Raw genomic sequence first — 64,836 nt, forward strand, 5'->3', positions numbered from 1 at the left:
TGCTGCAAAAACAACAAGATCATAAATAGGTAGTGACCCTCTGCCTCTAGCGACGTGGACAGAATTCTTGATCAGACGCATTAACGCCCCGTGCCATTTTCCTAACGCACTAAAAATCTATCGAGGGCAGTCTCGTAATCAGGCTGTGGCCATAGAGATGGAAACCAAACATAGCGTTCCCTGTTCCGTATACTTCAAAGGAGTTCTTCATTACTTGCAATTGGGTCATGAATAAACCAGGGTGCTACAGCATCTTCTGTGTAATAGTGTTGGCTTCAATTATTCAATTGAGGAGGTGGTTTCTACCGTAAGATTATGTTTATTTCTGTTGCATCCTTCGTGTCGTGGTAAAGTTACGTCTTTATGTCGGCGGACACACTGGTTCATAAATAGAGTATCACATATTCAAATAAAGTCGCGTTTGCTTTCGCCTGTTGGTACTCCGAACAAGACGAGTCTAACGCAGCGAAAGTTCCCGCCATTTATGTCTTGTCATCCGACTGCAAATGAGACAGCAAAGGAAGTAGTGCAGACAATAAATTTCCAACAACTTGCATTGAATTCGAACTAGTTTAATTTCACATACCGGCAAAACAAAAACAATTAACTGTATAAAAAAGAGGCAATCATAGTAAAATAATCATAACACCACCAGCAATATTTTTATTTAGCATATGTTATTTATACTCCGCCATGGGTTCGAACAAGCGTCCACGTGTATCTCAGTAAAGTTATGAATTTAAGTGAATAGTAAGGTGCGCAAAATTATTCGGGAATTCGGAATATAAAATAGAATAGTGCCCTATTGAATTCGTCCTCAAATCGAATACATGCTTTTCGTACGTAGTAATATTTTTCTAATAGCTTACGAACCCTTCAGAATGGCTTGCACCCAAATAAACACATAATTTGTGCAAATTGGTGGTGATGACGACGATTACGATTTATGTAACTGCCGCAACGAGCGGCCAGGAAAATCGATCGAGAATTGCGACCGTAGCCAGGGATGCCATTGGGTGGATTTGAAAAGGAGCCAGATCTCTAGCTAAAAGTAGCCAGAGTAGCCATTCCATTACATTTTATCGCCAAGTTTGTAGGTTAGTAGAACAGAAGCGATATTACGAGTAGAGGTTATATTACGGAACTATAAGTATTGCCACTTTAAAGATGGAATACCATAGAAATAAGACCACAACTTCTCCCTCTTGTTTGATCTTCAAGCCACGGTAAGTTGCAACTAAATGAATTCAGTGCGCTTGCATATACAACGCAGAAATTTGGGCTAGTTGGTGGGTGTGGAACTTGTGCATCTTAGCAAGCACAGCGGAACAAACACAAGAGAAAGAGACACATAGACAGGACGGGCGCTAGCGTCCGTCCTGTCTATGTGTCTCTTTCTAGTCTGTCTATTCTTCCTGTCTATGTGTCTCTTTATAGACAGTATGAGCGCTAGCGCCCGTCCTGTCTATGTGTCTCTTTCTAGTCTGTCTATTCTTCCTATCTATGTGTCTCTTTCTAGACAGCATGAGCGCTAGCGCCCCTCCTGTCTATGTGTCTCTTTCTAGTCTGTCTATTCTTCCTATCTATGTGTCTCTTTCTAGACAGCATGAGCGCTAGCACCCGTCCTGTCTATGTGTCTCTTTCTAGTCTGTCTAATCTTCCTGTCTATGTGTCTCTTTCTAGACAGCATGAGCGCTAGCGCCCCTCCTGTCTATGTGTCTCTTTCTAGTCTGTCTATTCTTCCTATCTATGTGTCTCTTTCTAGACAGCATGAGCGCTAGCACCCGTCCTGTCTATGTGTCTCTTTCTAGTCTGTCTATTCTTCCTATCTATGTGTCTCTTTCTAGACAGCATGAGCGCTAGCGCCCCTCCTGTCTATGTGTCTCTTTCTAGTCTGTCTATTCTTCCTGTCTATGCGTCTCTTTCTAGACAGCATGAGCGCTAGCGCCCGTCCTGTCTATGTGTCTCTTTCTAGTCTGTCTATTCTTCCTGTCTATGTGTCTCTTTCTAGACAGCATGAGCGCTAGCGCCCGTCCTGTCTATGTGTCTCTTTCTAGTCTGTCTATTCTTCCTATCTATGTGTCTCTTTCTAGACAGCATGAGCGCTAGCGCCCCTCCTGTCTATGTGTCTCTTTCTAGTCTGTCTATTCTTCCTGTCTATGTGTCTCTTTCTAGACAGCATGAGCGCTAGCGCCCGTCCTGTCTATGTGTCTCTTTCTAGTCTGTCTATTCTTCCTGTCTATGTGTCTCTTTCTAGACAGCATGAGCGCTAGCGCCCTTCCTGTCTATGCGTCTCTTTCTCTTGTGTTTGTTCCGCTGCGCTTGCTAAGATGCACAAGTTCGCTTGCATATAGTTTATGTAGAATAGAACATTCCAGCCAACAAGTCTATAGGAACATTAAACGTTAGGGCAGCTTTTCCTTGAAGCCACAGACCTTATTTGACTAGTGTTTGCATCATACCAGTCCAGCTTCAGATAGTGAAATCTCGTTAAAGATGAACAGCCCTGCTTCATTTTGCTGTGGACCTCTGTTTTTGTCAAGTTCACACGAGAACTTGCGCGCGGCATCAGCATAGATGGCGGCAGCGTGCTAGCCACGCGTTTTCCAATGTACAGTCGCGCTCAATGTGAGTTGCAACATGGTGGCCGTGGTTAAAGGGGCCGCATGCCTGAATGGTGATACCGGCAAGCGTTAAATTGGTTTAGAGAATACCAGCAACTGAAACACTGTTTATTTTACTAAATTTTGCTATGTCGGCGCTCATTTGCAGTGTTGGTGCGGCTTTGAGCACGAACAACGTGTTGCCACTCATATTGGGCGCGATTGTACACTCAACTTCGCCACTCCGTATCTGCAGGTGCGCCGCGTGTTACGTCGGGGTGCCCGGATGTGCACGAGCCTGCTGGTGAGGGGAGGACGAGCGCGCATCGGTTGACACGACAGAAAAGCTTAGAAACAGTGTACTTTATGTTAAAAAAAAAAGACTACTTAATGCGCGAAAACACAGGATCAAAAGTAGCCAGAAAATAGCCAACCTGAAATTTCGTCGCCAGATGGGATCGCAAGGTAGCCAATTTGGCGTAAAGTAGCCACCAACGGAAAGCCTGGCCGTACAGTAATCTTCAGATGTTCGGTGAACTTCTCGATAACGTTATCTCCGACTAATTGCCAAATTGAAATTGCGTGAGGGCATTAAACCATTCATCGTGGCGACTTTACATGCGAAATAAGTTCGCATTACCTTTCATCTAACTTGAGTTGCCGAGATCCAGGGTTTTGAAACAACTGCATCGAAATCATTTCTGTCAGTTATAAGGTGACGGAAAGGAAAATCGCTTGACTATCTTTTTTTTTTAACGAAAGAAGAAAAGGGGAGAGAGAAGCAACCGGAAATAATGAAAAAGAAAATGGTTAACTAGTTTCACGGAAGAATTAGACAAGGGATTAGGAAAGAACTGATCTCTTGGTTTCTTTGTGCTTTGAACTGCGGCGAGCGTCACAACAGGTGCGGCTCTTTGCTTTGGAACACGTGCCCCTTGCAAAGATACGTACTGTAAGGATATGACAAGTGCTTATAGCTCCTTCGAAGCCATATTGTCTGTCCATATGATACATTACGGCGTACTTGAAATCTTTCGTATGGTTCGACGCACTTCGCTGTTTTGTTGTCGCATCTATTGCCCGTATATGACCAGCTCGTCACCTGCAATACGTATACTGCATGGTACTCGACTTTTTTTTTTACTTCGCCTGAGCAGAAGGAACTAACATTTTTTTTCCCCTATATGTAGTGCCTCACTCGCAAATGTGCACGGTGCTTCTCTGCTTTTCATTGCGCCTCTTTCGAAGGCTTGATAGACATCACATGATCGTCGTCGCCGGTGGTATACTGTCGCTCTCAAGGCCGCTAACAAGGAGGAAAGCGTTCCGCCCTTATGAGAGGTAATTACCAATTAACTCGTCATTAGGCAGCCATGTACCTGGCGCAGACCTTGGGGAACCATTACAAGTGGCGCCAAGGAAAGGAATGAAGAAGTGCGCAGTTCTTGAGCGAACAATGCTCTTCAAATAAATCGTGAGAAATATCTAGCAGATGGACTGAGCAAAATCAATGTGTTGCTGAACTATATAGGAGGGACTCGGTGCATGGGTAGCTCTGAACCCAGCGGGAATCGTAATCCACAGAATTGATGACACTGCAGGGCGTAGGCGTGCTCAGAAAACAAGGTCCGCAGATGATACAAATTGAAAATGAAGCGATGACGTGCTCCTCACAAAGCCCTGCCATTGGTCGACGGCTTTCAGGGATAAAGGAGGGGAAGTAGAATGCAACATCGACGGGTTCTTGGTCGTCATTATCGTCAGAAAGCATGCGAAGCCATAATCCTTCCCATTAGAAAATGACGTGAAAGGTCCGACTAAGCAATGGTATGGGCAGAATTGGCTCCCTCCTTTAGGTGAATAGGGAACGCAGCCGCCCCCTCCCCCACCCCTCCTCCCCGTACGCATGCCTATGCCTCAGAATGTTAACAGCGATAATCTATTTTTGAAGGATAGGAAACGCGTGTTTTGAGTGGACCGAATTAAGTAACAACATACGACACGTAAAGTTTTGTCCCGTAACTTCTCCGCACAGTTGCTAGCTCACCATTTGAAAGCATCTGTGAGTGTGCCTTTTTGTAAAGGCTGCTGGTGACTGTAACATCGGACAAGTCGACAGTGTTTCCAGTTTGACTAACGGTGAGTGAGCATAAATAGGATAAAATGGTGCACCTCTATCATGGCGTGCAATGCGACATTCTCTTAGCACTCAGTATATACACCATTACCACGAATTTACCTGCACTCATGCGCTTACACAATCGTATGGCGTGATCGTGGCTCCTCCGACGTTCCTCAACGATCACGCTCGTATACACTTTAATTCATCCGGCATACAAGCACATTTATCCAGCCGGGCGGTAAATGGAAAAATCGTGCGTGTCGCCAACAGTCCGAGCGCGAGAGTCGTATCGTTAAATCGGAAAGCGCGCTCAGCCAAAATATGCTGGCCCATATAAAAACAAGCCCAGCGTGGCGTACGTTATATACGGCATTTTTATTTCTATATATTTTTACTTGCCGCGTTTTTTTTTTTTTTTTTCATCAGACGCTCCGAGCGAATAACAAAGGCATTATGAGAGACCACCCACTGCATCATGCGAAAGTCGACCTATTCGAAGGCTGTCCGCGTTTGTTTCGCTGGCTCTTTTTGCTTTGGAGTTGCTCCAGAGGAGCAGCCCTCGTTTGCGCCAGCGGGTTGTATCTCTGTATATACGCACGCGGCCGAGCACATAATCGCCGTCGCAACCCTCCAAACGTCGCGCACGCTGGCGCCACGCGTGCACGCGAACGAAGCTCGGCCCGCGTGATTGCGATCCACGCGCAGCGACCTCGGCGTACGGTGATGTCACGGCCGCTCCCAGCGTGGGACGTCCTGCATTAAATTGGGCCAGCCCGTCAGAGGCCCCACAGGGCCGTATAAGCGCCGACGTCGTCAGACCATCGTTTTATACGCGATGTATCCGAGATGAAGTTTGGCAGCGCAAGTATGGATGCTATCGCATTCAAGGTAAACTAATCCCGAGAAGCGCGGGCGATTGCTTCAGCTAACGTCAGCTAAGGTGTTGTTTTAACGCGATAGCGTTAAAGAGCTCGTATCGCACAAATTCCGCCGTCGGCGTCGGCGCCGTTGGTTGTGAGCGAAAAATCATCATCTTGTCTGTGACCGAAAAATCGAAAAAGCTGCAAATAAAATAAATAATAAAAATGTTGGGTCCGAGTGAGAATCGAACCCAGGCCGTCTGCATGGCAAGCAGGCGTTCTACCACACAGCCACGCCTCTGCTTGGAGCTGCACTGAAAGTAACTTTCATGCTTCCCAAAAATACGCGTCCTGTATACAGGTGTCACAGTACGAGATGTAATATCGCAGTAATATTGCGTGGTACAAGCGTACATTGCCATCGGGCGTCACATCATGTCAATATCATATCGCGTTGTTGTGTTGGTGTTCCGCACTTGGTGGTTTAAAATACATTTCATTCTTTCTTTCTTAATTGGCAGCCACCCATTACAAAAGGCACACACATTACTGCGCGTTTTGCGGGATGACAATCCCGAAGAATTTGCCGAGGACCACGTAGTGGGGACGACACTCTTATGTTGGCGAACTCCTATTCTACCTGAAAGGGACAAAAGTGTGGTTCGAGAACACGAAGCAGAAATTCGCTGGGATGCGTGCAAAAAAAGTTGCCCTGTTTGGCTCGCGGTAGAAAGATAGCGGCCAAAAAGGAGCTGGCGTCTCGTGCTCAACATCGAATGCTCCTGGTTTAAAGCGTGCTCGCCCTTTGCCGCAAAGCGGACGACAGCATGGAGGAGTCTGAAAAAGTGGCCATATCTTGATTACATACGCGTTCAACCTCCTGATCTGCAAGGACACATAGATGCTTCCGTGATGCCAGCGTGCGCGCATTCTCAATTTACTCGTTAAACACAGCAACATCGTAGACGCCCCCTACCACAGGCACCACTTCGAAGTGCGCACTAACTCGGCTATCTCTCCTGCCTCCACGCAGTTCCTGATTCCGGCTCGCATGGTACCACTAGCACGCCATCGTTCGTCATCGAATGTTGGCGTTCACGGCCGCTCCCTTCCGACTCTTAATGGCGAAGCTTTCCTCGCAATCCCGCGTGGAGGACCCCCGGCCCATTTGCTTCATGCCGTTTTGGCCACGTGGCCCGCTATTGCAACAGCCGGTATTGGCGTCAGGCGTTGTACGTCGCCCACAGACAAATGTTCAATTCCGACCCCACCGTATCACCTAAAACGTTTCTTCCATGCCGTATCGTCGGTCACCATCACCGATGGTCACCAGTCCCGCTCGCCGCACTCGTCGCCCGTCGTCTCGCTCACCCCAATGGTCCTGCATCGCCGACTTCCCATGTCTCGGGACTGACGATATGGAGGTGACGCTATTGTATAACCATATAATTTCACAGTTTTATTTGTTGTTTTCTTAAGCTTACCCAACGTTTAGCTGGGACCGTGTATATATACGTACAGCATGGTTCGTGTAGAACATACGCCAGGGTTTTAACGCAGTTATAGCAATGTGGCTGTCTTTCTTGTGGAACCATTTAACGGTGATGCCATTACCTTAAATAATGAGCCGAAAACGTATACTTTAATGACATCAGAGCCAACATGTACGCTACATACTTGTTGCTCAGAAACGTCTTTAATGTGAGCTGTAACTTATATATTGGCGTCTGAAGGGCACAAGAGAAAGAATAGCCGAATATTACTGAATATATATGAATATCATATACCGATTCCAACCCGCGTAAAAAGAAACAAGTGCAGAGGAACCGCAAAAGAAAAGATCTGATTTACTTTCGTCACTATACGCATAACGCTAAGAACTACATGCTTATCAATGAGCAAGAAGTGAACGAGTAACACAGTCTTCAATCACAGGGCGCATTTACCACCCCGATGGAAGAAATGCATGTGTATATATTTTCACGGCGGGCAGCCTATACGAAACCTTGTGAGCCTGTATATTCAGCCATTATAATCGAGTATTAAAGAAATATTGATTATTCAGTTCTGGAACCAAATATAGAAGCATGAATCCGCGTTGTTAACAACAATCAAGAATTCGAATGTCGTACAGCATAGATCGCATTATATTGAATTAGTCTCCCGGGCCTCTTTAATGTAATGCAAATCACGAACGTCTTGAAAGTTTCTGCAGGGATTTCGGAGTTTCGCAGTGCACTGAAGGCACTGCTAAAACCAGATAAAAGCGCGAATCCGCATTTTCTTAATTTGCATCTGCTTTCGCGGCTTATGTTTAGGTCTGAGACTTTGCAGACACAATACCCACCCCGTTGTCTGTGCATTGCACTTGTCCTCGTTAAAAAAAGTAGAAAGAAAGAAAAGATTACTTTGAAGCTCTAAAGGGTTTATTGATCTCATAGTGTTATCGATATTTCAAGATTTTTACTGTATTGTCTCAGGATAATCCTTACTAGGGTTAAGGTATGCATAAAGGTCCTCAACTGACACGCACGCGCTAGGTTACTGCAAATAAAGGTAATTAGCGAAACAGCTATATACACAACTATTCACTATTATTGTCAAGTTGCCACGCCCACTCCCACTGCCACTCCCACGCCCACTGCAGCGCTCGTCCGTGTCCCTTCTGTTCTTTCGGTCTTCGTCGTTCCTCGCGCTGTACACAAACATGCTGCCACTTCATGAATTTTAGCAAGAAAAACTTCTAATGTTGTCTAGAATGAAATTTTCTTTGTTTTTCTTTTAATACAATCTTCGCAAACACCCTGCATTACAGTGCGTTGTTTTGGCGGTACTAGAAGAATATCCTACACAGACTGCGGAGACAGAGAAAGAGAGATTACAAAGGTAAATTTAGCGTGGTAAACCAGAGCAAAAATATCCGGTTTGCGACCCTACACTGGGTATATGAGTGAGGGCCTAGTAAAAATAAAATTAGGAAAGATACAGAAAGAGGGACGCATGCACAGAACCACGGCTGTTCACAGCCTGCAGTGTTATCGAGAAAAGCAAGCACGTGATGAAGAACTTCCTCCGCTTAACTGATGGTTCCGGCAATATTTCTTTCATCTCGCTTCAGCACCTTTGTTCATGCGCCATCAACGCCGAACAGATGCTACTGGCATCTAACGCGCGGAACAAAAATAAAGCACTCCGGGCAAGCAGGAAATGTAAAAAAATACAAACGGAAGCGATATAACAAAGCGAACCGGACCGCTGCCGGGCGAGACGTCGGCAGGGCAGACGCATTTGTCATTAGCGAGCTGATTGGTAGAGACAGCTATGGGCGAGCCCCCGGCCGCGCGTTCGCGGTGCGTCAAACACGGTTCATCGACTCCCGATAGCCTCGAATCTCGGCGGCCCGTCAGCCGGGGTCCAAACGTCAACGGCAGAGGCATCGCCGACGAAATGTTGCGCGACAGATCGGCGCTGCATGACTGCGAATTTGTTGTCCCGGTGCTTTTAACTATATATTTTCTTTGTTTACTTGGATCGGTGTCCTTACACACCCAACAAAACCCTACAACGCGTTGGGCGGCTATGAAAAACAGCCTCGGTCTAAACAAACGCCAAGCCTTGGCCTGTCCTTATCAAAAGAGAACTATAGGCCACTATAACATACTCGTATATAATGCTATACTGCGTGGTCATTGTTGCTGTTGGTGGTGTTGTTGTTCTGACGACTTTGACTATCATGAATGACTGACGGTCTGGTGGTGGCGGTATTTACGATTGTAAGCAAGCACGCAAGTAAAAATGCGATAAACGAAAGCCAACGCGCATCAGCGCCTGCCTGTTCGCTGTGTATATAACACGCTGGAACACCATATCATGCTCGCAAACGGTACACCCCTCGTTTTACAGAGTCTACAGAATCAGAGCCGTTTTGTTTTTCTACGCATGCTGGTGTCTTTGAGCAGGCCAAAAACCACAGCCAGACGATAGCCATGTCAATAATTCGCACATATTGTACATCCGGAAGGTGAACGAGCAGGCAAGGGTTTGCAAGCGTGGAGAACGACCAACAGCAATGGCTTTTCGCAATGCAAACACAGCGTACGCGCCTGGTCTATGCTACAATCCTGCATTATTTGTTTTGGGTAGCGGCGCTAGCTTTTATCACGAACACTATACATTTCTCTTTATGCGTTCTATAGCAGAGCGCGAAGCATAGGCGTCTATACACTGTAAGCAAAGAGGCAGCCCGCTGAGGCTGTTTTGAGAAAAGCCGTTGCCATATCTACGCTCTGGAGCCTTGATACACAAGCCACCACCGCCGCAACAGCGAATAACGCGGCGCGCGGTCCCCTTCCTCAAATCGACCCCACAGATGCCATCCACGACGGGGGATGCCCAGAAGTTATCGATTTCACGCCGACGAGCTTATTATTGCCCTCCATTGTCTCTTCCGCGTCCTCCCTACCTCCTTCTGTTGCTATCAGCGGAGCATGAAGATAAACGCCTCGCCGCCGCCAGCTCGCTGGCTCGCGCCCCTGCCCTCGGTGAGTCCCCCTTCATGACTCTCTCCGCACAAACACACACACACACACACACACACACACACACACACACACGATATATCATGCACGAGGCGAATAGAAATAAACTCAAATGTTCGTAGAAGCTCGAGTCTCTTTTCAGTCGGATTCACATTTGTGTGTCTGTCGTGTGTCGTATATACCGCACAGAATTCATCCGAATTGCGGTTTCCGTATAGGCGCGGCCACACATATATGACTACGGGGACGTCGCGAAGGCAAGGAGCCCATACCCGGGCCGAGGTCTCACAGCGCACATCGCATATGTGGTCGACCCTGCGCCAAACGGCATTCTTTATTCTCCCTTTTTTCCCGTCCAATAAACGCGCGGGACGCATCTGAGCGCTGTTACCGGTCTTCGAAAATGATTTCCGACTGTATATATGTATGTCACCCGCGCACAGTCAGACAAAGTGCGTACGCCCGCGTACACAATAACAGCATGTGCGGTGACTGTCACTGGCCTACCGGCCGTGCGCTCTTATACGCCGACATCAGTCTCAATCAAGCGTGAAGGGAAACCGAGTGGTCATACGATCCCCCCTCTTCTCTCTCCGAGCTACAGCCCCGAGCTTGTGCCACCATGGCCTTTCATATACCAATCCCTATATGACGCTTACTTTGGGTCCGGCTGCAAACGGTGCCGCATACCCGCACCGCTGGCGCACATAAATCTGGAGTATATGGCATGCGTACAATCAAGGAGTGGCCACGGCGGCCGTGCGCTGCGCTTGAAGACCAATGTAAAGAAACGAGCCGAAAACGGACGAACGACGCTGTTGTTGACCGTGCACGCGGTGCACTGGGTGTCGTATTGCAACCACCCGCGGGTCGTGCAAGGACCACCGGGCGTTGCAATGTGGGCACATATATATCGAAGTGGCCCAGAACGCCCCTCACAAGGAAAAATGGGCTCCGTTTATTGAACCCCCTCCTCCGAGTCTCAGTCTTGGAGAGGTCAGGTTGCGACCACGAAACGGCGTTCGCTTTCGGACGCGTATACGTGAAGGGAGAAGCATATATATCATGCTCACGGTTCTTTTTTTCCACTGACCCGCTCGCGTAAGTACATCATTCAATTCGAAGCGTTCGCAGGCATTCATTTGAAGGTGCACCTCGAGCGATTGCCCCCAGCCTCAAACGTCTATGTTCCTAAATGGTTTTCTTATTTTGCCTATCGGTTCCGCACTTTTTTCTAGTTCATCTTTCGAATTCTTTCCTTCGATATTTTCTTGCTTGCTTTTAGGGGGTGTTTTTGTACGACGTTGCACGAACGAGAGGTACAAGGCGCTGTCGAATAAAACGACGTATTGAGCCCAATACTGTCGTTGTTGGTTTGTAGTAGAAAAGCACCGAGGTTGGTTTAGTCGCCGCCACCTGCGAAACTAGGCAATGTGTTGCTTCTCAGTCTAAATATTGAAACGAAGGCAGTTTACCTGGATACTCGAGGCATATAAATCCACGTACCGTTACAGGCTGCCGGGCATAAAATGACATTTGTTCGTTCTTGAATGTAATTCCCACCTCTTCTGTCCTATAAGACTAGTTATGTTTTAAGGATTGGCACTTTTAACAAAATAATGTCAACTTCACTCACATTTAGCCCGATCGTATACATAGCCATAGCTGACCGCAGCATTCAACCAATATATGTCTGGCGTTAATTTCGCTCGATTTTATTACATTTCTGAAAATTGTTCATTCAATTTAATTAGATCTTTATTTTGTTATCATATCAATACGTTATAAATCGAGTAGGCCCCGGTAAAAGCCATTTCTCTATAGCTTGACAGCGCCTTGGGCGCCTGCTTATGGCTAGTCTGGACATTTATGAGTTGTCACAACGATGATTTATCTATATGTATTGTTAATGTTATAGATGCTCTGTACTCACTTGTGATACCTATATTCGTAATGTTTGTACGCTCCGTTATACCTGTGGCACTTATATTGGCAGGGTGCATTTGCGCCTGATTGCTTCAAATTTGTCTTACACTGAAACGTTAAATTAGGTGTTATGCGCCTTTTGCTTTTGCGTTTTGCTCTAAGCTGTCATTTAATGACAGGTTCTTCAGGCGGTTCTCCCTAGCTATCTATACTTCGCACTTGTGTTCACTTGTGTATGAACAAAAACCATACAATTGGCACCAGTTTTTATCTACGTGACCGAAATAGTAGAGATATAGAAGCAACACGGCATATTTGCTTCTTCCGTACATCTCCGCCCCCCCTTCTCCTTAAACACACAACACTCACACGTCCGCAAAAATCATATTAGAAGTAAAGCCGAAGACATCCCGCCCCTTCCCTACCCCCCCTACCTCCCCAACCCCCCCCCCCCCCCCAAAAAAAAAAAAAATCTTCCTTACATGCAAAAGAATCGACAACTGGGCCCATTCGTGAGAAATATATCCTAACAACCCACCGCATCCACGGACTAGTCCACAGAAAGGTGACCGGCCCCGTCAGACATCCTGCCTTTTCCCCTCCTCCTGAAGTGTATCTCCATTCTTAAACGTTCAACAAACTTTACTTCAGAATACTATATCGATTGACTTGACTGATTGTTTACATACGTTCGTTAATGGAATTTTAATTACAACGGCGTCTTTCTTTCTTTGTTTCGAATACCCCCCTTCTAAAATAGTCGGCCGTGACAACTGCGGTGGCAGACGCTTCACAGCAGCGCATTCAGAAAGTTAGACTCGCACGTGCGCCTTTCATTAAAGTCGTGAACTTGGAGGCGTCCGTTTAAAGCTCGGTGGTATTGCCCCCGCTGCCGAGTTATATACACAGACAAAGCGCTCTCCATCAGAGCTGAATGGTCCCTTTCAACTCGGAGCGGTACGCGTCACACACGCGCGGCCGCTGCCAAAGCCGCAGGTCTGATGGGCTCACGGCCAGTCGGACGTATACACTGCGGTGAAAACACTCTAACCTGCTTCTATAAATCCGTTCAGTGCCGCGAGTACTGCGTGCGGTATATTTAAGGACACTCGTCACTCGCCTATGCAGGCCCTATTACGCAAATGCCTTTCGCCACCCATATATTTGCAACATGGAAGCCTTCGCCTCCAACGAAAGTGTGCACGCTTGAGTAAGATCACGAATATGGGAGTTCTAAACACAGTTTCCTAAGTTCTATTATGCATCCGTGCTTTTCCTTAGATATTCCTGCGCTTCTTGTATTTCTATATGAAAACGCTAACAAAAGAGGGACTGCGCCACGACCTTCGATATATTGGCCTTTAACAAAGATAACTGCAGGATTTGTTTACAAGCGTGATACTTACAAACGTTTACACACGTGATACTACCACAGTAGAAAAGCTTCCAAAAACAAGCTTCCGATTCACGACCATGTCGCTCCTCAACACTGGCCAACTACAGATATGTGCATCTAACAATGTTATAGCCGCAACAGGTTCACCGCAACTTCGATCGCGAACTATATATATCTATACCGACGCAGGCTGCTTGTAAAGAGATAAAAATGGTGGGCCGACGTATACAACTCCGCAAAGTGCATGAGGTTCTCTCAATTTATTCTGTTTTGCGAAGTATACGTTCCCACACTTCTTAAATGCTCAAAGGCAAGTTAACACAAAGAGCGTTGTGCGTGTACGCGACAATTAGCAAGTGCTTTGTCCCGCGCACGTTGAGGACCCCTGGTTCCCCCTTACGTTATCTTTTACATTACCTTGTCTCCTTCTCGTTGTAGTAAACTGAAAGGCAGTAACCTCGTCGGTATAGTTAACCTTATGTTTTTTGTTAATTTCTCTCTCTCTCTCTCTCAATTTGCCTGCTTACTTCACTGTTTCGGTTGAGTATTTGCTCACAAAGCACGAAAGTAGGAACAGCCAGTTCGCCTATCATCCTGGCCATTCCTCTACTAGCGTTCGCGCCTGTCCCAGCCTGTGCATACCAAGCTGTCGTAATGCTGCATATAACTTGCGGCCAACGGCACACATAGCGTCAGAAAGCCCCGGGCCTAGGCACAGGGCTTTCAGAATGGGGCATCCGCGTACGCGGTCCTTTCATCGTGTTTCTGTCCGCTCGCTGCACTTGTATAATAGGGGAGTAAAACGCAAACTAATTACAGCGATACACGCTTGGGTTTCTAACTGCATAATTGCAGCCGCTGCAGCTTGCTCAACATTGTAGAGGGTGCTTTGTTGAACTACACAAAAGCGCGTTTTTGAATGTCGGGCGAGTTTTATCGCGGGCGGAAGCAGCCTTTAGGAACGCTTCAGAAAAGTTTTCTTTTTTTTTTCTCTCATCCGCGTGTTGTTAATGAACGCGGGAACAAGTAGGGCGCATTAACATTGTCTCAAAGTACGCGTCAGAGTACTTGCCAAGAGTTTTGGGAATTCGCGAGTAACCGTTCCACAAGATGAATTATGTCTTTGTCATGCAATTCCCCGCACTCTTCTGCTATATTCCTTGCGCAGTGTTTTCTGTTCCTCTGCTTGGCTTTTTTTTTTTTCGCGTTATTTGCCCATAACATTTCCGCTGTAAAAGAAAAGGAAAGGAAAGGAAAGGAAAGGAAATGAAAGGAAAGGAAAAGAGGCAGAAAAAAAAGGGAGTGATCCGACCAAAAGCACTGTATCGTGTCTTCTGATCCGCACTGAACGAGTGTTCCGTAAATCCGAGCATCAGCTAGTGCACTGAACATTAAAGAGAAAACATCCGAGAAATGACCTTTCATTTAAAAAAAAAACTAAAACTGCGCAATTCGGGAGAGTATTGTAGCAAGCACACTGCAATCGCGTGGTCTCGCGAGCGGGCAAAAAGAACTTATCGATACTCATAAAAACAAGCACCGCACAAAGGACACAACCGCTGCTTTGTCGCCCTCACATACACGATCAATTACACGGCAGTTTGGAAGTGATGAGTGAGTCCGCACGGAAACGGATGAAAAGATGTCGGCGCAGCACCGCGGAAACGAAGAACGCGCTTCATCGATTCTGACGAGTCGGCCGGCTCCTATGCGCGCTTCTTCTTCCTCCTCCTTATTAATCGTTATATCTTTATTTCACTTTCAAAAAATGGACTCGCAGGATTCTCTGGGGAGTGTCTTATATACTGTATATAAGCTCTCGATCATTCCCGCGCAAGCGGCAAATAACAAGAAGTATACCGAAAACAGCCAAGAGGTCAGGAAAGCGAAAAAACGTGAAAGAGCGCGAGACGGCGCTCGGCCGGCCCGCAACTTTGGCCCACCAGCTGCGTGCTTCGAGAGTTTGAAAATCGTATTTAGACTAATCGATGCACTTCCACAAGAGCTCGCCGAGCACTGCTCAGCTCTGCTCTCTATCTCTCTTTATTTATCCCTTATTTTTATCCTCCATCCTTCGCAGGCCTGCGCCGTTTTTCAAAATGCTGATGAAAAACGATTTATGATTTCTCTTCTCTCAGCTCTTTTTTTTCTCCTTTAATATTCCTTTCTTTATAGTGCCCGAAAACACGCTCCGTTCCTCTGCTTTGGCGTCGCCGAATTCCGCCCGGTAGCGAGCTCTGCTTTTCCGTCGTTTCTTTTTTTTTTTTTAGGGGGGGGGTAACAAGCCTCCTTATCCTCATTAATAATGTCGGATTAGGTTTCCGCTCGGCTTTTCGCTACACACTGCGGAAAGAAGAAGGGATTCGATAAATTATGGCCCGCGTGGAGCGAGGGAAAGCAATGACGTCGGGCCAAAACTCTCCATGGGAGAAAATGCTTTTAAATGGCTCCGTCCGTCAGCCGGTGAAAGGGAAGAGGAACCGCTACTTTAATAATGGACGGTGATGAGCTGTAAAGTAAAAATAAACAGAAGGAGAAAGGAGAGGTAAACTATACCTCAAGGAAGTGCACTAAGAAACAGTAGTGTGTGGAAGAAATGAGATGACCGCCATTAAAAGTTTTGTTGGAAGCGCAGAGTATACACCTGGCGGCTCTTCCTCTAGAAAGTGAACTTTCGTCCCTTATTTCTACGGGCCATGTAGACAGTATTCACTTAAATTTCGTTAAATGACATCGCGGGCACCGCCACGCTGAGATCGTTTTTTTTTTTTTTTTTTTCTAGTGAGTACCGAGAAGATTTGTCTGGCGACGCCTAGCATGCTTCTAAAGAAGGGCACGATGAAGAATGAAGCGATACCACAGTGCGTGAAAGATATGTAGCAGACACAAACTGCACCATGACGCTAATTAAACTAAAGTATTTCAACGATACCAGTGTGTCTGAGAAATTCAAAAGTGACTTCGTTGCATGGAAGATATATATGCAGTTATGCAGTCTTTTTCCATTATTCAAGCTTTTTACTTAGCTCAAGAGATGCTGTCTTTGATGGATGTTCAGTCCAAAGTAAAAATTTGCTTCCCCACACCTCGTGGGAGTACTATTACATCAAGGAAGAAAACAAGAGAGAGGAAAAAGGCAGGGAGGTTAACCAGTTCAGAATAACCGGTATGGCATACCCTACACTGCGAAAAGAGATGGCGGAGTTAGAAAGTTTAGGATGTAAGCGGGGGATAATACAGGGAGCACACGCACACCGTCAGTCACTTCTGTGAGGTAAGCGACATGTCGACGTCAGTCGCCATAAACTCAATTAGTCGACAGCCGCTTGTCGAAATTTGTTATTTTTTTTAAGAATACCACCGTCGCTCTCAGCTGCAATGCATTACATCAAGATAAATTATGGTGCCCAGCAGCCCCATGTATCAAAGCGAAGTTTGGAGGCCTCCTGGACTTCCTTGACGTGTTGGAATCTTGCGATGTAGCTTACGTTTTGCTTAAAGAAATTGAATTCCGTGTCTGATGAAGGGTTCGAACATCAGTAACCGAGTACAGTGACCCAATCATTAGACCACGACAAGAGATTCTCAATTTCCCGGCATAGTGTCGTCGAAATAAAGACAATATCTTCCCAAAATGCAGATATCATAGGGAAAATCATTGCGTACTCTGAAATCCGAAACTATACATTCTTATGATACTCTCTTGCGTATTTGTCACTGCTAGTTCTTTAGTAATTCACAAACCTGTCCACATTTTTTTATTGTTATTATAAAGCAATGCTCTCTTAACACAAAGACGTGCTTAGGGCATCTGAAGTTTGCGCGAATGTACAGAATTATTTCATACTTATCTCCCGGACATGCAAGGAGCTGCAGTGGTCACCTAGGCCTGGAGTCGAATGTGCGGCCACAGCTATAAAATGTCACGGCCACAGAGCCAACACGGCGGATCAGTGTGGCGTGACACCCCCTCTTCTGTCTGCCGTTCGGGGCTGTTGCTTCCCTGCTTTTAAGAATGTGCATAAATCATGAAATAATGCCGCTAGAAAGGAAGAAGCACACGTGATGACACTAATTCACGAAGGAACTTGACGCTCATAAGGCGAGCTGACGTGAGCGACGTCCGAGCGCTCGTATCGACGGGACTACACGGGCCTTCCATTAAGGAATGAGGGAAAACACTGCGGCCGAATTCCCGCCGGACCTTCGAAGTCCCCGAATTCACGACCGTGCCATGAAAAAGGGACGGCGAATAACGCACCAGACACACTCAGCCGGGGCAACGCGAGTGCAGATGGACGCACGGCAGCGTCTAAGTGCACGGAAAGACATTGCGCGCGTGTCTCGGGCATCCGAAGAAAGTGCGCACGCAGCGACCTCGGACGTCGCTACGGCTGCTGCTATTTTCCCGAACGTCGGAGCCGGACTCCGAAGTCCCTCCTCGCGCAGACGGCGCGTCCGATCGGCTAAAACACGGAACCGGAACTAATGCACTCCCGGGACAGAGCAGGAATTGCTTCGACAGGGGCACATCGGCCTGCGTTGCGTCTTCTGCTCCGCACGGAACGAGCGAGAACAAGAACGAAAACGATAAAGAGGAAACGAAATTAGAGATACGAGTCCCGGCCGCGATAAGAGAAACGGTGGAAAGGGGGCAGCATAAAAAGGGGTGGGGCGGTAGCGTAGGCGAAACAAAGCCGGGAAATACGAGCGTCAACATTAGCATTACTGAGACTGACATTCAGAGAAGAGGAGCTCGCCGGCGCAAAGAAGCCGAGATGTCGACTGGCAAAAAGCAGCGATGGGAAAAAGGAACGGCCCCGGCAGGCGACGGCGACGGGGTCCCAGAGCGAGCGAATGCGAGCAGCTCCGCGCACGCGAAGAAAGTGGATGAGATGGCGAGAGCGACCTGCGCGGTAGAATGGGACTGCCTGAGAAAGGGAGAAGTGGGAAGAGCAGTGGGGGTGCCGCGGTGAGGGAGGACGAAACAGCCGGAAAAGAGAGAGGGACGATATTGGATATGAGAGGGATGTGTAGGGAGCGCTCTCTTTCCACGCATTCCCTTTCCAACTGGAAGAAAACAAGTCGTCGCCCTCTCGCTCCCCGGTGCCGGCCCCTCCGGAGGCCAGAGGAGCGGGAAAAAACGAAGCGGACCTCAGTCAGTAGCGAAAGATCGAGCGGACCGCGTGGAGACTCGACCTGCCGGCTTTTCTCTCGAGAGCGCGCGGCTCGCTTGCTGGCTCGCTTCGCCCAGGGCCAGGCCAAGACCGACATGCTGCTGCTTCCACCGCCGGTATGAGTGCCTGTCACGCCGCTTTCTCGGCCCTGTTGCTGCTCGTCGCGGCGGTCGCCTGTGGCCGGTCGTCGTCCTCGGCCACGCCGCCGGACAACAACGAGGACGCGCCTCTGGTGCGTACCTGCGAGGAAGTGCAGATGCGGTGCGCACAGCGCAAGGGATGCGGCTCGGCGTTGCACGCCTACCTGTACCAGTGCAACGAAGTGATCCAGGCGGGTGCCTCGCAGTGTCCCGTGCCCTGTCAGCGCGCGCTGGCCGCTCTCACGTCGACGGACGAAGGTCGCGGCCTGTCCGACTGCGAGTGCGGCGAGAACGACGTGTGCCGCAAGAGCAAGCTGCGCGTCGAGGTGTGTCGCGAAGCCGTGGAGAAACTGACCGCTCCGGGAGCGCGGATCCCGTGCAGCGTAGCTTTTCTGGATGTGCGAGGCCGAGCCCCAGTGCGGCACGGCGCTCGCCTACTACTACCGCTACTGCCGCTGGCGCGTTCCACGGCAAGCGGTGCACGCCGCGTTGCAACAATAGCCTGGCCATCCTCAACAGGCAGCCGCGATCGGACACGCTACGTTCGTGCTACTGCGACGGCTCCGAGGATTTTCCCTGTCAAAAGATCCGCGACAGGACAGACCAGTTGTGTTACGGCAGGCAGGAACCGTCGACGACACCCAAGCCCGGTTCTGCGGGAACCGCTGTGCATCCGACCGGGTGGCCCCAGCTGACACTCGCTGTCACGCTGCTGCTTCTCGTATCTTTTGCTACGCGGTGAGTACTGCTGGATGTCACTTATGCGTGAATACGGCGTGTCTTAAAGATGACCGAACGCGGGAAGTAATAGCGCGAGAAAATGCTTACCCAAATGACCTTTTCTCATCAAGTCGTGTACGCCTGCGTCGAGTCATTTCTACGACGCGAACGCAGTTATACGACTTGAGAATTCTCGCAACTAACAGCACATGGTAACTATGATGTGACAGTGTAACTGCAGGACTTGGCAGTTTTTGTTTACCGAAATCAGCAAAAAGGCGACATGACTTTCGGCTTTGATCGCCTGCGATTGCGCTTTACCTTAGCCTTGTAAGTTACGACAGGGAACCTGATTACGAGACAAAAGTACGAACCACTGCCTCCCACCCTCCAATATTCGCATCCTGCGAACCTGTGTCATCAAGCTGTCTTTATAGTTAGGTAGCAGGCTTGCACATGTGTCAGGCACAAAAAACACACACACACACATCCAGACTTGCTCACCTAGCGCCGAACCCTCGTGTTGGTTGGTGGTGTGTGGTCAGTGCGAAACTTCCCGACAGGTTTACTGCACCACATGTCATCGCAGTTTTTCCTTTCATAACCGAGGCGAGAAAGGATCACGCCTAGTGGCGTTTTTATGTTCCGCGCGCTTCTTATGGCATCGGCAGTATACACGTGTGCACGCAGCGATAAAAGTATCGAGCCCGCGAAAGAATGCTGTAAGTTTTACTGCCCTATCCCGCGTGGCCACTGGTCCTGTTCGGTCGTAGACGCCAACTCCGCTCGCATCTTCGCACAGCTTTCTGCTCTAGGAACATTTTACACCTATACGTGTGCATGCGATGCACATTCCATGACGCAGCCCTCCCTTCCTGTCGTCATATTTTCAGATCAATGCTCGTGGATGTAACAAAACTGAAGAAAATCATTATATAACACGTACCTTATAAAGAGAGAGAGAGATAAAAACCTTTAATGAAATTCCCGGAAACACGCGTTGAAATACGCTCCAAGGGTACGATGGCCACTTTAACGCGAAGCTGGTTCCATATTAAGTGTTTTCTGGTATGACTGTCTCTGAATTCGTGAGAGGTCTTATGTCGTTCATGTACAGCTACATGGAACAGAAATGCGTGGCAATTTCCGTTATATAAAGCTCCGCACCAACATACAGGCACCGGCTGGAGATATCCAGCACATCGTTCGCTGTAGACTGGTGTCATGACTAGAATATATCATCAGCGCTCAGTCGTGATTTGAAAAGCCGAGCCGGTCATTTCGGCTGCCGCATATTTCCTTGTTTCCTGCAGCGGATACACAAGACTTTAGCATGGCCACAGCGCTGTAGTTTGTCCCTCTTTCCTCTCGATCCGTGTCGTGGTTGCGCTGTGTTTCAGTATGTTCAAGAACTGTCACCAAGTGGCCCAGCTTTCAGTTCTTCGTTAGCATCGGCTACGTGTAGCACAAGTGATAGAGCTAGCAGAAGCGGGGACGCACGAGGCACAATGTAAAAGTCAGAGCTGTATAGCTATTCCGGCAGACCTCAATTTTCTTTCTCCCACTGTATGCTCTCTCTGTGCCGGTTGCATTGTTTCGGATTCACTCTTTGCCGGGTTTAAATATCTCGCAGAGGGAGGAGTTCAACACGGCGTCGCACACAGCAGGTGCGGACACCGTTACTTAAATTTACATATACCGCAAGCCTCGCTAAGAGTTCATGTAGGACAGAAAGTGAATAAGCCGGCGATGAGGCAGCAAAATTGTAGGCGCCACCTTGGCCAAATTACATGCTTAACCATACCATACGATACCGCTCACAAGAGTATCGCTCGTGCTGCGCACGCGAAGGAGCTGTTATACGAGCACGCGAGCTCTGCCTCGAAAGAGTGTGCTGCGTCTCTGCTTCATGGTTGTGCGTAGATTTTTACAACAGCTGTTACAATGTAAGCACGGACAGCTAGCTCACGTATACTGTTTGCGTAGATGCGTATGGTAAATCATCGCTTCCCTGTCTTCCGACCGATTTGCTTCAGCAGCAAGGCAGAAAAAGAAAGTTTGCTACACCATTAAAGTGCGCGAAACCTCTTAGAAGAATGCTCGCATGCGTACGTATACACTGGTGTATCTTCAGGTTGCAAACTTTGTGCCTGAAAGAGTGCGGCTATTGTACTACATAGGCTCACAGTCCGTAGCAGCACCGCCGACGTCACCATCGTTAAGCGTTGACGGACATATATATATATATATATATATATCATTATTTCGTCGTGCCGTTGTCACGAGCTCACAGTCCAATCTTATACTGCGGTTACGTTTGGTGTCAGTGGGGTGTCGCAGCGCACCTGGTCACATAATGCAGCTGCGCTTACAAACGATGCGGACTCTCTTCCAAGAACACTCTGATGTCCAAAGACGTGCATGAGAGCATTTCCGAAATGTGCGTGAAATGAACTATGGTATAAAAGTTATCCAGTCTCACTGACACCTGTATCCCGCATGGTTGTTGTAATCAATATAATGGGACGCAGTTCAGATCCAAGAGATTGCCGCATCCCGTGAACGTCCCGCACATTTAAAGCGCCTCCGTCGAGTTCGTAAAGCGTCTACAAATGCAAATTAAGCCTTTGTCGACATCGCTCTTAGAACAACGGCGGGCTGGACAAATGAACTCTCGCGTGAGGAAGATGCAAGCAACCTCAACGAAGGCACGTTCAATCACGCCTATCAAGACCACGCGTCTGGGTTGTTATAGATGGCGGCTTTAAACAACAGGCGCGTTAGATATGCTGAAAGTCCCACGCATTTTCTTTGTCTGGTTGTCAGCGTTAACGGTAACCGCTGCCTCGACATCCTCGCTCATTTTCTAAACGACACGTATATGAGGACGAGTTGCCCAAACTACACTTTCGCGAAACCTAACGTTGTTATCGCCACATTACCGAGTCTTGGGAAATCCTTTCGCCTCCCGGTGTTCGATGACCGCGTCTTGCGACTTATCTTTCACTTTCCTCTGCACCGGCGGCGACCTTTTTCTCAGTCTCATCAAGGGTGGCTTCCTTAAGTAAACGCATTACCTTTGCCGTTACGCAAGCCAAGTACTGCCGGTCCTTCGAATAAATTGCGTCCGTAATAGCATCCCCCATTACGGAGGAGACTACTGGGATCCTTCCCACCCTTTTTTCCTGCAAGAGGTCGTCTCCGCCGAGGAGCAGGAAAAACGTTTTTTCCGGGCTCGGGTCGTCTTCCCTTCTGGGGCGGAAACCATTTTGCGAACTTGGCGAGTTCTCGCAGTTTTTCGCCGATAATCGTTCCGACTTTTCGCTTATGTTGTCCCAGCTCGGTCTCAGAGAGAAAAAAAAAGAGATGAAAAAAGTTACAGGGAGGGGTATGCCGGTGGTACGGAAGATTCCAATTTCATTGGATCGATCCAGGAAATGGGAGAGCCTCAAGTAAACGCGTCGGATTCCTTCGCATCGTCGAGCGAACACAAAAGAGGGACTCGGGTGAGGGAGTCATTTTTCCGCCGCAATTATCTCGGGAGAGAAACCGGATATTACCCCGGTGCTCTCTTCTTGCGTTGTCATTAAAGCTATTAAAATTTGCCCAGATTCCACCGAAGAGCCTGCAGGAAGTAAGAGAAAAAGTTACTTCCGCGCGGGAAAGAAAAAAAAAGGGGGTGGGGGGTTATCGTATTGGATTGCACGCAGAGCAGTGCTGACGACGTACCGGCACGCGCATGTTAAAGTTCGCCTAAAACCATACGGTAATATCCGGGATTCTTTTTTTCCACGCGATGTTTTCTACATCCAATGAAATTGAATCTTCAGCTGGTGCGTTCGAGTCTTCTAGGGCCGCGGGCAAAACGTAAACGAAATGGCGAAATGGATGAGAGGGAAAAAAACATAATTACGAATACTAAACGCATATTGTACTACTAAAGTTCGCAAATTTGCTCGCGCTATATGCACGCCAATCCTGTAGCTTTTTCAGCATTCACAGCCTCCCGCATTTAACGAGGAAGATGTGTGACACACAGCGCACGTTTGAGTCACACGTCGCCGATGGGTCCGTAGTTCTTTCTAGTGATGAAAGTGTAGTAGAGACGCGGTCGCTACTTTGCGATCGTGTGTCAACGTTTGTACTATATAGTTACAAGAGAAAAAAAAAAAGGCCAAGAAGTCTTCTACTGTCTCCTCTCACGGAGGGCAGCGCAAGAAAACTTAACGCTGTACATAACGTTCGCGTATGTATCTGTCAAGCGTACGTATTACGAGCCTCCCCTCTCACTTTCCGTTATCGTTTATATCTCGTATCCCAATCGTGAAACCCTAAAGTCTTAACAACCGCTCGTTTCCTGGGGTGTAAAGTTGACCCGACTCGTGTCCGTCGACTCGTATACATACAGTTGTGTCCCTCAAATACGGAGAAGCGTAAAGGGCCAAATGCATAGTCTGTTAAGGCGACGACGATGTTTTACGAGAATACCGATATGCACAGGTCCGTGTTGTGCCTGTGTGCAGTATAAAATATGCGTTGAGGTAGCGTGTCACGCACTAATGTGCGCACGTCATGTTTCTCAACTCCGCGGACTCCGTGTCAAACAACTACGGATTTATGACGCTGAAGGGGCAATCCAAGCGCCGCTGCGGTGTTTGCTGAATTCGTTAGCTATAAGCGAGCATCTTGCCAGGCAAGCCCATTTCCGGCAGCGCGCGTTAACATCGGAAAGTGAGCCGTGTGATGGATCTCGCCTCATTCTTTACCGCCTCAGTGACACCGCTGGCCGCTGTTGCCGTTATGTTTTATTGACGCTATAGTTATACCTTGCAGCCTATGCATAAGCACGAAACCATGCATTAAGAATTCTTGACCATTTTTTCGCAAGAGCTCAAGCGTGCTTTAGTTGCAATTGGCGCTATAGTACCGTAAGTCCTGCACACAATATGAACATTGCTCGATATGTTAGCACGTCAAACTTTAGAATTAAGTTTGAGCACCAAAGTTCGCTAAAAGACCACGAACCAGTTTAGTGTTCCTCCGTCTTCTATAACATGTCCTTCCTATTATTTTTAAGTTCGCATATGCCCAGAATTTCACAGATCGATTAATCAGCTCATAATTGAATTCCTTCTTATGCTGCTTGCATTAACCGTACCTAGCGTTACGGTTGCTTTGTGAACTTACATCGACTTTAGTGCTTTTGTGTGCCAAGATTGCTTAAATACGATTTAAACATGAAAATATATGAAAGTAAAACAAAGCCTGGTGCTACGTTATCACTTTATAGTAGCTATCTGAGAAACATTGGAGACGGTGGTATTGATATTCAGTATAAAGATGATACGGCCCACTTGCCGTATCATAACATAACATAACATAACATAACATGACATGACATGACATGACATGGCATAACAGATAAATGGCGTCGTGATTGGTTGGATGCTGAATATTTTCTAAAAAGGGGACAGAAAGGTAAGAAACAAGGAATGTACGTTTCTCAGATGGCAGTACTATGTAGGCATAGGCACACGTTCTTTTGATTTGCTATGCTTAAAAGGAGCCGTGAAACCGCGGCGCCTTTCTTGAACAAATCGCAGATTGCCCAGGAAGACCGTTTCGTTTAGTAACCGGCATTAAAGAACAGTAATTACAGCATCGCAAATCCCCAATAAGCCACTTCGTGACGCTGTCCGCCAGGTACTGCATGATACAGTAGTTAAAGAATGAAGAGGAATATAATTCGCCGCTTTATGCCAGACGCAATCTTCTTTTCTTCAATCCTTAGCTAAGTCGAAACTGCGTAACACTGGTATTAACCACACGTCTTTAAAACGTACCACGCTAAATGCCGACCAGTGCACCGCGCAATGCACTCGAATGAACTTGTATAGAAAAACGACAGCAACGATAGAGAAGAACATAAGGGAATCGTTCGGCTATAGTTAAGCATTTTTTTGTGTGTGTGTTTACTTAATATACTTCAACTCCTGAGCGGTCTTTAAACTGGATGGTCTCGCATTGGGCACGCGACGCTGTTACTAATAAAGCACTTTCACGTTGACGACGAAAATGAGTGTTCTCGCCAGGCGGGACTAATCACGCGGACGCTATATAAGAAGTGCAGTTTGGCCGGGGACGCACTTTTCTTGTAATTACTTCCTAGTCTCAGGCTGTGAGCACGACCCAGTGCTGCTTAGCCTTATATGAGCTCGGACATGTCTCCCGGTGCGCCGACGTCATTTCGAAACTAACGACCCTTCCATCCTCCTAGCGAGAAAAAAACAAAAAACCTGAGGTAAATCTCGAAACTGTTGAGAAAAAAAAATTTAGTTTGGTCAAACGCACGGCTGCTGCTATATTTACCACGTTCACGTAGATTCCTTATATATATATATGACCTTCTCAGAGAAGGCTTAGCGAGGTGTTCCCGCTGACGCAAGCTTTGTGTCTTAGCCTGGACGTCAGACCACATTTCCGAGGACTTAGCGCACCCTCTTGCGCGTCGGTCATATGGGACCACTGATGTAGAGCGCCAGTGCAGAGTCATTAAATATAATTACAATATGTGCAGGCTGCTGACAACGTCGTTGAACTCGCAGTGAACCGGGACACACGCGCGGCGAGCTTGTAGTCGCCGTTTAGGAATCTGACCTGATTAAGTTGAATATCTCGTTGCTACGTACGACGAACAAGTGTAAATCTATTCACGGATGTCTGCGCAGGTAGCTAAACGGTAACTCGGTTTCTGCAAGCAATTTGCCGACGCAATTCCATTCTAGACTCGTTAAAACAAGGCTAATTAGAATGAGCCATTTATAAGCTGCAGTACATAGCTGTTTCTGCGAAGAAAGCTGAAAGGGTCGCCCTTGCAGAGCGCGGGTGACTGGTGAGCCAGAAAACAACGCAAAAGGGAAGACGGATAGCCACGCCCCTTTGGTGTTCTCGCATTTGCATCGCGTGACGTCACGGCTTTCGGGATTGTTACTTTCTTTCCTTCTAGCGAGCTGTTTATCCATAACGAATACAACGCATTAAAAGCGAATAGAATACACAGTAGAGGAAGCTTCGATGATGACAGAATAGCTTTAAGTGCTTAAGGCAATATAAGTGACGTACACCGACGCTCCCGTCTTGGACTTAAATTGCTAAGAAAATGAAGTTCTGCCTCCGTTGCACAGCCAGTGATCAATATTTCACCGCCAAAAGGATGCAAATAGTACTTTCGTAGTCCAGCGTTTCTTCGTGCTTATATGCACTGACTTCATCGAGGTCTCCTCGATAACTTGGGTGTTTTTATAAGCGTCCCATTTTACTTATGTGCACCGACTCCATCGGGATCGCCATATTGTCGTACAGCCAGTACTGTGAAAAGCTGCACTTTATCTCGAGCTCCTTATAACAGAAACTACAGTTGAGGCAGCCAGTCACGTGGCAACAAAAATGGCGTACGTTGACGTCCTGTGAATACTACCGACAGGTCGTCAGTATAGTAAAACAGTTCTAGCCTTGGACTCACGATAACGAACGAAGAAGGTGCCTTCGTTCGCGTTTCTCGTTTCTGTCGCCAAAGGACAGAATGGCGGGACGGTTAAAGGAGGCACGAGGTGAGGAACGACGGCGAGAGTGGATGGAACAAAAGGCGCGACAACTGTACAGCCACTCGTTCGGAGCTTTCACCCGACACGCCGAAAACTAACTCAACGACCTTGCGCGTGTGCCGTGCTTACAAACACAAGCAGAGAGATAAAAAGTAAGCTCAGTCGTAAGTGCGGCGCTTTCTTTTTCAAGCTCTCTCCGAGAGTGGAACAACAATAGGCGGCGCGGACGTTTAATCTTTCTGGTGCGCGCGACCGGCGGCATGCCGCGGACGGCTGTCAGCCGGCGCGGGCGAGCGGGCTAGTGGTCTTCTCCGAAGCCTCGCTCGCTGGAAAAGCACTGCGTGCTCGAAAAGGGCCGCGCGGAGAGGAGGAAAAAGGATAGCGATGTTCCCGCCCAGCGGACAACGACGACGCTGAGAAGACAAAAGCGGCCACGCCGAAGACCAAGAACAAAGCGGGGCGCGCGTGGCCGTTCCCTGACTCTTGCCGGGAGAGGACCGATAAGGGCCGGGCCGATTGGCCCCGCGGCGCGGTACGACACTGCCAGCCGACGACGTCGGGCCGGCGGCGAGCCTGGTTCTGGCGCCTGGAAGAATAAAAGCAAGAAGGAAAAGAAAAGCGATACTGGCCCAATAGAGACATCAACTGGTCGGACGAGGTAGCCCACGCGCCGCGGCAGGCCGGCCGCCGCTAGGACAAGCCAAACGGGTCTGGCTGAGCACCTCGAGAACCGTGGAGCGCGCGCGCGCGTGGCAACAACAACGTCTCGAACGGAGAAGCTTAGCTGCTACCGCTGCAGTGTAGCTGACACTTCGGGCCTTGCGACGTTCAGAAGAACGCCGCCATCGCCCTTTATATAGAAAAAAGCAGCAGCAGCAACAACTGCAGCTTTCTTGTCGTGGTGTGGCGCTAAGCAGCTCGCGGCGAGCAGGAGGGGGAGGGGGGGAAGAAACCTTTGTATGTAGCTAAGCGGGGCAAGTAATGGCCGTCGCTCGTGGGGCGTGGTCGGAATTGCGTGTCTGGTATTGACGTCGCTGCGTGGCTTGTGGGCGGTGACGACCTGAGGCCCGGAAAGAGCGTCCGCGGGAAAAAAAAAAAAACACTGCAGGGGTGTGCGTGCGTCAGCGTTAACTGGGAGTGCGTGGAGTATGATCAACGGTGAAGGATTAGGGACGAGGCATTTTTCCTATCTCTATCATCAGTCTCGCGGTCGCTTGCGTGCTGCGGCCGTCGCGTCATAATGAAAAGCCTGTACAGGGCTGAGGTCGACGCGAAGATGTAGTGTGGGCACCCAACTCCCGCGGTTGGCCGACTGATAAATCTGTGCGTACACGGTCCACGTGCGCGCTCGTATGATGGGAGCATAGAAAACCGAACCATGCGCTTTTACATCACGCGCGGCACGAGAGCCACTCTTTTAGTTGTTTTCGCAAAGTATACCGACGAGTCGATAGCGACTCCCGGTCACACAGTGAGTATATATATTTGATGAGCCCATTCGATTGCTCCGTGCGCTCATTTAAAGCAAGCCAGTAGTTTTGGCTCACGTGGACGTGTTTCCCTGTGGCCTACAGAATGACATCTAGCTATATAAAGATCCCCTTTTCATTGTTTTCCCCCTTCGTCATAAGTGGCGCGAGAGGGACTTACTCGTTGTCGCCCCGTATCGGCCGCAACGGAATAAAATATGGATAAAGGTGAAATGCATCGTCACATAGCACGGGCTCAGAAGAAATAATGTTTTACGATGGTGCTCCACCGTATGCTCCAATGTTTATCGCCGACCGTAACCGAGAAATTTCCTTATGGCCGTATACAACCTCCCTCGACTTCGTGAAAGAACGTAGCTATATAGGATCATTTGGGACGTCCGCAGACCTTTTAAGTTACTATTATAATAATTATCGTTATTGTGCGGCGTTCTAGCTCTTCGAAAGCCGGCCGTAAATTTGTTTCTACTAACTTCCGTTTCGTTTATGGCCCACAATGGACGCTATATGCCAGAAACGATAGCCTCCCATTTGACTTATCGGAGCATGTATATTATATAGCTCTCCGGGCCATTTCGAGGCGTCCAGAGACAAGGGAAAGAGTGTGCGCAGAGTTACGTCGTGTTCGTGCCGCGGGCGTGGTGGTTGTGGTGGCGGTGGTGACAGCGGCGGCGACGAAGACCAACCTTCAGAGACACCGCCCCGCGCACGGGCGCGCGCTCGCGTGGTGATGGATCGGCACCCGTAAACTGCACGCTTCCGCTCGGCCTGTCTCGCGGAGTTTATGTGACGTCTTCTTAAGCTCTCGCCATCTTTCTTCGCTTTCTCGCCGCTGCTGCTGCGCCGAGAAGGCAAAAGGACAACGCCGTAGCAAAGGAAACCAACCCCACCGCCATATATAATGTGTAAGGCCCGTAAGAGAGCTGAGAGAGAGAGATAGGCACGCGCACGAGGCCTGACTGCCATTTTTTTTTTTTTCTTCTCCCCGTCTGTCGTTCGAATGGGGTTACACAACGAGCGTTTCTTTTCCTGGCGCACTTGTTCCCTTTCTCAGGCCATCGTGGCAGTAGCGGGAGAAGGAATGATGTGCCTGTTGTGCGTAGCTGTTGGGAGAAGAGCGCGGCCCGTTGCCGCGTGCTTGGAAAAGCGCTCCTAATCGGCTTGAAGGTGATGTGTGCGGCTCCGTGATGAGAGGCCGTGGTCCTATAGCCTTGCCGCGAACGAAGCCCGCGGCTGACTCGCCCTCTGCTGGCCCTCTACAAACTCCCTATAAACGCGGCAGAGCCTCGAAGGGGGGCAGATTAGCGCTGGCCCGCGTAACCAGTGCGGCCGCAGCTGTAAGGCTGCACCAATGGTCCACCGCCATCGCTGCCAGATCCCCGACACCGCGATGCAGCGAGGGGTCATCTTCTTTTCCGCCGCGTTTGTTGTTCCCCTCGTCCTTTCGACTCGTTGGTTTCGGTGCAGTGCTCGGGGGGATCAGGGCCTAGCCGAGATTGCGGATTGCGAGGCCGCTGGGCCGGAAGAAGGATGGCCCCTGTTCTTCGGCCGCTGGTGCTCCGCGTCGTCGCTTCGTGGCGGCGGGCCAAGCGAAACGTGGACGGCGCAGGAACACTTCGAGATCCGTCGTTAATACCGTGTGCGTGGGGATGTTGTGGATGTGGCTGGAATTACGACAGCGAAAAGACGGCCTTCGGTGTTAGAACTACTCGGGATTTGAGGATTTCCTAGACCATAACCGATATATATATATTATATATATATCTATATATAGATATATATATATATATATTATATATATATATATATATATATATATATATATATATAATATGCGCTTGGATGGTTGACTAAGATGCGCAGTGAGGGGTCGAACGCCCGTAATTCTGTGACTGGAACTGAACTGGTGTATATATATCTGAAATCGTCACCATGAGAATGGAATTAGAGAGGGATCGGTAACGACCGCGCACTGGAGCATTTGGTACTCTCCGTTAGGATGTCGTGGGTGTGTATCGCAACCGCAATTAGAAGAGCGTTAGGTGCATGAAAATGGGCAGTGGAACTAAATTTGTCCCGTAATTTCCTTTGCTGATGTAATTCGTCTATATATATCAAGCAACATCTTCAGTGAAATCCCTCCACTGCATGCTTACATCACTGATATGTGTTTAGTGAGACGGTGGCGGAGTCCTTATGGTGCTCGACTACTATAACCCGAAAGATGCTGGTGCGATCCCAGCCACAGCGCTTGAATTTCGATGTAGGCCAAATGCGAAAGATCAGTTTACTGTGCGATGTCAGTGCACGTAAAGAACCCCAGACAGACAGACAATGAACTTTAATGTGAAGAACCCCAGGTGGTCGAAATTATCGGGAGCCCTCTTCTATGGCGTGCTTCATAATCATACCGTGGTTTTGGCGCGTAAAACCCCAGAAATTAATATTTATTCATTAATGATTTAAAATTTTCACTTATTTTTTTTTTATTTTTGCGCGACAGTTAAACCTCGAAGCTGGTGAGAGAAAATTGGTATTGCTTATGCAATGAGCTTCACCACTTCCTTTTCATGACCACCATGAGCTATTGCGCCCGTTCCTTGGCACGGTGGTGTGTAGTTTTTTTTTTTTTTTATGTAGCGGCCGTGGTACTGGCTTCACGTGAAGAAGAAACCCGGCGGAGGTTAGATCATGTGTTTGAACGAAAAGGAAAGCAAATCCGCGCGTTCGCCGTGTTTACGTCCGATCGCCGTGTTTACGGATAAGTGTTTTACGGCCCCCGATGCAAGTATCGAACTAATACCTATCTTCGAAATGTCGGATCAAACTTGCGTCAGAGCTGACACACAGTTGATCCGAAGACATACATTTGCGAGGGGCAAAAGAAAAGAAACCAGCTATACGCAATGTGGAAGCTGTTTCCAAGATGTGCACATATCTCCTCGTGCAGTTGTTGATTGAAACCGAGCGAAATCTCGAAGAGTCTTCTCTTTCTCTGTATAACTTCCTCTTTCAATCCTTCTCCCGTTCCTCAAAAGCACTTCATTATATGAAATTTCGCGTTGGGTCTTTTAGAATGAAGTGTTTGATGACTAAACCTCCTGCACGATGTTCGGCCCCCTTTATGACTCTGCATGAGCCGGCAGATTCATCACAACGTGCGCACGTTTAAATCGTCACGCTCTGTAAATTTGGTGAAGCGGAATTGCCTTGAGGTGCCACGAGAAGGCTTGAATGGTTCAATTATTTACTTTGATGCTGAGGTCGAGTAGTCCTGTGCCCTTCTTTCCTTTCCTGTTTCTCTCACTCTCATTTAACTGCTCCGGCCGTTGCTATGACTGTCAGCGCCAATCACGCGCTCAGCAATGACACACTTTCCTCGAGTGAAACTTGCCGTTTCGTGAAGTAAAATAATTTGGCCGCCATCCCGCCCTGCGAACCTGAATGTCCAGCGAAGCTGTATCAAATACCACACTTGATAATGGGGGTATATGTTTTATTATTACTTTACAGTAATCGTAGTGATAATCGCCTTGTGGTCGCTGTGGTACACCGTGATTGGTTCATTTTCAGCAAGACGAATTTGTTCCTTTCGTCGAGAACTTTATTCACGCTGTTCTTCTGGTGCCTTTAATTTCCGTGGTATATACCCATGGCAGTCTTAGCATGAACTGAATGAGTTACTAGCCGGGCCTCCCTTTTATATATGAAAGCGGAAAACACACGCGGTGGAGAAGGAAGGGCCGTTTTTCGTCATTCGAAGCCCAAGTGCAAAGCAGCTGCAACCTAACCGGGAACGCGTGGCAGGGTGTTCCCGTTGTTAACAGGCGCCTTATCCATCATGTGGTTTCGATGCTAATTGTTCCGTGGTTTTCTTCACTTAAACGAATACTGAGCTCTGTGCTGTATATGCCCGATTGCAAAGAAAGATGTGCCGTTTGCCTTGTTAAAGGGCCCCTAAACCACCCAGAGGTCTAAATTTAGTTGTGGCGTTGCAGTTTTGCACGAGTCTACAGCGAACGCTAGCGGAGTTGCACGCGTTTGTTCGTTTAGCTCTTTTCTTCGCTACGCTGCGTTCGTCGGCTCGTCTGTCCACCTCTCCGAATGCCCTTCCTCAGCGTCCGAGGTGAAAACGCATGGAGTGCGCATCTACTAGCAGAGAAGCACTCGAGCATCTGTGGTGAGTATAGTGGGATTTGCCCAATTTCTGTGGCTCATACGCGCTATAGGAGTTTTGTGCTGACTCCACGAAACTTTCAGACCAACGAGAGGTATTACAGCTTCACTGTAAAAAAGAAAAGGAGGGGGGGGGGGGTCGAGAAGGAATCGCCTCGTTTTCACCAACAGTGCGAGGGACGTTCCTGGCGCTTTCGCAATGAGCCGGGTGATTGATTGCCTGCGCTAATTAATGCGTCTAAGGATTTAACGTGCAAGCTGAAAGCGAGCCACGACGCCGATCCTCCCTTTATTTTCAACTAACCAATGTACGTCGGCCGCCACACCAAGACGCGGTTGAGTGAGCCTTACAGACTCACCTGAATTACGGCATCGTGCCCTGGTATCGAACCCGCGACTTCCATAGAGCTTCGTGGCCGCTGCGCAGCCACGCAGGGTAGCCTCGCGTCTAAGTCTGCGCAGCGTCTAAACCAAGGAGGTTGAAAAAACCTCCTTGGTCTAAACATCCACGATGAGCCCACGTGGGGTGGCCGCTGACTTGTCTCCGCGATACGTGGACGAGAAAGATGAGCGGTCATTACGGTAATAACGGCCCTGGCACGGTGTTTTCCCCCAGCGGTGGGGGCCCGGCCTTTATCAGCTCAAACGCTCACGGCAGTGTGCTCCCGCGCTGCGGGCCTGACAGAGTCTCCCTTGAAGCCACACACATGGGTCTTATCGTGACCAACGCAGGTCTCGAGCCCCCGGTTCCCAGCAGCCAGCTCGGAGCGCATGCGCGGCGCTTCCTTGGTGGCAGCCGTCATTTGCGGCAAAGCACCCGAGGAAGTTTCGTGCAGTTTGCAACGAGAGCGTTAGGGTGGGTATACAAGCGTGGCCCCTGTCCTCATCAAAGATGGAAGGGTTTCTGTCTGGCGCGTTCGGATAGCATCTAGACTCTCGCAGCCACGATGTCTAGGACAGTCGTAGAGCTCGAACACGACTGGTGCATGCGGAAGTTAGCAGAAAGGTCTCTGCGCCGAAGAAATGCGAGTGGCGGTATGCCTCGCTCTCGCAGGATCGCAGCGGCTGCGCTCAGCTGTGGTGCATGGAAGTATAAAAAACCGCGGGGAATGGAAGCACGTGAGAAAGGGACCAGATGTCTGAGGAACCTGCGCACGGCGTGGCCACCCAGCGTGAAACGAGACCGCGGCAGCGCAGTCCCGGGGACACCCGCTATCTCCCCCTCGCCGCTGCACCGTGCTTGCTGCGTGCCCACGCAAAGCGGTGAACGGGAATGCGCGCGCTAGCGCGCACCGATGGCGTGCGGTGAAGGAGGGAACACAGGCGTACGCGAGAGGCGCGTAGCCAGTGCGTTATGACGTAGCGCTCCCTTCCCAACCACCTTTCTCTCTTTTACAGCACGCACGTTCTCGCGCACTCACCGCAAGCGTACGGCTGGGTGCACGTAGCCCTGAGGACCTACCGCGACGGTGGTGGCGTTTTGGACGATGACGAGAGAGAGAGCAGGCGCATGGACAACCTGCTCAGCCTCTGTGATCCATTTCGCGCACAGCTATTCGTGACGCAGCTGATGGGTTCTTGAGAACACTCTGGAGTTCGCGGTGATGGTGTTGGGCGACTGGTCGGGGGAAGACCCCGAAAATAATTTCGGAGAAGGCGAAAACGTTTCCAGGAATTACGACGTGCACGCGATTGCATCAAGATTAGGTAGTTAGCTGTAAGTGTGGACAAATGTATGATACAATTCTACGTGTATTGTCGTTAGGTATAATTAAGCGTCACCACTTTTCATGCCTGCGTATACAAAGCTCTATGTCGTCTAAATCAATCTACTTAGGCGAATAAAATTATGGTACTTTGAGTGACAAAACTACGATATCACTATGAGGCGCACCGTAGAAGTGGACTCTGTGATGTTCTACAGGCGACGCACTGCCGCTCCCGGCAAATAGGCGTGCCGCCGCTCCAGGACTCGCAAGCACCGGCTTCCGGTCACTCAGCCGCGCGGCCAGAGCGACTAGGCAGATTGGGTTACGTTTTCCCTTCACGAGGGACGCCGCGCACGGACCGCGCCTTCGCGAGCAGGCGCCGTTTTTTGGCAATAAAGCAGTTCGTACCCAGCAGCCGAGCGGTGTGGTTCTTCCCAAGGAAAACCCCACAACCCCGCAACGTAACAGACTCCGTAAAAAATTGAACTACACTTTGTAAATTCCAAGGTGTGTTCGGCGAAAGCCTGTGGCCATTCGACTGACTATGCCATGGTATCGGGGGAATCGACATTCTCAGTGCGCTTGCCGTGGAATCATCACCGGCCCGCTTGGGAGCCATCTAAAAACGAGACGTCTGACGAAGGAACGTTGCCGCGCGCGCCGCTGTGCCATCACATGATTGCTGAGACGGTGTGAGGGGGTACGGACGGACGCCGCCGCTGGACGCTGCCGCCGCGTTGCGCAACAGTTGTGCAACGCGCGTTGGAAGGAGCAACGCGCAACTGTTGCTATGCGCCGCTGTGCCATAACGTGATTGCTGAGAGAGTGTGAGGAGGAGAGGCCACAGCTGGCACCATTCCAGGGCACGGACGGACGGACGGACGCCGCGGGTATGAGACATTAAAGGGCTTTCGCCTTAATAATTCTAACCACCTGGGGTTCTTTAACGTGAACATAAATCTAAGTGCACGAGTGTTTTTGTATTTCGCAACCATCGAACCCGCGTCCTTGAGCCTAGCATCGCAACACCAAAGCCGCTAAGCCACGATGCATGTTAGTCTCAATTTCCTTCAAACTGTCTGTATTCATAATAACAAAGAAAAAGCAACAGCTACGGCGCGTTCGTATAAGGCTGAAAGAAAGACGCGCATCGAAAAGAAATGGCAACGCGTAAGAGTAATAATAATATCTCGGGTTGTACGTGCCAAAACCACGATATGATTATGCGGCACGCCGTAGTGGAGGGCTCCGGAAATGTATACCATCTGGTGTTCTTTAAAGGGACACTAAAGAGCAAAACGATTTTTCTCGCATTAGTAAAGTAGTCTTCCACGATACCAAAGACACCACGCTTGCTGCGAGAAGACGCTTAATAAGCGAGAAAACGCGCAAAAAGAAAATACAGCTGGCGACGCCACCTTGGAATTTCCGCACCATTTGCCGTGACATCACATATTTTTGACGGTGCCTGCTTGGGCCTACGTAGTTCCTAATCGGTTAAATCGAAGTACATTATCCTCTGAGGGGGCCAGAGACTTGACATAACGAGTTTGCGGAAATTTCGTCGAGCCAGTGGCGCCAAAACACGTTAAATGCTCTTTGAAACCTTTTACGTCACGAATTACAAAGTTCGGCGCGAAATTTAAAAATGAAACTTCGAACTTGGCTTTCTCCTGTAATAATAAACCGATGGTGGTGAAATAAACTACACAAGAGTTCTCCGAGCACACTTTATCAATCTATACCAATTCATTGTTTCTCTTTAGTGTCCCTTTAACGTCCACTGACGTCGCAAGTGCCTCTAGCATTTCGCCTCCATCGAAATTCGACCACCGAGGCCGGAACGAAACCCGCGACCTTCGTGTCAGCAGCCGAGCACCATAACCGCTGTACCACCTAGGCGGACAATGCGTAGCCGTACCAAGAAATAATTTATAGATTGATGAATTTACTATTGTGCTCACATCTTTGTGACAGGAATATATGCCTTTATTATTGTTGCACGCTATGTCACATAAGTCAAAAGCCTTAGCAGTTTGCCTTCCGCCGTATTTATGGGTAGCCGTCGGCGGCGTTTCAACTCTAGGGCCCTCCTTGTGGACTACTATAAATCGAGTCGGTGCAAACGCAAACACGAATGCATGCGCACTTTGGAAACATTCACCGACCTGATCCGTATACCACATACGGCGGCGTCTCAAGGAGCGCTTGACGAAAAGGGAAAGCATAGATCAATGACGTGGGCTTCCGTGCGTGAATGTTATAGCCACAGCGACGACGACGGCAAATATACGGCCTTCTGTATACGCCGCGGCCTATATAGGCCTGCCGGGCCTGCAGAGATGCAACTTTTTGAAGCGCCTACGTTGAACGAGTGTGGCAAGGGACACGGTTCTTCCATTTCCGGCACAATGACGCGGGACAGAATAAAAAAATAAAAAGAGAGAAAAAAGATGAGGCGCGGCGAGGTAGTTGCAAACTGTAAGAGAAAATCTCGGCGCGCATATTTCTTGCTTCCGTCTTGAGAAGAGGAATCTCGACATGGTGCGTTCTGCAGGGTCTGGATAGGAAAGACGTATACCAGCAGAAGGGGCGGAGGTAAGGGAGAAGGCTGCAGTGAAAGGTTTTTTCTTTTTTTTTATCTAAAGGTAGCCTTCCATTCGGTCGATTCGTACACGGTTTCGAACGCAGCTGCGCCTACACCATAGCTCTACTTTCTAGCTATTCCTTCTTCTTACTTCCACAGCAAAAAGAACAAAAACAAGTAAAGTATAAAAGTAGACTAGCCGAAAATGTAAATAAAAGATAGCTGCGCATAGGTGAAAGAAGTCTGCCAGCTGCATTCTGTGAGACATGCAAAAACAGACAACTGCGAGAGAACAAAGAAAACGTGACATTTGGCCCACTCAGTTCCCGAATGGCACCGCCTTGACGGTAACTGAGAAAGTGAGAGTGGGAGAGGAGCAGCACTCCCGACATCTGACTCGCATCAGATTCACTTTATTGACAAAAAAAGGGGGGGAAGGACGGCGGTCGTCTCCGCGCTGGCACGCAGAGTTCACACGAAAGGGGCGAAACGACGCGGACCTGCGGCCTGCGACGAGTTAGGTGTCCTTCCAATTCACGGCACGAAGAGCACGATCGACGGCTGCAAAATAGGGAGCCTGGGCTGAAGAAGGCTGAGCCTAGGGATGGCTTCTCTGGCTCGTAAGGATATTCGTTCAATCGGATTGACTTCCCACGCCCCATCCCTCCCACTTACTTTTTTTTTCCCCTTGAGCCGTATAGAGGGCTTCTCCGACACGCACAGACACACGCGCCACACTACGCACGCAGAGAGAGAGAAGGTGTGTAACAAACCGGCGCTTCCCTCCTCCCACTAGTGTCACGGCCTTTCCCCAAATCCTTTTCTCCCGCACTGCCGCTGTTTTCCATTACGCGCGCGGGCGCGCTTTTTTGTCGACTTCTGATGAAACTTTCATTCGGTTGTCGCTCTTGCTGTTCGCTTTTCTCGAGATGGCGAAGCATCGCGACCATGTGGGAAGAAACTTCTTTTGACTTTTCGTTCGGTATATAAAGTGCGCTGTTGCCGCCGCCGAGAAGCGAGCGAGCTTGAAGATTCTTTTCGTTTCCGACCTGTGCCACAGCTGTTGCGTAAAACTGCAAAGGCGGTGCGGTGCGCGCGCTCCTTCCAAAGTAAGCAGCGAGCCAAAGGCTCCGTGATTCGCTTTTCCCTCGTTTCCTCCCTTCGCCGTATATTTGGGGATCGTATAGCTTGCTGTGCTTGAGACGACCTGTGCTCGAGTTTGAGCACGGAAGGGGACCCCCGAGGGCAAAGTCGAGACGAGCCCGGGTTCAGAAAAAAGAGAGCGAGAGGATCCGAAAAAGGCCGAAAGAGAAGGACTCGAGATCATCGCCAGGGACAAGCCGCGAGACTTTGAACGAACGAAGTGGGCGCAGCAGCGGACGAACGTGCGGTGACCGCGGCGGAAAGAGTGCTCGTCTTCGAGCTCGCTGCTTCTGCATTTTTATTTGTTTTTCCCTCGAAATGTTCCAAAACCGGCTTCGGGCCATTTTCTGCCTTCTTTCTTTTTTTTTTTTTGTTTCTTCTTCAAAGCAGAAGGTGGAGTATGTGCGTGTGAAAGGAAGTGAGGGGGACAAGTGAAACGGTGTACGAGATTCTCACTCCCTCGAGTTTTGAAGCCGCTGACGCGGAATGGAAGAGGAGGATCTGCAAGCCGAGCCCTGATTACGTCTCTGCTCCCCTTTGAGTCGACCGTGCTTTGCTTTCCTTTCTCGCATCCCCTCCGGCTCACGAGAAAAAACGAGGGAACGTAAAATAAAAAAAAAACGCACTCGCTCGTGTATATTGCGAGCATAAGAAAAAGCGTAGGGGTAGCGAGAAAGGAGAAAAAAAACACGACAGGAGTGGCAGGCGCGAGAATTGTGCCGCGATAAAAATTAAGAAGAGAAGTCGAGAATGAACCGTACGCTCCTCCCGGCACCGTATATATACGCGTGGATAATGAAAGCAGGCACAAGACGAGTCAGGGTGTGGGGGAGAAGACGGTAAAAGAACGCGAAGGAGGGCTGCACTCGCTTTGCTCGCGAGGCAGCGAACAGTCGGGGCGAGGCAATTTGCGTTGGCGCCTCCGGCTGACGTGGCGGCGTGCGCCGTCGAGGCAAGTTTTGACTTTCCATCTACGGAGCTAGGTGACCGCGGAGGGGGCGAGATTTCATGGAGAGAAGGGCGGCAACGGGTGGTGTTCCGGGAATCGAGAAACGATGGTCTGGCATTGGGGTGTGTGTGCCGTGCGCGTACGCCGCTGTCACGTGACGAGCGAGTCACGCTGGGGCGATGAAATTCCCGAGGCATCCGGAGTAACTGATGGGGTCCTCGGGCCGACCGACTAATTGCCACACAAAAGGGTCGGCAGGCGATTACGCGACGCGAGGATGCGCACCACAAGCGACGTCCTTGGAGGAGGTGTGTGTGCCGCTGGCCGGTGTGGGCGTTTCGCGCAGGCGCGTCCGGAGAGCGTTGAAGCAAATGACTAGAGCAGTAACCGCAGACCATTCATCGTTCGCCTTAACTGCAGTTCGTATAGAGCAGGCAAGCCGGGACTTTCTGTTTCATTCATTGCCTTTCTTTCTTTCTTTCTTTATTTCTTTCTTTCTTTGTTTCTTTCTTTCTTTCTTTCTCTCTTTCTCTCTTTCTTTCTTTCTTTTTTCTTTCTTTCAACAAATGGAGGTACATGTCAGTACCAACTATCGTCTAACGACAGACAGAAAGAATTAATATAGTTATCAAATGGGAACACCGTTCACCTGCAGAAACACCTTTACAGACAACTCGAATTTGAAAGTGCATCTCTCTCTCTCTCTCTCTCTCTCTTTCTCTCTCTCTCTCTCTCGCTCTCTCTCTCTCTCTATGTGCGTGCGTGTGTACGTATTTTTCTCACCAGCATATGCCCATTTCACCACCTCTTATGCGAAGCCAACTTATCGTATCTCGTTCTGCAATGGAGCAATTTTGATCCACGGAGGTTAATTCCACCTGTTTTTGTTTGTTCGTTTTCATCTCTTCGCATATCTCGCCTCAGAATTACCTCGGTTAGAATATTACTGCTAATAATGATATGTGGGGTTTTAAGCACCAAAACCACGATACGATTATGAGGCACGCCGTAGCGGAGGGCTCCGGAAATTTTTGGCAATCTGGTGTTCTTTAACGCGTACTCACATCGCACAGTACACTGTCTTCTACAATTTCGCCTCCATCGAAATGCGACCGCCGCGGTCGGGATCGAACCCACGACTTTCGGGTCAGCTAGCAGCCGAGCATAAGGAACTTATGCCGATCACCGTAACCACTGCCCCACCGTGGCGGATCCTCGGTTAAAACCAGTCACTCTGCTACGAGAGTAGCGAAGAAAGAAAAAAAAAGACAAGGAATTGTTCGAAACAAAGTTCTGAGATAGTAGACAAGAAAGAGAGAGCAGCTCCGAACTTCGGCAAACGCATTATATAGTTTCGTCAAGTCTTGCGTTCTCCTCCAGCACACGTACACAGACGCGGGTCCTCTTTGCACCCCCCACCCTTAGGTTCGTTTGGGCACACTTCCGAGCAGAAATAGGAAAATTGACTTTCTCCGGAAAACAACGCTATGGGCTAGAGGACCATAGAACAAGTAAATAAATACGGAGGAGAAGAAAAGTAGTTGCCACCACGTATACGATGGGAGAGGTGGTGCAGCACGGTCGGAAGAGGGACAGCTACGAGAGGCCGCGGCACGAAATTGGACGCCGCGCATCGCTCGATAACACTCGCTCAACCGCGTCTGGCGCCAAGCGCGGACGTGGAAACAAGGTCCTCGAAGAGCAGCGACAGCACCACAGCCTCTATCGACAGACGAAGTGGCCTTATACGGCGGAGACAGAAAGAACGAGAGAAACAAGAAAAAACAAAACGAGCAGCACCACTCTTCGCCTGCCAGCTAGGCCCTTACCCCTCTTCTAACTGGCTGTTCTTCTCTCGAAACGGCAACAAGCGACGGTCAAACGGGGCAAACAAAGCAGGAGCCTTGTTATATACGTAGTGTACACACAACTTCACTGAAGAACACGCCCGCGCTAGCTACTACCGTGTGGCCGCGGGAAGAAAGGAGACAGTTGTAGATGACCCCGAACTGGCACACGATGGAAGAACGTCCGTCGTCTTGTCGTTTCTTTTCGCGGAGGATGCAAAAAATAGCTTGTCAGCAGCGTAAGCTCGCCTGGCACTCAGGCAGTCAGACGCCCAAAGGCGATGTGGTACGCAGCGACTTTGTTTTCCTTTTGGAAGCGCGATGAAACTTCGACGTTGACTGTACTAATAACCCCCGGCTTGCCGCGTCGACGCATCGCTAGTACGTTTTCCTTGCCCCCGCGGTACAGCTTGCGGAGCTGAGCCCTATAAGCTCGATGAGTTCAGGCCCTGCGGAGGTGAGGCACCTCTTCTTGTCGTCGGAGCGTGGCCTCCGTCAACGCATTCTCTCGTCACCGGCGCGCTGCGGAAGGATGGAGCCTGTGCGGGCCGTTCTATATTGGGTGCACGTAGAAACCAGCGAGAGGCAGGGACCGAGGCATACGCGGGCGCCCGAGCGGCCTGCAAGATTGCGCGGCACGCGCGGATGCTGCGGAGCGCGAAAAAGGGTTGCCGCATCGCTGATTCTCCCGAGATGCGAGCGTTTGCTTATATACCCCGGGACATCCGGTAACGCAGTCGTGAGGCGGTTACTGCGTGCGAATGGCTTTTAACGCGTAGCGAGCCGCAATGACATCACCCGAGGCATTTCGGCTCTGCTTTTCGTACTTACATGTAAGTCTTTATTCGAATGCCGCGGGCAAGCGAGACTCGCGTATCACCCTTTTCATAATTCATAATGCACTGGCTCAGCGTTTACGAGTAGAGCGATGAACACCCACTTAAAAGGAACGCCGTTCTATCTAGGCACATGCGCGCTCAGAGTAACACGAAGAAAGAAATACATATATATATATGCTTAAAACTGTGTAACAAAAGAGGTTTTAGCATAACGTTTTGCTCTCGAGAGAGGCAAAAACGTTTGCCGAACTCATTTAAGAAACGGGTCTGAACGCAGCCCCTGCCTATGTCGTTTCTGAGTGCAGTGGCGGATACGCAGGGCAGCCTTTGGAGAGGCTGTTGTTGGAGAGGAGGGGGCTATAACAAGAAATAAAAACTCACTGAACTGTTCGGCAAACGCTATAGTGCCTTGAGGAAGACGGTAAGAAAAGGCTTATTCATGTTTCGAGTGCACAATATAAACATGACTCCCGTTTGTCCCATGTCGTTCTCAAACAACAGAGACATTGTGTTTGTGTACTTAAGACGCGATACTCGAAGAAGCGAGGACATATAAGGTGTTTGTAAAGCACAGAAAAACCTTAACAATGCGTTTACGCAATATTCTCAACGTTTTCCGTTTTTTTTTCTTTCTCTTTCGTTGCAGGTGTGGCCTGTGCAGTGTCTCTGACGTGACGTGACCGCCCGCGGAGAGGACCGCGTGGAAGGCAGCCGGAAGAAGCGGCGACGGCGCGATACAGACATCGCACGGCTCTCCCTCGCGCAAACACGGTGTTCACGCAACAGCAGAACTCTTCCCCGGCTGAAAGCGTGCCAAGACAAACTGCAAAGGCGCAGCTTGAACAAGGAAGCAGCGTCTTCTGGACTTTTTGTCGGAGTGCGTTATGTTTGGACTCGCGTGTGAGTGGGAGTGTGTGTGTGTGTGTGTGGTCGACTGCGTGTGGGGAGGAAATGCGTGAGTCGTCCTCTGAACGTGTGAAAGTCGCGACGGGGGCGGCAGTGTGCTGTGTACAGTGTTCCCCGGTGAGATTGGAAAATATCATTCCTATGCGGGAAAAGTAGGAGGGAAATCGAAATGAAAGATGGTGTATACACCGGCCGCGTAGTTCTCTCAGTCGCTGGGAAGTGGGAATGTAAAAAAATTTTGCGTTAGCTCCAAAGCTCTGGACCGCTGAATCGGGCGTCAGTGCTTCTGTATAGCGTAGGAGCGCTGGAAGTGGCGCGACGGTTGAGTGAATGGATAGCGTTGGCTCGTTACGACTAATACTTTCATGATGGACCTTGAATTTCTAGCGTCTCGGTGCATACAGCCATGGACTAGGCTATAGCGAACATGCTTCGTATTATAGACTGTAACTGAGCCCGCCCAAACAAGGATGTGGCCGAACGAGCTTACGCTTGTACGCGCAAGAGATGATGGCAAGTGGAGACACACCAGTTTTCGTTGCGCTTTCGCGCCGTCGCAGCTTCAGTGCGTTCCATTGATTGTTCGGGTCTGTACACAGGCTGCTGCCAGTTGAAATTTCATCCTTGCTTTTTAATTTATCGTTTATTTTTACGCAAATGTTCACATTCAACGGCTCTGCTGCGTGCTGCTGAAGATACGAAGGACGAGCCAGGGAGTCAGCATAGTTAGCAGTAGGATACGTGTATGTAGACATAAACTGGGTGTACAATCGTATTGTTAGCTTAGACCTCGCTTACAAGCGAACAATCGTAAGAATGGAATTTATCCGAGTCAAAGCAGTCAAAGCGATATACGCATAGGTCGATGTTGTGAACTTATTGTCTTAGAATATATATTAGAACTTCGCTCAGGGAAGCAAACATCGGCTTGCGCAAAGCAAGGGCAACATTGCCGTATATTTGTGTAAATAACAAAGGTATCTATATATATTATATAGTTGGGTATATAGTCACCAAGATAGGCACTGTATCTACGTGGTATAACAGAATCAGGTGTCAGCGGAGTCCGTTTTACGAGGAACGAAATACACACCGCACAAACCGGCACTTGTTTATCATTGTACATGGTTGCTGCAATTGAAATTGTTGGGACGTCAAGTGTACAAACAAATAAAGATGGCATGCAAGCTCCTTGCGAGTCCGCACCGCCCACTTTTTTTTAACCTCTCGAGTCTGTCTGAAAACTTGAGTCCGCGTGGCAACACGAGGACGCAGGTGAGGTTGAGGGTTCGATTTCAGAAAACCCTCTTACGCTGTAGTTGTTCTAAAGAGAAGAGTTCAGCCAATCCCGGCGCAGCGCCTATACAAAAGTAAAGCTTTGTGTATTCGGCTCAGAGTCGAAGATCACGGGGAACCAAGATGGAACGCATACACACAAAACTTCAATGTCCCCTTTTTACAACAGACTTAGCAGTAATGAAATTAACTGTAATTACTTTTTGCTATAATGACCAATGTAGTGAATACTTTTGTGGGCTGCTAATTTAGTAATGCCATGAATTACCTCAAGCGAGTAATTTTCAAGAAATTTACTCATTACTTTCCCAGTAACATTTGACTAAAATATAGCTTGTCCGTTTCCCTCATGGCACACAGAATTTATCAAAAAAAGAAAGAAAAATAACAAAGAAAAGGTAATCTGACTGCCAAGCATCGAGCGTGGGAACGAGGCATGGTCCACAGAAAAGCCCCGTGGCATCCGAACCTTTGTTAAATTGAGAAAGCAGCTCCTTTACTTTTCAAAAGTAATAAGAATTTAATATCATTCATTCCGACCAGTTGTAACTTGTAATGTCTCTTAATTACGTTTAAAATATTTTAGAAAAGTAATTAGTAAGGTAATCTGACTACCTTTCAGGGGTCATTTCGCTATCTCACGGATTGATACGAGACATCAAACCTTCAAGTATATGATATATGTATGCGCAATTTCTTCAGATAACCGCGTCATGTCGCCACGAATCCGGCCAACAAAACTGATGCCGGCTTTGATGTAAGTGTGCCAGTTACGCCGATCGGACACAATCTAAAGACGGTGGAATCAAAAGTACGAAATCTCTAAACGAAACCCCTAAATTGTCTAGTTTCTACCCGTGAGCAATGTATCAGGGAAGAGAGTGTTCAAATTGTCTACCGTCGCTTCTTCTAGGGCAGCAGCTCTACAGTGCACTAAGTACAAAAGATATAAAGACGACGGACCATCAAAGCGAAAAAGCATATCGGTGGATTGCTAGTCACCGTACGTGGCGTCTGTTATGACCGGCTTGGTCGGTGGCGAAGCACTGACCAAGAGAATCGGCGGACGAGGTGTTCTCACGCTGCTAGAACACCTGTATCCTTCCTGGAAACGAAATTCCTGGGACGGCGAGTGACCAACAATGGGCAGAATCTCGGCCTCAAAGTCTGGGACGGCGATGCCGGAGACAATGGACCACCTGGGCTTGGCTTGGTACGCTGCCGAAGCCACCTGACGGGTATGTTTGGACGGGAGTCTCCGCAACCCTTTCGCTGCGTCGGGAAAAGATCTGCATGGGCAAGCACGAGGAACCTGTTCTGCTTCTCCCCCACCTGCGTGTCGACAACCGCAGGACTCTTGCCGCTTCAAGTGTGCCATGACCCCTCCGCGACAGTGAAATGGACTGTGCCATGGTGGGAGGTGTCATGTGTGTGATTGGTGGTCATCAAGAGGGAGGAGCCAAACTGAGGGGTTAAAACGACGATGCTGAGTGAGAAATGGGGCTCTGAGCCCTCGGTAACAGGCTCATCCAATGCGCTCGTCGCTGAACTCTTTCCTTGTAACTATGTAATTGAGTGTACGAAAAGTGTCAGTAAACTTGTTATTGTTTTCCCAACTTGCTAGCATCAGTTCCTCAACCCGGAGACTCGACTACGCTACCAAACGGAGTCCGGGTACGACGCTGCCCTCTCGTAGCAACAGCATGGTTGTCGAGAAGGGACGGATCCAAACACACCGGCACGACAACTGGAGTCAGCGGTGAGGTTGATCCAAAAACCCGGTCGCAACAACTGGTGATCAGCGCTGGGATCTGAAGCTACAAGCGACAACAACAGTCGGCCTAAGGGATTGCAGCTGTCTGGAAACATCGATCACGTGTGGGTGAGTGCTTGGCTTTTCCTTTGATGTGGACCAGGTTCTAAACGAGGGTTTTAGATCTGGTAGATAACTTTGCCGAGAGACTCAAGGTTACGTACTCTCGGATAGTTATTTTGGAAGTAGCGGGCACTCAGAACGATCATGGATTTGCGGAAGCTGCATAAGTCGGACTTGTTACTATTATGTCAGGAATTGTCGATCGATACAAAGGGTCAGACACGAAAACCCCTACTCATACAGGCGATTATCAATTTGGGGGCTGATGATGAGGAGCTCTGTGAGGAATGGGAAGGCATCAAACAAAAAAAGGAAGAGCAGCTCAGACAGCGAGAAAGGGAAGAAAAGAGGCGTGAGCGTGAAAGAGAGGAAGGGTGGCGTAAGCAAGAGATTGAGCTCCGCAAACTGGAAGTCAAGGTAGAACTCCGGGAGTTGAGTAAGAGGTCGGGCAATTGTCCCCAGCTAGTGGTACCTCTTCTCAACAAGAAGGCAGAGTTCAAGATGTCAAGGTATATGGAGCCATATGTGGTATCAGGGGATATCTGTCTATATCTTGCAAAATTTGAACAAATGTGTGAGGAACTGTCTTTTGAACGAGACACTTGGTCTCAGGGGTTATTGTCAGTTCTGCCCAGTGAGGCACTTGAGGTTGTGGCGCGACTCAGTGAGAAGGACGCGGACAACTACGATGTAATAAAGGCATCTTTATTCCGGAGATTCGGAATTTCAAACAGGAGAGAGGCGAGCAAGAATGGTATGCTAACTGATCCTGCTCCTGAGAACGAGCGACAGGTCGCCGTTTTCGAGATCGCGCCAGAGAAAGGCCCACCGTTTCAAGAGAGCATGAAAGGAGAGCAGGTTGCGAATGAGGCCTTGGCCGGTCTAGTGTTAGGGACAATTCCGGAAAACGTTCCTTGCGTGGACGAGGTTTGTACCAGCTGCCCTAATGGGCTCAAGGAGGATCTGGAGACCTTCGTGCCTCACAGGGACGTTTCGGAATCGTCAAAAGCAAACACGGTTAGCATAGTGGCCGACCATAGCAAAGACGCGACTGTTCAGGGGTGCAGCGATACCGTCGGTGAGGGCGCAGCATTAGATTTTATCGGCGTTGACGCGGATAATTTGGCCCGACAGTCCGACGTAGCGGAAAACTCGAGAGGTGGGAGCGAGATAGAAAGTGTAGCAGAAACACCAACGAGCTGCACAACTCCGCATGTCGCGACCCGAAGCGATGATGAAGGCGTCGTGAGAAAGAATGTTTGCCGAAAGCGCAGAAAAAGAAAGCGGCGGAGGCATTCGGCACAGAGTAAGCTTAAGAAAGGTCCCAACCCGGCGCGAAAAAGACAAAAGGGTAGGCGACAGGACGGTTTGCGGAAACGTAAATTGAGGCATTCATTCAGCCGCAAGCAGCGAGAGGGGCGCAGAGGGAGAAAGCAAGGTGCGCTCCCACGACGGAAGGCGAGGTTGAGATTGGCAGTTTCGGGAAAGCACCTGGGTCAAAGTCGAAAGACCAGTGTACGGCGGGTAACAAAGCACCGCGCGGAGGCGAGCACAAAGGGAGAATGGACAGGGTTCCCCCCCCGTTTCTGGCATTCCATTCGCCTTCCAGAAGGGAGCCGGCCGAAGTGCCGAATGAAGCGTGACTGTGGAATGCCGCTGTTGGCTCGTGCATGTTGTAGCCTCTGGCGAGCTAGAAAGTCGGCTGGACCGCGGCCCCATCGGGTACGATTCAAGCGAATCTAATTGAGAAAAGGGGAACGGTCAGTTCGAGTAATTTTGCAGGTGCGTGCAAACTAGGGTTACTTATTGTTTTGTTAGGAATGTAGAATTCAGCCAGTTTATTTTTGTGTGTTATGAGATGCGGTGTAAAGGTTTAAGAAGAAAAACCGCGCAGTGGTAAAGGGCTGAAGAGAGCATCGAAGTTTTCTTTTAATCATTAGGATGAAGGTGTTTTTAGTGCGAAAACTAATTTTTGTAGTTTTGAAAGGTTATGTGCGATATCGTATGCGTTCACTCACATGTCGATTTGGGGTGAATAAGCATTTGAGGAGAGATATCTGCATCAGTTTCCGAAATGAGTTTGGCACTGAGCGGTGCAGTTTTCGTTACGCGCTATTGGAATTGACAGGCATTTGGTGCAAGGTTTTAGCATAAAACCAATGCAAATGTTTGAGGTGCTTTTGAAGTGTATTGCACCTGGGGTTATTTTTTTTTTGTTGTTGTTGTACAATGTGCGTTGTAACGTAACGTAAGGATCAGGTTTTAGAAGAACTTAGAGGGATTAGGTGAAGGGTTAGTTGTACTTTGTCTTTTGCAACGCTATACATAGTTTTCATGTGACGTCACACCGTCGTCGGCTGGCGGTGTCCGCCATGTTGGAGAACAGCGACAAACGCGCGCGAGCATGCCCAAGCGTGCGCACGAGTGTTCATCGCTGTCTTCCTGCAGTCTGTCGGCGTGGTAGTCATTGATTTTGCTACCTTGCGAGCTATCGAGTGTTTGAATGATGGCGCCTGTCAGGCGGAAGGAATTCTGCCCGTCATATTTTGCCGAGCTGGTGGATCCGACGCGTGCACGTTATGAAGCGAAGATCAGCATGTGCGATGGAGTTGACCCCTACACGTTGTGCGCCGGTACTGACACGACGACGGCAGTGGAGCTATACTACCGGTTACGACGCATGCCGACATCGTGAACTATTTGGTGCTGCGGACGAACCACGTATCGCTCACCGAAATGAAAGCTTACAAGTCACTTGAGGCTCACAACTACTTCACCAGTGGCCGTGTGAGCGGCGTGACAGCAAAGCGGGTACCCTCCAAGCGCGTCATCGTGTTGAGCGAGGTAAAGTTATTCAGCAGGCATCTCTTGACTGAAGTGATCGTCTGCATCGACCATTTCGGGCGAAGGATGGTCAACCTCTGCCGGCTGAATGTTAGCTGCGTTCGCGGCTGTGGCCCCTTTTTTTTTTTTTGCCAGCCGATTTTTGGCGCGCTTGTACCGAGAAGTAGAGTTTACGCCCGGTGCTGTGCGGTTGCTGTATCCCAAGTGTTGGCTCGGCACCCAATCTGGGTTTGTGTTGTCCATTAGACTCGCTGGCTGTCCTGCAAATTACAAAACATCAACAGTGAAAACCTGGCGCGCTGTTGCATGTGAAATTGCGACTTCAGCGCGAAAACGGTCTCGTTACAAGCTGTTACGAACAGCGCAAAATTACAGAAGGCACTCGCGATCAGTAGCCCGATGTGAACGGCAGTTTCAATGCACGGTACAAACAACACGCATCGAGCACGTTAAACTCAGCAGTTTGGTGCAGACAGTGACATTTTAACTCGATTGCAGTACGCGCGGATCGCAGTCGAAGGTGCCCGTTAAGCAGCAGAAGATCCGGAACGGGCTCGAACGCGACCCGGAGAGCTCCTGCGAGGTTTAAACCGCTGCACACACAGCGACGGCTGTGTTGCAGGCGATTGTAAGCGGTGGCGTTAATTTTTTGAAGTTTTCGCTTCGTCCTGTTTTGCTTACATGAAACGCCGACCGCATACACGGAGGTAATCCAGGTTCTTGAGGCTCTTTCTGTTGATGCGAGCGAGCCAGAGACGCCGACGCTGCTCCGACAACACTTTCGTGCGGTCGCATTGCCGAGTTATCACTTTCGGCAATCGGTAGAGCCCGGTTCTTGGCTCCAGGTCCGTTTTCTGTGCGGCAGACGTGCTTCTCGCACTGCAGCCAGTCATCGCACACATCGGCATTGCGACGCCGCGCTGTTACTGAGCCCGCACAACGCGAAAATATCGGACCTGCACACGCACCCAACGATAACACCGCGCTAGCAGTTCACCATCATGGCGGCCACCTATCCCACAAGCCCCAGTTGTGACGTCCGTGAAAACTATGTATAGGATTGAGAGTAATTGAGGCGCTCAGGAGAGCACAGTGGTTTTTATCAGAGGCGTTGGCATGGGCAAGTAGCTTTAACAGAATGAACCTGTTAGAAGACAGTGTTTATCCCGTTATGTTTTGTTCTTTTTCTTGTGAAGGAATAAGTTATCAGGTGATCACTGGAGCGGATCATTAAGCTTTTCCTGACGTTGAGATGTTAGCGATCGTTCAGGGGAATGAGACGCGGTCGAACCTTTCGTTGGGGTTCTGACTGTAAAGGATGAGAAGGTCGGTTTTAAAGAGCAATCGTAGACTATTTAGGTCACGGCGTAGGCCTAGGTTTTAGGAAACCTAATGAGCTTAAGAGCTCAGGAGTAGCAGACTATCCACGGCCCAAAACAAAGAAGGACGAAGGGGCGTTTTGGGGCTCGCTGGAATGCCGTCTTTGCATCGGGAGTTTATTCATCGTTGGCCACCCCTTGACCGATGTTCTTCGCGGGACAGAACAGGCGAAAGTAGTCTAAGATGAAAAGAAGGAAGCTGCCTTCTTAAGCGTGAAGGCGGTACTGATTAACCGTCCGGTTTTGCGAGCTCAGGATTTCGACCCAGAGTTATGTGAACGATCGAGGCCTAGGTGCCGTTCAATCTTAGAGGGATGACGAAGGTAATGAACATCCCGTGCTCTACTTGAGCCGAAAATTGAGTTCTCGAGAGATGGCGTACTGCGCTTCAGAAAGGGAGTGCGCTTACATTGTGTAGGCCATTCATTAGTTGCAGTGTAATCTCGGAGGCGTCAAATTCAGCGTAGATACAGATCGTTATCCCCTTGCCTGGCTGCAAACCGCGACATCTAAGAACAGTCACCTTCTGAGGTGGAGCTTGATTTTTAGGTAATATCTTTTCGACATTAAGGATAAGAAGGGCAAAATTTGAGTGGAAACGCTGACGCGCTTAGCCGCTCTTTCTAAGCGAGTCTGGGGTGCTCTTCCAATGTCTCGAAATTGATATTTGAGGTTTTTTTTCTCGTGCAACTATTTGATTGTTTGAGTAATGTAGCACGTTCGGTTCCTCAGCATAAGCAAGTCCTGAGAGTTTTGAGTGTCAGCTTTTCGTATAAAGCTAATAATGAAAATTTGTTTACCAACCCTCTTTTGGCCTGGTTTGCTCGGAGGCGGCCGAGTGCTTGCTCTGCATGTGGTTGAGTTTCAGAGAGGCCGCTGAATTTGGGTTGCAACTGACCAGACAATGCTTCAAGCGAAGACGAGCTTTGGACATTCAACGGTGGCGAATTTCGTCGACCCTTCGAGCAGCAGCGATGGCTGCTACCCTCCGTTTCTCCACTGGCGAGGGAGGAGGCTGTTATGACCGGCTTGGTCGGTGGCGAAGCACTGACCAAGAGAATCGGCGGACGAGGTGTTCTCACGCTGCTAGAACACCTGTATCCTTCCTGGAAACGAAATTCCTGGGACGGCGAGTGACCAACAATGGGCAGAATCTCGGCCTCAAAGTCTGGGACGGCGATGCCGGAGACAATGGACCACCTGGGCTTGGCTTGGTACGCTGCCGAAGCCACCTGACGGGTATGTTTGGACGGGAGTCTCCGCAACCCTTTCGCTGCGTCGGGAAAAGATCTGCATGGGCAAGCACGAGGAACCTGTTCTGCTTCTCCCCCACCTGCGTGTCGACAACCGCAGGACTCTTGCCGCTTCAAGTGTGCCATGACCCCTCCGCGACAGTGAAATGGACTGTGCCATGGTGGGAGGTGTCATGTGTGTGATTGGTGGTCATCAAGAGGGAGGAGCCAAACTGAGGGGTTAAAACGACGATGCTGAGTGAGAAATGGGGCTCTGAGCCCTCGGTAACAGGCTCATCCAATGCGCTCGTCGCTGAACTCTTTCCTTGTAACTATGTAATTGAGTGTACGAAAAGTGTCAGTAAACTTGTTATTGTTTTCCCAACTTGCTAGCATCAGTTCCTCAACCCGGAGACTCGACTACGCTACCAAACGGAGTCCGGGTACGACGCTGCCCTCTCGTAGCAACAGCATGGTTGTCGAGAAGGGACGGATCCAAACACACCGGCACGACAACTGGAGTCAGCGGTGAGGTTGATCCAAAAACCCGGTTACAACACGTCCCAAGAAACACAGTCGCAGACTATTTAGCGCGCGTGTCGCACAATGAAACTATAAGGCAGAACTATATGTACATTACCGCTTCCACAAAGCAATGCATGCAATTAATATTAATAATATGTGCAGTTTTACGCGCCAAAATCGCGATGTGATTATGAGGCCCGCCGTATAGTGGAGGGCTTCGGAAATTTTGACCATCTGGTGCTCTTTAATGGGCACTGACATCGCTCAGTACACGGGCCTCTATAGTCCTCGTGCGCTCACTTGATGGCGCCACCGCTCTCCGGGTGGCGCAGCGCCAATGCGGCCACATCGCGCATTTTGTCCTTGTTCCCTTCGCGGCGCGCAGCACGAAGTTGAGCGCGGAGAACGTCGGTGCGGGGAAATGACATCGCATAACGAGCCCCGTGTGTTATTTTGCGGCTACAAACGAATTACAAACGTTGAAGAGTACTTCAAACGAAGCAGTTTGCTTCGCGGGGACGATTTGTACGCCGCTAACCACGTGTACAGCGTGAGAGAAGAGCTGAGTGCCGTCGGCCCGTCCGAGATCTTCGGGAAATGCGTCGCCCAGATGAAGAGCGTTGAGTACGACGTGCGTTTAGAGGTGAGTGTCTGAGTGAACATTTTTCTTGGCATGCGATAGTAATTACTGTTTAGCGCCAGCCTGGCGTACCGCCGCCGCGCATTAGCAGAAAGCTGTGATGGTTGAAATGACACATTAGCAGCGGAAAAACGACCGCCTGAATTGTCTGTCTCTCAGTTTTGCAGCGGTGTTAGTCGTCGAATGACCGCATTACTTAGTACGCAGTGATCGATTATTTTCCATGAAACCTTTCTCCTATTTTTTTTTTTCGGCTGCGCAGTTCAGGCTTGCGCACTCGAGAAGGCTGGTTCTGTTGTGTGGATTGTCTGGAAACACATCTGCGTGGGCATAAACAGGCTGTGTACTTTTCTTCCACCAGTTATCAGCGCATGAAAGGAAGATTCTTCGAGGTTACTGCACTTGCAAGGCTGGATGCCGTGGCTGGTGCAAGCACGGCGCGGCGCTGGCCGTGTATGTAAACAAACAACAACACACGTCGTGTACCGACCTGCCGTGCGCTTGGCAGAAGCCGTCAACGCGCCCAAGTCTGGACACAAAAAAGACCATCGCCGAACTTTTCCCGAGTAAGTGTGAGAGTCTCTTTACATTTTGCGGAATCATCTTTTTAAACATATGCAACTGTTTTTCATCTAGGTCGTCTCAGCATCAAGCCCATCGTGAGGCCTTTCAGCCCGACAGTCATGCACAGCCAGTTTCCTGACGTGAACTGCGCTTTCAGGCATGTGCTAAATTTTGAAGAAAGCAGCGCGATTGAGGCACCTGATGCTGTCGTCGCTGTTGCTGCCAAGCAAGTTGACAGGTCTCACTGCGACCTCGTAAACAAAATTTTTGATAATGAGCGGCAGGTTCACCATACGTTTGAAGTTTCCACCGAATCGCCACTGAGGCTCAAAAAGCGTGACATGTTATCCACATGCTCAGCAAAGGAGAAATGCTTCTATCAGAGTGTGATAGCCAAAAGCAGAGATGAGGCTGTTGATATTGCTTTAGCAACAAGGCGGCAAGCATCAGTCGGAAGGTTTGTTGGCGCATCCTGGTGCATCCACCTGTGTTTTATTTTACTGATGAGCATACCTTATCGCAGGTGGCACAAAGAACGGCGTCTGCGGATAACGAGCAGCAGTGCACATCGCATCAAAACCAGGCTCGACAACTTTGATACCCTTGCAAGCTCCCTTGCGAGGCCAAGGTTCTTTACATCAGCTGCAACTTCTTATGGTAAGCTAGAATTTAAACATGGGCTAGATAATTTAGTGTGCTAAATTGTAGGAAAGAAGCTCACGGATATTTAATTGAGAAACATTTACTGGTGCTGACAGTGGTGTCGTCCTTTATTGATACTTTGTGCAGGAAAGCAAATGGAAAGTGAAGCCAGAGCCGAGCTGTCCGCCGCACTTGGCACTGTCATCCATGAAGTAAATATACATGCAAATTTTGACAGAAAGCTTAAAACTTATGCCACTCTTTCATTCGCAGGTTGGTCTTTTCATCCACCCTGAGCAACCGTGGCTATGCTGCAGCCCAGACGGCATTTTAGATTCAAATGGAGCAATGTGTCTGGTCGAGATAAAGTGCCCATTTTCTTTAAAGGATCAGAAACTCATCGACCATGAAAAGGAAGCAAGCTTCGTGCCGTACATCCACTATGTGAATGGGCATCTTCGTCTGAAGAAGACGCATCAATATTATTCCCAGATGATGATTATGCTTTACATTCTAGGTATCGGGGAAGCCCTTCTTCACGTCTATTCATCTCAGCAAAGCGTCACCGTATGCGTAGAACGTGACGAAGAATTCCTGGCAGAATATGTGCCCAAGCTTGAGATCTTTTATTTTGAACGTTTGTTGAGTGAAATAGTTAAGCGCGTCTAAAACCGTTCTCATATATTGCTTCTTTTATGTGCAATGTGATGTACAGTACTCATGGATTAAAACAGGACAATTTAGGGCTAAGTAACGCACATACTTTCGTTTCTACTGTAGTCCGGTTCATAATGACGTAATTTCGACTGAAACGCGTAGATCAAAGCCAACATTACCTTTAGAGACCAGATTCGTCGCAACACGACATGGTTATCTCGAGCAATTACACATACCAGTTGTTATACTAAAAAAAAATTGATGTGTTTGAATCCGTGAGTACTGCACCTGTGATATTGCTCTAGTCCATGGTTTCTCAAAGTAAGTTTCACAGGCCATAGTATTTTTTAATAGTATCTGGGGTTTTACGTCCCAAAACCAGATATGATTATGAGGGACGCCGTAGTGGTCGGCTCTGGAAATTTTGACCATCTGGTGTTCTTTAACGTGCACTGACATCGCACAGTACACGGGCCTCTTTCACCTTCGTCGAAATGCAGGTTCCGCAGGCCATTCCTCAGGGTTCCACGAGCCACTGATAAATTTTCCCTGGTTCCGCACTCGTTAAGTCAATTAGATTGCACACCCACAGTGTGATTAATCTAAGCAACCTTCATTACTCACACCCATTTGTTGGTGCAAGGAAAGTGAGTTCAGTTATATGTCAGTGACTACATTTTCTATATCACCTTGCCTTTGAACTTATTGCACGTGATTGTAGCGACCAAATGAAAAATGCTTGCATGAAACCACGGGGGGGGGGGGGGGGTCCTTTACACTTATTGGAGCTTAGCAGGGTCCCTGGGGCCAACATACTTGAGATCCCCAGCTCTAGTCATATTGCTATTAAGACTGATACCACAATTGACAAACGAGGTGATGTTTCTACTAATAAGTGGTCTGGGGAAAGCAGAAGAGCTGAAGCCGTGTTTTGGTGCACTGGAGAGATTCCCGCAACCAGCATGATGTGGATTAACATAACGAGCTTTCGCACACTAATGCGTTAAGGCTCCTAGCCGACAGGGGGCAACCAGTCCCGGCAGTATTGACATTGCAGAGTACACGGGCACCTGTGATAAATAGTAGCCTAGTCACTGTTTCATGGCATTTATTTTCTTGCACTTTTTTGTGTCCCGGCAGAGCACATAGCCCTGATCCTGAGCTTTTAGCTTATGCTTTTGCAAAGTCCACTAGGCAAAAATACATTTGTCAGTATTCCTTTGTAGCATTCTCGTGCAACGATGCCTAGTTAGTGCCCGCAGTGACCTTTAGTTAGCTCATGTGCACCTTAACAATGCAGTAAATACACAGTAATGTATTTGCTAATAACTGGTAATGTTCGTGCTGTGGTTTCCTGCAATACTTTCAAACAAGTACTCTCGTGCGCTTACAACAGACTGGCACATAATTGACTGTGCATTGGAGATGTCTGTGCTAATACTTCCAATGCAATTGTCTTTCTAGTGTGTTATTTTTTGTCTCTCTGAACATATTTAGACATGTGTCACAACAGTGTACGAATGGTGGTCCCACTTCACTTGTACTGTGTTGCAATGTTCATCTTAATTTCTGCACAAGAGTTTCTGCATTGTACCTTGACAAGAATATGGGCACTGTGATACAATTAAAAACTAATACAGAAACATGCGTGTCATTTATGCTCTGGATTATCAACACACCTTGGCAGTAATATTGTGCTGGATATTTACTTTCACAGTTTTGTGTCAATATGACTGTTGTACAAATATTTTTCCTTGAAAAAAAAAGACAAGACATTTTTTAGACTTGCAGTGATGCATGTGTCTTTTGAGAACCTTCCAGTCTGAGCTCACGTGCAGGTACCAACATGTGCGTGCAACTGAAATGAACCGCAGAAAATTGTGCTTTAACATGTATTTTTATTTGCTATTCATCACATGTACTGACTCGGTACACAAAAACACTACGCCAGCACTGCTATGCTGACTCCCCACTAGCCAAAGTGTATGTGCCATCATCCTCGGCAGCTCAACATTGCAGAAAAACTTGGCTTAGCCACTGAGCGAACAACCTGAATTTCTCTTTTGGAAACATCACTAAGCACGGTAGAGGTTCATGGGTAAAATACAGCACAAACCAGATGATTAACACAAGGAAGACACGGGACAGAGTGCTGACTTCAACTAACAGTTTTATTCTTGGGCGAGCTTGCCTATTTATGAAATACGATCAAAATCAGACAAGATATCTCCCAAAAATAACAGATCAATAAAAAAAAAAGCCCTTACCACAAACACGTGCGCCACTGCGTCATCTCTTCCAGAACATAAGATTTATCCCCTACGTGATGACAAAAATTCAAGTTTTTTAAATGCGAAGCATTTCTTAGCGAACTTCTGCGACTTTGAGCGTATCTATCTATCTATCTATCTATCTAGCCGCCTACGACTTTGTGCTCTCCTGGTCGCTTGGTTCATCGAATGTGCACCAAAATTGGTATGGCGTAACATGACTGTATGACGAACCTAAATGACAAGTCATAACATGAAAATCATGACACGCATGTCATGTACAGCATGATTTACATGCTACGCTCATGGTGCGCTGGCGGCCGTTTCGCTAGTTTGATATACACCAAAATTGGTATCTTGCGACGTGACTGTGTGACGAACATAAATAACACGAGTTAACATGAAAATCATGACACGCATGTCATGTACAGCATGACTTACGTGCCACGCTCATGGAGCGCTGGCGGCCATTTCGCTAGCTTGATCTACCCCAAAATTGGTATTGCGTGACGTGACTATGTGACGAACATAATAACACGAGTTAACATGAAAATAATGACACGCATGTCATGTACAGCATGACTTACGTGCCACGATCATGGCGCGCTGGCGGCTGTTTCGCTAGCTTGATCTACCCGGGAATTGGTTTTGCGCGACGTGACTGTGTGACGAACATAAAAACACGAGTTAACATGAAAATCACGACACGCATGTCATTTACAGCATGACTTACGTGCCACGCTCATGGGGTGCTGGCGGCCGTTTCGCTAGCTTGATATACATCAAAATTGGTATCTTGCGACACCGTGTGAGGAACATAAATAACACTAGTTAACATGAAAGTCATGACACGTATGTCATGTACAGCATGACTTGCGTGCCACGTTCATGGGGCGCTGGCGGCCGTTTCTCTAGCTTGATCGACCCCGAAGTTGGTATTGCGCGACGTTACTGTGTGACGAACATAAATAATAGGAGTTAACATGAAAACCATGACACGCATTTTCCTCAATGACATACAAGACGATGTATGCAGCTCTTTGCTGGCTGCTTCGCATTACATCGATTCCCACAATGCGTGGGATCTGCCGGCTTTTTTTGTTAATAAGATCGAAGGAGCGCTTACGCACAACGAACCTGCCTTGTCAATTTACCGAGCCTCAATTATTTCGCGCGCTGTCTTATCCCGGCATCTGCGCACAACAGAAGTCTGCTCAAAGATAGGTTTACAGCACGGTAGAGGACCATTCAGTCAAGTCAGCCTCGGCCAAGCATATTCAAAATGCTTGTTTTTGGGCGAAAAAATTTGTCAACATGAGCATTCAAACAAGTTCCGTGTCTGGATTACCTGGCTCATTAATAATGGGCGGCTGGAGATTGACAAGAATGCAACACATACGCATAATGTTTGTCATGTGAGGAATCAGTTCAATTGGCACCCTTGAATTCACTATGCCAAACATTTTCACTCTCTGTATCACTCTTTCGACGTGTATACGCACTTGTGCGACATGGTAGGTTTGTTCTAATTCTTCATGGGTAAACTGAACATTCCCTTTAGAAAATGGCGGCAGCACAATAATGCCTTTCTGGCTTTCAGCGGGTGCTTTGATTCCAGGGAAACCTTTGTCCGCTAAAACAACGTCTCCTGGCCCTACACGATCTAGAAACCCTGATTCCAGCGTAATGTGAGTGTCTGAGGTGCGGCCACCATACGACTGTGATACAAAGGTGACTGTTCCATTTGGCAATATGCCTATCAAAAACTTCAAAGTGTAGCCACCTTTGTAGTGTGAAAAGAGGGCACGTTTCTGTTCTGTGGTGGGTGGTTCTTCCGTGCGGAGCTCGGTACAATCAATTATGTAGCGGCAGCGCGGGTAGTGCAACTTAAAACATGAGGGCATTGTGGCTTGTACAGCTCTAAGCGATGGTTCCGGTATCCATTTCTTCATTGCATGCAACAGATTAGTTAATACAAAGTAAAATATGCGGCTAACTGTTGTGCGATGGAGGCCGAAAAGCACTGCAATGCTGGCGAATGAAATCCCTAGTTTCATCTTCATCAAGAATATGGACAACTTCTGAGAAATTGGCACATCCACCTCTCTCACCGTAATGGATGAAAGCACAGACAACAACATAGCAAAGACGTTTGCGTTGACACCACACAGTTCGCGAAAAGCATCCTGTCTCTGTATCAGAGAGTTGTACCCCAAAAATGCACAACTGCGCTCGTTTGGTCCAGTGGCTGTCGATGTTACGGAGGCACTTGCTTGTATACTTTTCTCAACTGTGTTGGCATGGGAAACTTGAGTAGATGCCACGTCTTCTGCCGCCACGGAAAGGAACAGAGTGCAAACACCTCCGTTAGAATCTGCATCTGTCTGGGTCATCTGAAACGTTATACAAAAGCATAATGTCAAATTTTGTTTTAAGTGCTCAAGAAGAACTTGAACACATCGAAATGTTGCGTTGATCTCAAGCAAAGATTAATATTTTGGTTGATAGAAACAATTGAGCAACGACAGATTACTAAAGTGGAGTCGCGATCGAATACTTGTGACTTTCAATGCATGAAATGAATTGCCTCCAACGCTGTGATATCAGTCACAACACAGTGCTTCCAGCAAACTCTTACAACTGGGGCGTGGCCAGAGGATGGCACATCTGGGTAAGTGTTCGTAGGCGTGCGCAAGGGGTCGGGGGGGGGGGGGGGGGTGGAAGGGGGCGGCCCGCCCGCTAGTCATTTAGGAAGGGGGTGTGTAACAGCTGTCTACCCAGCACCTATTCTGTTGCCTGCTATATTATTATGGTGCGGGCCGAGGTTTTATTCTTTTTTCTTTTTTCATACCTCACAATAAAGAAAGCACCTATTCTGTGTTAAAGGCGTGCCCCATACAAAATTCCTGGCTAGCCAATGATGTAAAAGAAACATCATGCCTGAAATCTCTTGAAAAAGTTGTAAAAATATGAATCTTTTGCTTACCACAGATGTGCATTTGCCTGCTTCTTCCGGTGATGAAATCATTTCGTCTGCAAGGTCAGTCGAGGAGTTCTCAGAGGAATCCGCAGTCGCCGTGATCGCGTTCATGGATGTAGGCGCTTGAAGCACTGCGAGACGTTGACGTTGCCGAACCCTGCGTAGAAATATGGCTGTTAGCACGCTTAATGAATACTACAATACAATTTCAGTTTCCGCTGAGGCGCGACATGATCTTTGAGCTATCTGTTCTTCTATTCTTAAATGTCGTAAAGAGCTGTAATATCGCACCGATTTTTTCACAGCCGACTATCAGGGGCGTAGCCAAGGGGGGGGGGGGGGGGGTTGGGGTGGTTCAACCCCCCCCCCCCCCCAAAATTTTTCAATTTTGCTTGCGTATATATACACACACACATACAAACGCACGCACGAACATACATAAAGTATGGTTGAACCCCCCCCCCCCCCCCCCCCGAAAAAAATTTCTGGCTACGCCCCTGCCGACTATGACCACTTCACGGGTAAGCTTCATCACTCACCTGTTGTATCTGTCGAGCTTTGTAGCCGGCAGTACTGCATCACTTCTTCTGTAACACGGCGGAAACAGAGTTGGTACATAGGCTGGATGGCTGGCAATCGTGCTCGCTTTGTTGCCGACAAAATGGGCACTGCAGATGACTGTTTTGCGCTTCACTGGTAGCCACAAATCTCCATTCGGGCTAACAGTAATAAAAGAAAACAAGAGAACCAACAGTGTGTTAATGTTACTTTGAGAGAACGCGACAGAAACCGTGCGAAGACAGGACGCGTCTGCTTACCGAGCCCGCCGAACAGCTGCGATCCAGCGTTGCAGCCGGTCAGCCTCGTACGATTTCCAAGGAAAATGATAAAACTGAACCTTCGGCATTTTCCCGGCCGTGTTTTTGTAGCTGTTGTGACATCCGCACACGCAACAGTAGACAGAATTCGATTTTTTTCGCCGCGTAGACACATTTGCGCTGCTAGATGCCATGTTTATCCTACTGCGGCCAGGCGCGTCTGGCGGAGGGAACAGGGACATTTCGCCAGCAGCCGCCGCAGTGGCGCTGCATGTCCGATTTGAAACAGCAGCGCACGAGGCCTATAGCATTTCGCTTCCATCGAAATGCGACCGCTGCGTCCGGCGGCCGGGATTGAACCCGCGACTTTCGGGACATCAGCCGAGCAAACTTTGTACCACTGAGGAGAACGCAATGCATACGCCGTGTATACAGCAAACGTCAGTGCTATTTGGAGAGATGCTTTGAAAACGGTGGCTTAAAGGGCGTTTGATTTAGAATCGATCAAGAAATGCAATTTCTTATTCCAGTAACGGTCAGCTGCTTTGTTGAAACAGTAATGCACAGAGTGCGCTTAGGTAATCCGGGTACACAAAACGTTATTTTTCTCCCGGCAAAGCAAGGAGATGTGGTTTGTTCGTGCTCGTAAATGGAAGAAGTACTGAGCATCTCTTGCTGCACCCGCAGTATTCCAGGTCCGTATCGAAAAAAACTAAACCCAATAACGATAAAGAGCCACAGTGCGAAAAGTGGCAGGCCTCATTGAAGATGCGAACCTTATGAAGGCGCATTTGTTTTAAAAAGAAATCAGAAGCGCCATGCATTGACGAGTAACATTTACATTGCAAATGTTATACAGGCAGAGGTGTTAGCGCACATGTCGAGGTACTAGCGGAGCTTCGTGCGAGAAACTAAATTCGCCTATAACCCAGCCGTCTTTCTACGCGTTTTGGAAGACTGAGTACTTTTTATTTGCTAGAGAAACGGCCTGTTACTGAAACCGGAACCTAAATTCATGCGTAGGCAATATTGCTGAAGAGAACGAATTCGTTCGATAGGAGGCGGCACAGGGAGTTCGTTGACTTGTCATTTGAATTAACGAAGCGCACTCTCTTATGCATACTACTAAAGCTCAGCGGAATTAAGCAAACATTGGCCTATTGTGAGTTACGCGTGACCTTTTATACATATATGGATATGTTTCGTCTGGGCGATTCTAGAGAGCCCAGGCACTACTTGTGCGCGTGCACACACACACACACACACACACACACACACACTATACATATATATATATATATATATATATATATATATGTATATATATATATATATAAACTTGGGGAAGTTCTAAGGAAACTCGCAATATGAAAGATGAGAACATGCAATGTTTCATTAAAGCGGGATAGAAGAAACCCAGCTCTCGGCTCCAGGCATATTGTGCTGGTCCCTTGTGGAGCTTCTTTTTCGCACATATACCCGTCCTCATGGCCTGCCTGCGACGATTTATTGCGAGAGAGCCCCCCTGAGGCAGCTTGCTTATCTGAAATTGGGAGCGTTGCGGCAATATCAACCGAGAAGTCGGCGGCGCACGCTTTTTCGCCTATTACACTTGCGTCGGCGCGCGCGCACGCGCAGATTGCAATCTACGGCTTTTTTGATTGAGCGTATTTTTCGTGTTTCGCTCGAAAACCGGACGTGCGCCTTTAGAATTTGTCTACGCGGAGCAATCTTCGCGACCGTGTCTTGAATGATAAAAAAAAAAATGCCTGTGCAAGAATATCTGAGGAGTTATCGTGGTAGCTTTCTTCTCTAAATTTATACTGTTCATAAAACTGCTACGGATCGCACGAATAACAGTCATCACGACTGTACTTACGTTACAGATAAGCTATTGAGGCGAGCGTTATGCATCAGCAGTCGCGCCGCAGTTAAAATCATGATTCGAAATAAGGGCCACTCAAGCGACTCGCTTGGTGGCCATCGGCTACACAGGCAATTAACAAAGCAATGCTTAGTCGAGTTTGAGGCACGCTTTGCAATTAATTGCCTTGCAGACACACTGGACAAGCACTTATTGCGACGGAAAAGACGAGAATAGATGTATTGAAGCGATCAGAGAAGAAAAGGCGTATTTCCTGTTCGGTCGTTTCTTTCAGCTTTTCGCACCTTTGAGCCACAGGAGAATTAACTATAAACGCAGCAACAGGTGGTTGACGAACACTGCCGTACCTAGTATATATATATATATAGTAGTGGACGCACGAAAACGATGTCTGACTTCTTTAATGCATTCAGACATGCATGGGAGAAGGAAAAACAGAAAGAATAAACAGTTCCACGCAACAGCCTTCTGTACACCATTTTATTATTTTAATGCCTGCTTTAGGGCGCAGACAGTCGGCGCACGTTTCAGCGAGCGGTAAGAATTGTGTCTTGAAATTAAACAGGACAGCGGGTCGGGTATCTTGTTCCAGTTAGCTAACTACCTAACCAGTGCCTGATTTAAAGATCATAAGGGTGATAATGCAGAGCAGAAGGAATTACATGGCGGCTCCTAAATATGTGCAAACAGAACCGAATCCTAAAAAGTGTACAAATTACACTTAGGAAAGAGAAGACAAAAGGCATTAACGTCATTAACAAACCCCTTTTCAGAAAGAAGGACACAATATAACCCTCATAGCTCTTATCACTGGTTTCATAAGATCCACAAGAATGGATCTTCAAACGGTTCAAGAGCAACGCAGAGATTTTACTTGTGCACTTGTAAAAACGGGCCGCAAAACTTGCTTTCCCGGTGACGTGGCGGAGTGCCCTCTCAATGCTCCTGAACGTGTGGGGTCTAGAAGAGCCGCACTCGGAAAAAACGAACATAGTACACGCCATTGTGCAACGAGCACGTGGACATTTATTAGAAGGTTTTAGATAACGGCGAGCTCGCCAGACTAATGTAGTAAAATTCCCAATAACCCCAAACAAAAACGCCAATACAACACACAAACAAAAAAAAATTGGCCGCGTATCTGCGTGCTTCGCTGCAAATGTCGTCTAAAGACGATAGAAGAGGCGCTGCGTGAGATACGTCGGGAAACATGAGTGCTGTGTTGCGGGCTGGCAGTCCCGCGCAGCAGCAGGCGAAGACCGGCGGTGACCAACGCGACCGGCGGGGACGCCAGCCAGCCCGAACACGCGGTTTGGCGCGAAGTGCCGAAGCAGAAGAAACGTCCGCACTCAACCAGTACTCTCCGCACACTCTTTTATTTACACGTCGCCTGGGTAAAACAGGAATACCAGAGCGGCGCCCCATGGCATTCGTACAGTCCAATACTGAACCGAAACCGAAACACAACAATGAGCTCGTGCAGAGGGCATGGAGGAAGGCAAGCTTCAGCGCAGTCGCATTTTCAGCGCAGCTTAAGAAACTATATAGGGTCTTTAAAATTGCGTGTCTATGTATTTTCCATTAAATGAACACACCACTATAATATTACCTAGTGATGTTGCGCTCAGATATGCGTAATGTTGCTTTTTGATCAACAATGTACACAAGTATGAACCTAGTCAGCCGTTCAAGATGGCTGGCCCTTGGGCAAGTGGTTCAACTTTTGCCGGTGGCTGAATCGAGTGACGTGCCGACAAACAGAAAGACAGACCAAAATTTCTGCGTTTAAGTTCCCAAGAAAGGCTATCGTCTTTATAACACATGCAATGTAGCACGAATGCGGTGTCGCCCCATTCGTGCTATACATTGCTGAAAATTCAGAGTACCGCAAAGGTAGGCTGCACCCGCGCAACATTGGGTGGCGGCGGCCATTTCCTTCCAGACCTTCGTGGCTTCATCGGTCTCTTTTCGTCACCCGGGTGTTCGTTAGGTCCGAGCCGTAAACATAGTTCCATTAGCGCAGTGACTTCGTGCGAGATGCCTTTACTTTGACAGGTGAATCTTGACTGTTTGCGCTAGCTTTGCAGTCGGTGTTCAGGTTCAATTCATAGCGCACTCCAAAGAACATTCAACAATGCGTCCTTCGAGTGGTCGCTGACGCATACCTTGCTTGCTGTTCAACTGGGGTTATGTGTAATTAGAGTCTTTTAGCATTTACGGAAATACGGTACGCAAATACGGTAAGGCAGCACGGTACCGCTCCTCCTTTCCCGGCCGTTGAGCGGCCAAAGCACAACCAGCGGGAAAGGAGGAACGCTACCGTACTGCCGTACCGTATTTGCGTACGTATTTCCGTAACTTGCTAAAAGACTCTATTGAAGTGGTGCGTGTACGGTAAGGGAAGTTGTGCGTGACGTATTTATGTCTCGGTTCTGAACACCAGCAGCCGAACGCACGGTGAATCGGCGTGGCGGTAGGTAAGGTGCATCTTATTTT

The 64,836-nt window shown here is 48.6% G+C and overlaps 1 protein-coding gene across 1 annotated transcript; it reads left to right on the top strand.

The window, feature by feature from the left end:
- The first annotated feature begins 18,531 nt into the window (after positions 1–18,531).
- LOC119385947 (growth arrest-specific protein 1-like) lies at positions 18,532–43,955 on the top strand. The gene is given in 4 exon segments (XM_037653306.2): positions 18,532–19,151; positions 19,153–19,218; positions 19,220–19,500; positions 42,473–43,955. Coding segments are annotated over 4 exon segments (792 nt in total). The 5' UTR covers positions 18,532–18,740; the 3' UTR covers positions 42,507–43,955.
- Positions 43,956–64,836: the final 20,881 nt, after the last annotated feature.

This window comes from Rhipicephalus sanguineus, chromosome 3 (genome assembly GCF_013339695.2).
Source record: "Rhipicephalus sanguineus isolate Rsan-2018 chromosome 3, BIME_Rsan_1.4, whole genome shotgun sequence".
Lineage (NCBI taxonomy): Eukaryota > Metazoa > Arthropoda > Arachnida > Ixodida > Ixodidae > Rhipicephalus > Rhipicephalus sanguineus.